Source organism: Pongo pygmaeus, chromosome 19, assembly GCF_028885625.2.
Source record: "Pongo pygmaeus isolate AG05252 chromosome 19, NHGRI_mPonPyg2-v2.0_pri, whole genome shotgun sequence".
Taxonomy (NCBI): Eukaryota; Metazoa; Chordata; class Mammalia; order Primates; family Hominidae; genus Pongo; species Pongo pygmaeus.
The window spans coordinates 48,900,834-48,963,754 of record NC_072392.2 but is presented as its reverse complement, the minus strand read 5'-3'; the positions used below and the strand labels follow the sequence as shown (position 1 = coordinate 48,963,754).

The following is a 62,921-nucleotide window of genomic DNA, read 5'->3' as shown; positions in this document are numbered from 1 at the left end:
CTGTAGGCAGGACACAGACAAACAAAAAGACAGCAGTAACCTCTGCAGACTTAAATGTCCCTGTCTGACAGCTGTGAGGAGAGCAGTGGTTCTCCCAGCACGCAGCTGGAGATCTGAGAACGGGCTGACTGCCTCCTCAAGTGGGTCCCTGACCCCTGACCCCCGAGCAGCCTAACTGGGAGGCACCCCCCAGCAGGGGCAGACTGACACCTCACACGGCCAGCCAGGTACTCCAACAGACCTGCAGCTGAGGGTTCTGTCTGTTAGAAGGAAAACTAACAGAAAGGACACCCACACCAAAAACCCATCTGTACATCACCATCATCAAAGACCAAAAGTAGATAAAACCACAAAGATGGGGAAAAAACAGAGCAGAAAAACTGGAAACTCTAAAAACCAGAGTACCTCTCCTCCTCCAAAGGAACGCAGTTCCTCACCGGCAACGGAACAAAGCTGGACAGAGAATGACTTTGACGAGCTGAGAGAAGAAGGCTTCAGACGATCAAATTACTCCGAGCTACGGGAGGATATTCAAACCAAAGGCAAAGAAGTTGAAAACTTTGAAAAAAATTTAGAAGAATGTATAACTAGAATAACCAATACAGAGAAGTGCTTAAAGGAGCTGATAGAGCTGAAAACCAAGGCTCGAGAACTACGTGAAGAATGCAGAAGCCTCAGGAGCCGATGCGATCAAATGGAAGAAAGGGTATCAGCCCTGGAAGATGAAATGAATGAAATGAAGCGAGAAGGGAAGTTTAGAGAAAAAAGAATAAAAAGAAACGAGCAAAGCCTCCAAGAAATGTGGGACTATGTGAAAAGACCAAATCTACGTCTGATTGGTGTACCTGAAAGTGACGGGGAGAATGGAAACAAGTTGGAAAACACTCTGCAGGATATTATCCAGGAGAACTTCCCCAATCTAGCAAGGCAGGCCAACATTCAGATTCAGGAAATACAGAGAACGCCACAAAGATACTCCTCGAGAAGAGCAACTCCAAGACACATAATTGTCAGATTCACCAAAGTTGAAATGAAGGAAAAAATGTTAAGGGCAGCCAGAGAGAAAGGTCGGGTTACCATCAAAGGGAAGCCCATCAGACTAACAGCGGATCTCTCAGCAGAAACCCTACAAGCCAGAAGAGAGTGGGGGCCAATATTCAACATTCTTGAAGAAAAGAATTTTCAACCCAGAATTTCATATCCTGCCAAACTAAGCTTCATAAGTGAAGGAGAAATAAAATACTTTACAGACAAGCAAATGCTGAGAGATTTTGTCACCACCAGGCCTGCCCTAAAAGAGCTCCTGAAGGAAGCGCTAAACATGGAAAGGCACAACCGGTACCAGCCACTGCAAAATCATACCGAAATGTAAAGAACATCGAGACTAGGAAGAGACTGCATCAACTAACGAGCAAAATATCCAGCTAACATCATAATGACAGGATCAAATTCACACATAACAATATTAACTTTAAATGTAAATGGACTAAATGCTCCAATTAAAAGACACAGACTGGCAAACTGGATAAAGACTCAAGACCCATCAGTGTGCTGTATTCAGGAAACCCATCTCACGTGCAGAGACACACAGAGGCTCAAAATAAAAGGATGGAGGAAGATCTACCAAGCAAATGGAAAACAAAAAAAGGCAGGGGTTGCAATCCTAGTCTCTGATAAAACAGACTTTAAACCAACAAAGATCAAAAGAGACAAAGAAGGCCATTACATAATGGTAAAGGGATTAATTCAACAAGAAGAGCTAACTATCCTAAATATATATGCACCCAATACAGGAGCACCCAGATTCATAAAGCAAGTCCTGAGTGACCTACAAAGAGACTTAGACTCCCACACATTAATAATGGGAGACTTTAACACCCCACTATCAACATTAGACAGATCAACGAGACAGAAAGTCAACAAGGATACCCAGGAATTGAACTCAGCTCTGCACCAAGCGGACCTAATAGACATCTACAGAACTCTCCACCCCAAATCAACAGACTATACATTTTTTTCAGCACCACACCACACCTATTCCAAAATGGACCATATACTTGGAAGTAAAGCTCTCCTCAATAAATGTAAAAGAACAGAAATTGTAACAAACTGTCTCTCAGATCACAGTGCAATCAAGCTAGAACTCAGGATTAAGAATCTCACTCAAAACCGCTCAACTACGTGGAAACTGAACAACCTGCTCCTGAATGACTACTGGGTACATAACGAAATGAAGGCAGAAATAAAGATGTTCTTTGAAACCAATGAGAACCAAGACACAACATACCAGAATCTCTGGGATGCATTCAAAGCAGTGTGTAGAGGGAAATTTATAGCACTAAATGCCCACAAGAGAAAGCAGGAAAGATCCAAAATTGACACCCTAACATCACAATTAAAAGAACTAGAAAAGCAAGAGCAAACACATTCAAAAGCTAGCAGAAGGCAAGAAATAACTAAAATCAGAGCAGAACTGAAGGAAATAGAGACACAAAAAACCCTTCAAAAAATAAATGAATCCAGGAGCTGGTTTTTTGAAAGGATCAACAAAATTGATAGACCGCTAGCAAGATTAATAAAGAAAAAAAGAGAGAAGAATCAAATAGATGCAATAAAAAATGATAAAGGGGATATCACCACCGATCCCACAGAAATACAAACTACCGTCAGAGAATATTACAAACACCTCTATGCAAATAAACTAGAAAATCTAGAAGAAATGGATAAATTCCTCGACACATACACCCTCCCAAGACTAAACCAGGAAGAAGTTGAATCTCTGAATAGACCAATAACAGGAGCTGAAATTGTGGCAATAATCAATAGCTTACCAACCAAAAAAAGTCCAGGTCCAGATGGATTCACAGCCGAATTCTACCAGAGGTACAAGGAGGAGCTGGTGCCATTCCTTCTGAAACTATTCCAATCAATAGAAAAAGAGGGAATCCTCCCTAACTCATTTTATGAGGCCAGCATCATCCTGATACCAAAGCCTGGCAGAGACACAACAAAAAAAGAGAATTTTAGACCAATATCCTTGATGAATATTGATGCAAAAATCCTCAATAAAATACTGGCAAACAGAATCCAGCAGCACATCAAAAAGCTTATCCACCATGATCAAGTGGGCTTCATCCCTGGGATGCAAGGCTGGTTCAATATACGCAAATCAATAAATGTAATCCAGCATATAAACAGAAAGAAAGACAAAAACCACATGATTATCTCAATAGATGCAGAAAAGGCCTTTGACAAAATTCAACAACCCTTCATGCTAAAAACTCTCAATAAATTAGGAATTGATGGGACGTATCTCAAAATAATAAGAGCTATTTATGACAAACCCACAGCCAATATCATACTGAATGGGCAAAAACTGGAAGCATTCCCTTTGAAAACTGGCACAAGACAGGGATGCCCTCTCTCACCACTTCTATTCAACATAGTGTTGGAAGTTCTGGCCAGGGCAATTAGGCAGGAGAAGGAAATCAAAGGTATTCAATTAGGAAAAGAGGAAATCAAATTGTCCCTGTTTGCAGATGACATGATAGTATATCTAGAAAACCCCATTGTCTCAGCCCAAAATCTCCTTAAGCTGATAAGCAACTTCAGCAAAGTCTCAGGATACAAAATCAACGTGCAAAAATCACAAGCATTCTTATACATCAATAACAGACAAACAGAGAGCCAAATCATGAGTGATCTCCCATTCACAATTGCTTCAAAGAGAATAAAATACCTAGGAATCCAACTTACAAGGGATGTGAAAGACCTCTTCAAGGAGAACTACAAACCACTGCTCAAGGAAATAAAAGAGGATACAAACAAATGGAAGAACATTCCATGCTCATGGGTAGGAAGAATCAATATCATGAAAATGGCCATCCTTCCCAAGGTAATTTACAGATTCAATGCCATCCCCATCAAGCTACCAATGACTTTCTTCTCAGAATTGGAAAAAACTACTTTAAAGTTCATATGGAACCAAAAAAGAGCCCGCATCGCCAAGTCAATCCTAAGCCAAAAGAACAAAGCTGGAGGCATCACACTACCTGACTTCAAACTATACTACAAGGCTACAGTAACCAAAACAGCATGGTACTGGTACCAAAACAGAGATATAGATCAATGGAACAGAACAGAGCCGTCAGAAATAATGCCACATATCTACAAGTATCTGATCTTTGACAAACCTGACAAAAACAAGAAATGGGGAAAGGATTCCCTATTTAATAAATGGTGCTGGGAAAACCGGCTAGCCATATGTAGAAAGCTGAAACTGGATCCCTTCCTTACACCTTATACAAAAATCAATTCAAGATGGATTAAAGACTTAAATGTTAGACCTAAAACCATAAAAACCCTAGAAGAAAACCTAGGCATTACCATTCAGGACATAGGCATGGGCAAGGACTTCATGTCTAAAACACCAAAAGCAATGGCAACAAAAGCCAAAATTGACAAATGGGATCTAATTAAACTCAAGAGCTTCTGCACAGCAAAAGAAACCACCATCAGAGTGAACAGGCAACCTACAAAATGGGAGAAAATTTTCGCAACCTACTCATCTGACAAAGGGCTAATATCCAGAATCTACAATGAACTCCAACAAATTTACAAGAAAAAAACAAACAACCCCATCAAAAAGTGGGCGAAGGACATGAACAGACACTTCTCAAAAGAAGACATTTATGCAGCCAAAAAACACATGAAAAAATGCTCACCATCACTGGCCATCAGAGAAATGCAAATCAAAACCACAATGAGATACCATCTCACACCAGTTAGAATGGCAATCATTAAAAAGTCAGGAAACAACAGGTGCTGGAGAGGATGTGGAGAAATAGGAACACTTTTACACTGTTGGTGGGACTGTAAACTAGTTCAACCCTTGTGGAAGTCAGTGTGGCGATTCCTCAGGGATCTAGAACTAGAAATTCCATTCGACCCAGCCATCCCATTACTGGGTATATACCCAAAGGACTATAAATCATGCTGCTATAAAGACACATGCACACGTATGTTTATTGCGGCATTATTCACAATAGCAAAGACTTGGAACCAACCCAAATGTCCAACAATGATAGACTGGATTAAGAAAATGTGGCACATCTACACCATGGAATACTATGCAGCCATAAAAAATGATGAGTTCACGTCCTTTGTAGGGACATGGATGAAATTGGAAATCATCATTCTCAGTAAACTATCGCAAGAACAAAAAACCAAACACCGCATATTCTCACTCATAGGTGGGAATTGAACAATGAGAACACATGGACACAGGAAGGGGAACATCACACTCTGGGGACTGTTGTGGGGTGGGGGGAGGGGGGAGGGATAGCATTGGGAGATATACCTAATGCTAGATGACGAGTTGGTGGGTGCAGCGCACCAGCATGGCACATGTATACATATGTAACTTACCTGCACATTGCGCACATGTACCATAAAACCTAAAGTATAATAATAATAATAATAATAATAAAAGAAAAAAAAAATAAAAAAATTAAAAAATAAAAAAAAATAAAAATTCCAAAAAAAAAAAAAAAAAAAAAAAAAAAAGAATGGGGACATCTTTGGGGGCCATTAACACAGGCCCACAGGCCTGCTGGATCAGGTAGCTTAATGTCCTCATTTTCCAATTGAGCAGACTCTCAAGGGGAGAGGAGGGCCTGGCCTAGGGTCACACAGTGAGTTAATGGCAGTGCCGAAGCTATACCCCTAAATTCCCAGGTTCACAATTCCATTTGTAGACCCACCAAGGTGACTAACTTTAAACAAGAAGGACTGACAGTGATCAATTTTCCAGGCTTGGCCAGAGTGTGAAAGTCCCTCCACTGAGACAAACTCACCCATGACTACATCAGTCTGGAAGATGCCCTGCTGGTATCTACACTGTCAGATACAGAAGAACAGGGATCCAGAGGTTGGCCTTGGACCGCTCCTACCCGGGACAGGAACCAAATGAAATGACTGTTCAATTAGTTGGGAGTCTCTCTGACGCTTCTGCCTCATTCCAGTTTAGCAGCTTCATAAATTTTTAAAAAATCTATAGCTTAAATTACAATTTGAACTGCTTCATTGGATTTCTGGCTTCCTTTTCAGAAAAAAAATATTAGATCCATTTGTGATAGAGCAAAGAATATTTAGATGCATTTGGATTGCTTCAGGGCTCACATATGTCTGCACCCATATGAATTTGAGGATTCTGGCTTTGTCCAGCTTAAACCAGGTCTACATTCTTTACCTGTTTAAAGAAAAAAAAAAAAAAAGAGGAAATTCAAGAGCAAATCAATAGGCAGCTACTGATTATTATTAATTGGCTGTTAACAAAAGACACAGTCTAAATTCCAGTGGGTGAGGGTGTGTTTTTATGATCCTCCCATCAGACAAGTAGCTATTTATGCAATCATTTCCTTAGTGTGGACCTGGGGAAGTCTGGTGGACAAGGGAGACTGAGGGAGTTGTCCCATTTTCAGGAGTGACCCAAAAGATGACACCAAGGCTAGGAGTTTGGAGCAATCACAAGTCCAAACCACAAGGTTGAATTCTCAGTGACTTCAGAGGATTGGATCAATCAATTAATCAATTAATTAATTAATTAATGTCACATGACCCCAGACACAGGATCTGGGGGATGTACAGCAGCTGAAGACAGTGAAATGATTGAGCCTCGCTGTGAGCATCCATTGCCAGAGGACTGGGCTAGTTGCTCGCACACTGTTTTTTTGTTGTTTTTGGCAGGGACAGGCCGGAGTTATTTTATTTTCCTCGTTCCAGCTTGAAGCTATTTTTGTGAGAGTTTTCACCATGAACGCTGCTAGTGAGAAGCTTGCGGAGCCACAAGCACTGATGAGGGGGAGACCAGAGTCCACACAGGGTCTCTGGAGAACGGCTCTTGGTGAGCTGGGAAGGAGGACGTCACAGGCAGGCCCTGCCCACAGGTGTGATCCTGGTGGGTAATGTGTTCCCTCAGGTAAAGCTCAGCACAGCCCACCTGAGCCCACAGGCCCAAAGGAAACCTCTTCCTCCACAAGCTCAGAGATTTTTATTCAATTTTGAGAACCAAACTCTGCACGGGGCTGAGGGCCTCCATGAGATCCCAATGAATCAGCTGCCATGTGACAAAGAAAAGAGGGCTCAGAGAGGGCAAGGAATTGCTAAAGCAGGGGGAGAGAATGCAGCCAGCCCTGACCCACACACAGCCAGGGCAGACCCTCCACTGCACAGAACAAGCTCTCTGGCATAATAGGGAAGGGAGCAGGGGAAGAAAGAAGGGGCAAATGCAGGAAGGGCCCAGGTGCACCCACCATGCCCTTGTGTGATTGACTGCTACCTTGCTGGGCACTTGCAGTGAGGCAAGGAATTTCTAATCTGAGCAAGGAATACTGACAAGTAAACAGAAGACTGCAAAAGATGAATCTGGGTTTTCCAGTTGAAGGGAAGTGAGACAGCAGCATATGCGAAGCCCAGGAGGCTGGAGGAGGCACAGCCCAGGGGATTGCACACAGGTCCAGGAGAACCCAAGCAAAGACACGAAGGGGCATGAGAGGTAGGCAGGTGCCGAAGGATGAAGGGCCTGGCCACCATGCTGAGAGGAGTGTCACAGCTAAAGTCCTTCAAGCTCTTTCCTTTGCTCCCCAAGAGGCTATGAAGACATTTCCCAAACCAAGGGTTGATTTCTTGAGCTAATGCCTTTCTCCCCACTCATTGGAGATTCTTAGCCTCTTAGCACATGGGATCTTTTTGTGCAGGCATTTATGTATTCCCAAGGCTAACAGGTTATTCTAGGGGGCATGAGGTTCGTGGGGACATGAAACAGGACTGTAGGACCCAACCCTGCTTGAGGACAGGTGGAAGGAGGAGAATCTCTTACTAATTCAATTTAACATTTGATGAAACCAGTACTCACTTGTTTTTCAAGAATAAAGCAGTGGGTTGGCAAAGGCTTTGGTCAAAGTCAGAAGACTGAGTTTTGTTTTTGTTTCTGTTTTTGTTTTTATTGAGATGGAGTCTGGCTCTGTCGCACCCAGGCTGGAGTGCAGTGGCGTGATCTCGGCTCACTGCAACCTCTGCCTCCTGGTTTCAAGCGATTCTCCTACCTCAGCCACCCAAGTAGCTGGGATTACAGGTGCCAGCCACCACACCTAGCTAATTTTTTGTATTTTTAGTAGAGACGGGTTTCACCATGTTGGTCAGGCTGGTCTCAAACTCCTGACCTCAGGTGATCCGCCTACCTCATCCTCCCAAAGTGCTGGGATTACAGGTGTGAGCCACCACACCCGGCCAGAAGACTGAGTTTCTAATCTGTTTCTGCTGCAAACTGACCACATGACTTTAGGCCCAGTTCACTTCACTTCTATGGGCCTCAGTTTCCTCCTCTATAAAAGGGAAGGAGATGAAAATGGACAGATAATCCCTTTGGTGCCTCCCGACTCTAACAGTCTATGAGTTGAAGTTGTAAGTGAATGTCAGGCATCTAAGCAAATATTTAATTGACTGCTCAGAGCCCCCATTTCTCCATCTATAAAACAGAAATGCTGATGCTTAGTTTTCAGGCTTATTATGAGGATTAAATAAGTTTAAGTGTATAAAACACTTTCTATCTTTTCTTCTTTTCTCTTTTCTTCCTGTAGAACATTGATGTTTAATCTTATTTGGATCACTGACTCTTAAAAATAAGATGAAGCTGTAAATTCTCTCCCCCAAAAAATGTACGTGATCACATAGATATACGTAAAATTTTGCCTACAAGCTGGGCGCAGTGGCTCACACCTATAATCCCAGCACTTTGGGAGGCCGAGGTGGGAGGATCACTTGACTTCAGGAGTTCGAGACCAGCCTGAGCAACATGGCAAAACCCCATCTCTATGAAAAATACAAAAAATTAGCCAGGCATGGCGGTGCATGCCTGTAGTCCCAGCTACCTGACAAAACAAAACAAAATTTTTGCATACAATTTCAGGAGGGTTATGGACCCCCAGAGCACAACTGTGATCCTCTAGGGATCCACCGATGCTAGGCAAAGTCACCCTGATTGAGAAAGTGCTAAACAATCCTCCAAAAGAACACCACAGTACCACAAAATGCAACCAACATTTCTTCTCCTAAAATCACATAATGACTGTCATTTTTCAATTTACAGAAAGAAGAAAAAATAAAAGGATAGATAGCATTTGATCAGTGTTAAGTGTTTTCTCCCATAATTTTTTTAAACCTTTGGCACCTGCTGCAGCTTGTGCGTTCTCACAGATGGCAAAATGAATGAACGAGCAGAAAATGAATATGAACAGAAAGACTTGGAAACGTGATTTCATAAAATTATTTTATGCATGTGGAGATTTCGAGGGCTGAAGGAAGAGACCTGTGTACATAAAAAGCAACCGTAGCGTCCACTTTGCAGACACCCCCATGGCCTGGTTCTTCAAGAACATGCCCCCTGCATGCCCTGCACCCGGGAATGCATATATAATGTTCGCTGGCTGCCACTGAGCCTCCAAACACGCCCCACTGCTGACATCTCATTTGTTTCTGAGTAAGGCCGCAATGGTGTTTTGCTTTTTGTTGAAAAGAAAATCCGCCTCCTGATAATGACTGTGAGTGATGCTTTGGGTTGGAGAATTTGGATTTTTTGCCTCCTTGAAGCTGTTCTCTCCCCCATGCCTCTGAAGGAAGTGGCAAACTTATCACCATTACAGGCCATTTGTCTTTAGTGTAATTCTGCCTTTTGTGGCTTCTTTACAAAAGCAGTTCTATCTGAGTTAAAATAGGCCCAATACAAAGTGATTAGTGGGCACCAAAGCACACCCAGCTCAACCAGCCTCCCGGAAGGAAACTTCCCAGCACAAAGCTGGAGTCTCTTCCCTGACCCCATCACTCCACGAGCATTTTCTGTGTGCTCACTATGTGCCTGGCACTGAGCTAGGTACTGGGAATTCACATACCAAAAAGACACAGTCTAGGTGGGCAGAGGTGGGCAACAGACATGTACAGAAACACCTGAACAGTACGGTGGCTCACGCCTGTAATCCCAGCACTTTGGGAGGCTGAGGTGGGCAGATCACGAGGTCAAGAGAGCAAGACCATCCTGGCCAATGTGGTGAAACCCCATCTCTACTAAAAATACAAAAATTAGCTGGGCGTGGTGGCACATGCCTGCAGTCCCAGGTACTCGGGAGGCTGAGGTAGGAGAATCGCTTGAACCTGGGAGGCAGAGGTTGCAGTGAGCCAAGATCGCACCACTACACTCCAGCCTGGAGCCAGAGAGAGACTCTGTCAAAAGATAAAGAAAGAAAGAGAGAGAGAGAGAGAGAGAGAAAGAAAGAGAGAGAGAGAGAGAGAGAAAGAAAGAGAGAGAGAGAGGAAGGAAGGAAGGAAGGAAGGAAGGAAGGAAGGAAAGGGAGGGAGGGAGGGAGGGAAAGAAAGAAGAAAGAAAGAAAAAGAGAGAGAGAGAGAAAGAAAGAAAGAAGGAAGGAAGAGAAAGAAGAAAGAAAGAAAGAAAAGAAAGAAAGAGAGAGAGGAAGGAAGGAAGGAAAGGGAGGGAGGGAAAGAAGAAAGAAAGAGAGAAAGAAAGAAAGAAGGAAGGAAGGAAGGAAGGAAGTAAGAGAAAGAAAGAAAAACACTTGAGCAGCAAGAGCTACAAAGGTACCCAGGGCACAGTGTGCTCATTGCAGCAGAAGCACCTGGGTCTGGCTGGCTGAGTCGGAGCAAGTTTTGACTGAAGCCTTGAGAGATGGGTAGAAGTTGCCAGGCAGGCAAGTTTGCAGAGCAGATACCTGGGCAGAGGCTTGGAGGCAGAAGAAAAGCTGGAGGGCTTGGAGAATGATGGATCCCCTGTGGATAGGTGGGCTATCTCTCCACTGCCCTCCCCCCCTCAACTGTGCCTTCCCACTCCAGGAGGCAGCTGGGACGGCTGAGGATGAAGCATGGCCTTGGCAATCTGGCAGCCCCATCCAAGTCCCAGCTCCGGCCAATTGTGCTTCCTTGGGCAAGCTCCAGAACTTCTCTGAGGCTCAGTTTCCTCCTAAAAATGGGGATGACCATCTCAATCTCCTCTGGATGCCATGCTGCTGTGATGGCCAACATAGGGTAGGTCAGAGATGATAAAGAGGTCCCATTCTACATGCCAACTCCATCGAGAGTGACTACCAGTGAACTGTCAAGAAAGATTCCTCGGCTGGGCGTGGTGGCTCACACCTGTAATTCCAGCACTTTGGGAGGCTAAGGTAGGCAGATCACTTGAGTTCAAGACCAGCCTGGCCAATATGATGAAACCCTGTGTCCACTAAAGATACAAAAATCAGCCAGGCGTGGTGGTGCTCACCTGTAGTCCCAGCTACTTGGGAGGTTCATGTGGGAGAATCACTTGAACCCAGGAGGCAGAAGTTGCAGTGAGCCAAGATCGCACCACTGCACTCCAGCCTGGTCGACAGAGTGAGACTCCGTCTCAAAAAAAAAAAAAAAAGAAAGAAAAAGAAAAGAAAAGAAAGATTCCTGGACACATGCCAGCTCAGTAAAGATAAAGGCTTGTACTCAGTTTGCAATGTCTGCCATAGGCACAGAGGTGATGGGGTCCAGGAAATTCTGGGTGCCCTCTGACTGGCCCACCTCCCACAGTTCCCCTACCCCAGAAGCTTCAGGCCAGTGCTCAGAGTGGAGAAAAACCACCATACCCAGCTGAGGGCATGGACCACACAGAAAAAGCACCCCGCAAAGCCTTCTTCAGCTGCCAGGGGCCTCTGCCACCCTCACCTGTACCTACAGGTAGAGAAGGGACAGCACCTTAGCAAGCCAATCATCCCCAGGAGCATTCAGTCCACCCTTAGCATAAAAGATATAGAAAAGCCCATTTTAAATCTGTCTCCTGGAGCCAAACTAATCCAAGAAGGGGGAGACTTACCAAAAGTAACAAAAATTCATTGAATTCTCCCCTACTTTCCATAGGACTCTCTACTACTTTTCCCCTTCTCCTCCTTCTCCTTCTCACACCTTCCCCTTTCTCTTTCTCTTCTTAGCAAACAGTGAGAAGGACACAGTACAGTTCTCCTAAGGAAGCCCTGGTCACTGGGGCAGGCATGTCCTGTTCCCACCCATCCCTCCCCATGTAGGTTGGAACTTGCTACCCCCAGAGCTCAGGAAAACCAGATAAGCCAGCATTTCTGAAGCCCCACTCTGTGCCAGGCACTATGCTGGGTGCATCACTGCTCTATATTATAGACTACAATGATAGATTATAGGTGCAATTGATACAATATTCCAAAGTGGCCTTCATTTGCTCCTCTTGCCCATGAGGAACACTGAGCTCTGAGAGGTGGAGTGACTTTTCCAAGGTCAGGTGGCTAGGAAAAAGGAGAAAACCCCATTGCTCCACCTCTGCCCAAACTGCCCAAACCATGCTGAGCTCCCTCTACACCACGTATGGACAAGGAGGAGGCAGGCAGGACTTTATGAAAAGCAGCCAAGGTGGTTACCTGGCTGAGGGATAGAGCGTCTTCCCAAGAGAGGGATCGCCGGGGGCACGGGGCAGGGGGTGGCAGTGGGTCCATCTGGAGGGATGCCTAGGGTCTGGCACATAGGTAGTGCTTAAGTAATATCATTGAATCAGTTGTTGCATATTAGATGGTATCAAGCCCCATTCACTCACTGATTCTGCAAACATTAGCTGAGTGCCTACCATTCATTCATTCATGCATCAATCATGCATTCAACATGTTCATTTTTTTTTATTGAGTATAATGTGCCAGGTACTATTCTAGGTGCTAGACATATAAGTAACAAACAAATTTTCTGCCCCCATGGTGCTTACAATCTAGCATAGGCAAGTGAAAAGGGGATATACATAAACTCAGAGGTGCATGGAATAATTTCAGATAATGGAGCATGTTGTAGTGCTAAGATAGTGACAAAGAAGGGAAAGACTCCTTCATCTACAGCAGTCAGATAAGTCACTTTGGGGAGGTGAAACTGAGACAAGACCTAACTGAAGAAAAAGGGAGCGTCACACAAAGGTCTGAGGAAATGCATTTCCACAAAAATATCAAAATATTAGTTGGGTGTGGTGGCGTCTACCTGTAGTCCCAGCTACTCAGGAGGCTACAGTGAGCTATGATCGCACCACTGTACTCCAGCCTGGGCAACAGAGCGAGACCTATCTCAAAAAACCAAAACACATGTATACATGTATACATATGTAACAAACCTGCACATTGTGCACATGTACCCTAGAACTTAAAGTATAATAAAAAAAAAAAAAGAATACTATGTGAGAGGCACAGTTCAAACTTGACTGGAAGCAACAAGATCTGAAAGGGCGGTGGAAGTTGAAGATATTACAGAGACCTTATAGGATGGCTGTGGCAAATGGAGAGGAAAAAGTCAAAGATGACGGCATTTTCAAATTTGAGTGACTGGAAGAAGAATACTAAAATTAACATAAGTAAGGTAAGGATATTGTTTCAGGAGGATGGAGTGCGGCTTTAGACATGTTTGGTTTTAACTATGTATCAAGCAATCAAACAGCTAGGATAGGAGTCTAGAGCCAAAAATTAAATCTATTTAAGAAACTGGAAATTTAAAGTGTGAACAAGTGAGCCCTGGGTTAACACTGGTTACCTTTAGTTATCTTTGTATTCTATTTACTCGATACCACAAGCACATGGCACCAAAATTTTTTCTGTAATAAAAAAACTTACAGTTTGAATTCAAAAAAAAAAATCAAAACAAAGATCTGAAGAAATAAAATTCCAGGAAGACAAAAGAGCAGGTACAGAGACCCTGTGGTGCAAACAGCTTGTTGCATTCAAGGGACAGAGTGTAATGAATGGGAGAAGAATGGTCCGTGATAATGAAAGGCGTGAAGCAGCATGCTAGCCTCGGGAAACTAACCGCCAAGGACACAAACCACTAACCGCCAAGGACACAAACCAGCTAGAGCAAAAGTTTCCGAACAGGTGAGAGTTGAATCTGTAGCGGTCAGCTGAGTCTTGGTCATGAAAGACCTTGTATACCAAGCCAAGGAACTTGAACTTTAACCCAAAGATAAGAAAAGCTACTGGGCCTAGGATGCAAGGCAGAAACAAGATAGAAAGCTCACTCTGAGGGAGGAGGTGGAGTGGCAAGGACCAAGGTTAGAGACACGAACACTCTTAGGAAGCCATTGCAATTGTCCTTGGGAAGAGGTGATGAGGACTTGATTTAAAGCAGCTGCATGTGGATAGAAAGGAGGGAGAGTTTCTAGAAATATAAAGAAAGTAAAAGAGATAAGACTTAATGGCCCATGGTAAGTGGGGTGAGTGACTTGGAAGGAGAGAGACACCAGGACATGGCCTGGTTACTCTTACCAGCCTGAGCATGTCCCTCAGGAGCTCTCTGGCCTCTACATTCAGATGGGCCTGCACACTCTGTAGCCCTCATCACAGGGGAGGCCTCCCTGGCTTTGATCAGGGCCCTCTTCCCTAAATACTCCTTCTCCATCTCCGTCTTCACCTGCTCCAGGTCAACCACCCAGCCCAGGCCTTCGGGGTCCCTTGTCCAGGCCTGACCCCAGTCCAGCCCCATCTTGAAGAGACTGTGGCCATAATCGCTGCTCACAGCCCCCAAATCCTTTAACAATGTTCTCTTTGGTTCCAAGAGCTTCACTATACCTACTCCTGGGCTCCTCTCCCAGACAAGCTGAATGGGACCAAGTGAAGCAACCGGGCCAGGCAGTCAACAGAAGTCTGAAGTTGAAGTAGAAGGCACAAATCTTTCAAAGATGGATGGCTGGACCATGGACTAGAAGAATTAATATCATTAAAATGACCATACTTCCCACAGCAATCTACAGATTCAATGCAATCTCTATCAAAATACCAACATCATTTTCCAGAGAATTAGAAAAAAAATTCTAAAATTTATATGAAACCAAAAAAGGGCCCAAATAGCCAAAGCAATCCTAAGCAAAAGAACAAAGCTGGAGGCATCACATCACCTGATTTCGAATTATATTACAAGGCTATAGTAGCCGAAACAGCATGGTACTGGTATAAAAAACAGACTCACAGATCAGTGGAACAGGGTGGAGAACTCAGAAATAAGGCCATATATTTACAGCAAACTGATTTTTGACAAAGCTGACAAGAACATACGTTGGGGAAAGGATGCTTTTTTCAACAAATGGTGCTGGGAAAACTTCTGCCATGTGCAGAAGAATGAAATGATCTCTGTCTCTCGTCATATACAAAAATCAATTAAAGATGGATTAAAGACTTAAATGTAAGAGCCAAAACTATAAAAATACTAGAAGGAAACTTAGAGAAAACTCTCCTGAACATTAGTCTAGGTAAATAATTTATGACTAAGACCTCAAAAACACAGGCAACAAAACGAAAAATAGATGAATGGGACTCAAACTAAAAAGCTTCTGCACGAGAAAAGGAATAATGAACAGAATAAACAACTTGTAGAATGGGAGAAAATATTTGCAAACTATTCATTCAACAGGGGACTAATATATAGCATATACAAAGAACTCAAACAACTCAAAAACAGAAACAATCCTATTAAAAAGTGGGCAAGCCAGGCATGGTGGCTCATGCCTAAAATCCCAGCACTTTGAGAGGTCAAGGCAGGAGGATTGCTTGAGTTCCAAGGTTCGAGACCAACCTGGGCAAAATAGTGAAACCTTGTCTCTGTAAAAAAACAAAAATTAGCCAGGTGTGGTGGCATATGCCTGTAGTCTCAGCTACTCAGGAGGCTGAGGTGGGAGGATTGCTTGAGCCCAGGAGGTCGAGGCTGCCATGAGCCATGATCAAACCACTGCACTCCAGCGTGGGCAACAAAGCAAGATCCTTTCTCAAAAAAAAAAAAAAGTGGGCAAAGGACATAAATAGTCATTTTTAAAGAAGACATATAAATGGTCAACAGTTATTTGAAAAAATGTTCAACATCACTGATTATAGAGAAATGCAAATTAAAACCACAATGAAATATCATCTCACCCCAATCAGAATATCTGTTATTTAAAAGGCAATAAACAACAAATGTTGGTGATGATGCAGAAAAAAAGAAAACTCTTATACACTGTTAGTGGGAGTGTAAATTAATACATCTGTGGAAAATAGTATGGCAATTTCTCAAAGAACTAAAAGTAGAACTACCATTCAGTTTAGCAATCCTTCTACTGGGTATCTACCCAGAGGAAAAGAAACTATTATGTCAAAAAGACACCTGCATTCATATGTTTACCAAAGCACTATTCACAATAGCAATGATATGGAACCAACCTAAGTGTAATGGATGAATGGAAAAAGAGAATTTGGTATATATACACAATGGAATACTATTCAGCCCTAAAAAAAGAATGAAATCATGTCTTTTGCAGCAGCATGGTCGGAATTGGAGGTCATTATCTTAAGTGAAAAATGCCAGAGACAGAAAGTCAAATGTCACATGTTCTCACTCCTAAGTGGGTGTGAAAAAATGTGTACACATGGAGATTGGAATAATAGGGGCCGGGCACAGTAGCTCATGCCTGTAATCTCAGCACTTTGGGAGGCCAAGGTGGGCAAATTACATGAGGTCAGGAGTTCAAGACCAGCCTGGTCAACATGGTGAAACCCCATCTCTACTAAAAATACAAAAATTAGCCAGGCGCAGTGGTGTGCACCTATACCCAGGAGGCTGAGGCACAAGAATATCTTGAGCCTCAGAGGCAGAGGTTGCAGTGAGCTGAGATCACACCACTACACTGCAGCTTGGGTGACAGAGTGAGACTCCATCTCAAAAAAAAAGGACTAGAATAATAGACAATGGAGATTCAGAACAATGCAGGGTATGGGGGGTGGACAATGAAAAATTACTTAATGGAGACAGTGTACATTACTCAGATGAGGGATAGTTTAAAAGCCCTGTCTTGACCACTATGCAATCTATATGTGTAACAGAATCGCACAGGTACCCCATAAGTTGTACAAATAAAAATAAATAAAATTTTTAATCTGTCTTACAAAAAATAAAAATAAATTTAAAAAAAAGAAAGATGGATGGGTCATGGGTCCCTGGCCAGATGACCATAACAACAACCCCTCAGCAAAGTACAGTGAGTAAGCGTACATGTGGAGTCACATTGAGCTGGGTGCAAATTTATCTCGTCTGAGCCTCTGTTTCCCCTTGTCTATGGAATGGTGGTCATAATGGTACCTGCATCATAGCTATTGTTCTAGGGTCTAGATTAGATAATGCATGGCACCTGGTAGGCACACCGTGTTTGCCTTAATGTTAAAAAGACAGCAGCTTCTCCCTACTTATGATTTAATAGCTCCATTAGTCATTGACGCCCCTACTCCCAGCAGGGTTCTTCACCACTCTGTCCCCTTGCATGAGTCGCTCTCAAGTTTCATCATCATCTTGACCAGACCAGCAGGGTAAGGAAACTGGCCTGCCTCGCTAATTGTGGACATTCCACACCCCTCTGGTGTTTGCTGACCCGGAGGCATTCAGGGTGGCTGAATTAGTTAGGTGGAGGAGGATGGTGGGGGGCGACAGTGTCGTCCCCTCCTCTCCCTAAGAATCACCAGCCATGCCTCAACCAACAGTTCAGTACTTGCAGGTTTCTTTGGAGCCTTTTCAGAAGAATCTACAATCTGAACTCAGGTCTCAGGCTTCTCACACATCATCCTGTCCCTGCAACTGCTGCTGTTGCCACCACATCCACTGTGATCCTGAGACCCACCCACCTTCCTCCTTTAGAGGCAGTCGTCCCACATTAGCAGGGGACCGCACTATCTTTTTCTGGGCTTCTCGTGTGCTGACTAAGGCAGAAGGCTGCACTGGCTGTGCTGATTGAAAGCCACGGTCACTCCCGTCCCATCCTCCAACTTCCTAGCAGTAGTGGGCAAAGAGAGCGCACCGTTTCTATCAGCGGCACTTGAATCTTCCGTCACGAGAGGGCACCAGAGAGCAAGGTGAGAGCAGAAGCTCCGGGTGGTCATCCTCCTGCGACCAAGCAGCACCCCCGGCGTGGCAGGGGTGTGTGTTAGTAGTCACAGCTGGAGGGCCAAAGCACAGTGACCACCATCTGCAACAAAAGCTGCAGAAAATAAGTGTCCCAAGGACCTTCCCAATCAAACCAGAGGTGCACAGCCCTAGATCCAGCTAGGGTTGCCAGGTAAAACATAGGACACCCAGTTAAGTTTAAATTTTAGATAAACGTCAAATAGTTTTAATATAAATATGTTCCTACGCAATATTTTGGACATGCTTAAAATTATTTATTGTATATCCAAAGTTCAAATTAAACTGGGGCATCCTGTTTTTGTTGTTTGTTATGTATTCATTTTGTTAAATCTGGCCACCCTAGACCCAAACTTTGCCAGGTGTGGTAGACAAAAAATGCACTGGTGCCCCCCCCACAAACACCTGCCCTCAGGCCACCAGAAATGGAGGTAAGCCTCTGGTGCTGGGCTTTCTGGAGTCCACTGGAAGCCTAGCCCAAGTGGACAGGTGAGGTGAGGGAAAACGGAGGTGCTCTGGCTCTGACACGGCACCTGCAGACACACTGAGAGCTGAGAGTCACATTCATGTTCAACCATCCTTTATTCGCTGGCTTGTCTTCCCAAGCCTAGGTCAGGAACCAAACCACATTTCCCAGCCTGCTGTGCATGGTTCCGTCTATCCTAGAAGTCACAGCCATCCACCCATTCAGTGAGGTCTTTTCCCTGGCAGTGATGCCTCCAGGCCTCCCTGAGGATGGAGAACAGGGAAGAGGAGAGATCATATCAGCTGCAGTTGCCAGTCACTGCCCAGAGAAGAACAGGAAGGAGAGTGTGGGCTCTAAACCAGAAGTGAGGAAGGAAAGGGGTTTGTTCCCTGCTGCTGCCCACCAGTCCTAACCATACCACCGCGGCAGGGCTCCAGCCCAAGTTACTTACCAGTAACCCAGACCCTGAGGCTCTTGGGTGATCTTCATGGCACAGATAACGGTATCCTTGAGATTAGGATTCAACAAATCTGGGGTGATAAGCAGAGAAACACAATGAGACAGCAGGAGACATCCGTGTGTGTGTGTGTGTGTGTGTGTATGTCTGTCTCTCTCTCTCTCTACACACACACACACACACACACACACACTCCCCTCCCCTAAATCCAATCCTGTCTCAGCCACTCCGGAAGCACAGGTACAACCCTATCCCTCTCCCCCTCCATCAGAAACAATCCTCCCTCCATTCCTATAGCCCTAAGGCAGTCTCCTATCTGGGACCCCAATTCAGACTGATGGAAGACCTACCCTCATCCTTTGTCCCATCTCCCTCTCCTCCGTAGGCCCAGCCTGATGTGGGGGAACCCTCACTCAGAGATGGGGGTAGCAAACTAAACTGGGAATGGAACAAAAGCTAATGCAGGGCCTGACTCCTGCCAGCCCTGGGCCCAGGCCCAGCTACCTGAGCAGTACATCTGGCACACGTTGGGGACGTTCGGGGTGAGGTTTCTGCACCACCTCCGGCTGTTGATCTGGAAGATCCCATTGTTGGTGCTCCCATCAGCCTCGTGGTCCACAGCAGCTGTGTTGAAACCGCTTGTGAAATAAGCAAGGCAGACCCCTGCATAGGGCAGAGCACAGGCCTGGGAGTCAGACGGTTACAGCCACCCCAGACCAGGGTCCTCACTGCACAGGTCCCACGCTGGCTCCACCAAGCCTCGCCTGCCTGATCAAGGTGATTGGGGAAGGTGCCCTCCTACCTGCTTTGCAAACCAATCAATCAATCGAGGCTTAGAGGTACACAGCGACTCACCCAGGGTCCCATCCAGCTACCAAATAGCATGGGTCGGGGCTGGCCTCAGGCCGCTTGACTTTTAGTCCAGCAATCTTCCCATTATCTCATTGTTCAGCACGTAGTAGGGCCCAATAAATTTGTTGAATGAATCTACAAGTGCTAAATCTTCTTTTTTTTTGAGACAGAGTCTCACTCTGTTGCCCAGGCTGCAGTGTATGGCGTGATCTCAGCTCACTGCAACCTCTGCCTTCCGGGTTCAAGTGATTCTCCTGTCTCAGCCTCCCAAGCAGCTGGGATTATAGGTACCTGCCGCCATGCCCAGCTAATTTTTGTATTTTTAGTAGAGACGGGGTTTCGCCATGTTGGCCTGGCTGGTCTCAAACTCCTGACCTCAGGTGATCCACCTGCCTTGGCCTCCCAAAGTGCTGAGATTACAGGCCTGAGCCACCGCGCCCAGCCTACAAGTGCTAAATCTTCAGTAACAAGATTAGGAAGACCCAGGTGGAATCTATAGAGGGTGCTGGACCTGTTGGAAAGATGAGCCCCGGTGTGACTGCCCTTCCCACATGGCCATCTAAAACTGCCACCAGCTTGAAAAGTTTGGCATGACTGCTCTGTTCAGTTTGTCTTTTCTAATTTCAGAAGGACTGTCTGATCCTTGTGGCCATAGTTAAGTTTAGGGGACTGAGCTGCTTGTTTCCTTTGACCCCGACTGTAACAGCAGGGGAAAATGAAGGGGTGACTCCAATTTGGTTGCCTGCTGCCTGCCTACTGCGTATTTAACTCAGTGCCGGCTGTTCTCTACCTGCCATCTCAAATCATCTTTGGTTTACAGAAGGGCTCTAAAAGCTCCCGAAGCTACAGCCCTTGAATAAGAAGGAGAGAGGGAGGGAAAGAGGCAGGGAGGTGTGGGGAAACCAGGGCCAGCCAGGAAGAGGGGTTCTCACAGTCAGCCAGGCTGTATCCCCGGTATCCGTCCAGCCCGAAGTCATGTAGCACTCTGGCCAGTTCACAGCGACCGTAGACCTTGGCCTCACTGGAGGGTAGCAGGCAGCTGAGCAGAGAGATCAGGGCCAACAATATGATCCCAGCTGGGCACCACTGCCTTCTGAGAGCCCTGCTCCTGGCTTCTATGCCGGCGGCAGAGGTGGAGCCACCACCACTCTGGCTCAGAGCTGAGCTTTGGGATGACAGGCAGCTCACCGGCCTCCGCGATCCACTCACAGAAGGAGAAGAAACAGGGCTTGAGTGCACCCCTGGGAAAGGGGAGAGGAGAGAAGGGGTGGGCAGAAGGCCAGGCTCCAGCAAAACGTATCAGCACCCTTGCATTCCTGATCAGCATCACCCTGCCCCCGAGACCAGCCCCTCTCCTTCCCCATCCTGCTTCACACCACCCAGGCCAGAAACAAGAAGAAAACTAACCTATTGTAAGCTCCATATTATACATTACGGATTATTTAGTCCTGAGGCCCAAGATTTTACAACTAGGAAAGGGCAAAGTTTGGATGGAGACAAAGTTCTATAAATCCAAAGCCCCACTGAGCAGATGCTCCCAGAGGGGATGGCCAGGCGGTGTGTTCATGGGTCTCTCAGCCCAATTGTCAAGGGACAGCCCTTCTGGCATTGACCCTGCATCTCCAGATCGTAACTGAAACAAGGTCTCCCCCAGAACATTGCTCCCCTATAGCCCGCTCAAGGGGAAGCTGCTCTTTCTCCACACACAAGACCCCGAGATGTCCCGAGAGTCTCCTCCACCCCCACCACCCCTTCTAAACCATAACCTGCAAAAAAGCCCTTCTCCCTGGAAGCCCAGCCTGCCTGTCTGGTTTGACCTCCCTGCCCTGTCATCATTGGCTGTGTGCGGCCAGTCCCACAAATCACGGAGGACATTAGCACCTGAGTGTCACAGCCTCAGGGCTCCTTCATCTCCCCAGACCTAGTCCCCTCCAGCTCCACTGTGTCTCAGCCAGTCCCTCCCCTGCCCTGGTCATCCCTGCTTCTTGTCCTCACCCGCATTTCCCCACCTCTGTGAGCTCCTATCCCACTGCCCACCACCTCTGACAAGGCTTCCCATGCCTCTCTTGATATCTGCACCTCCACACCTGCTCTCCGCCTTCACAGAGTCAAAAAGTGAAAGAGTTGTACAAACTCTTGTTTGTGCCAATGGGTGTCCCTGGTCTCCAACCTCCATGGGACCTTGAATGCCTCTGAGGATGACAAAGTGATTGAGAGCATGGCTTTGCAGCAAGGTTCGGGTTGGAAGCCCCCCTCTGCTCCTTGCTCCATCTCTGACTTTGGGCCCTCGCTGAGCCTTGTTTCTTCCTCTATAAAATGAGGACGTGAGTAACACCTGCCTCATATGATTGTTGGAAGAATAAATGAGAAAAGGCGTGGGCACAGCTTAGCTCTTGGCACTAAAAATACATGAGTTGTTGTTTCTGTTATGAACTACAACTAGCACTGGTACTCGCGCTTGTCTCTGCTCAGATTTCTCTCTCCCATTTCCCTCACAGGAAATGAAAACCCTCGGTATTGTCCTTGAGCACGCCATGCTGTCCCACCCCTTGGCTCTCAGAACATGATCTCGTCTCCTGCTGTACTAAGAAAAGCAAGATGCTCACTTGTGGAATTTCTTCCTCTTTCTGCCTTAGCCCTGCTCACTTGCAAACTCATCAGTAGCCTCCTTGCCCTCATCTCCACCCCATCATTGTTTGAGTGCGGGGCCTCCACTCCCGTGCAGGCCCATCTTCCCTCCAAGCTCTAGATTTGTCCTTCCCATCTCCAAGCCTTGCTCCATCCGTTGTCCCTCCTCTCCCGGCGCGCTAGCACCATTCCCCTCCTGCTCCTCCTTCCCCTGCTCGTAGAGACTTTCTCAGTCTCCAGCTTCTAAATGCCTTCCCTCAAGTCTCATGCTGACTGGTACTCCCTTGTCTCTTTCCCCCTCTTCTCGCCCAAACTCCTGGGGAAAATTACCACTTCCTCCCCTCCCATTTGTTTTCCAACCTGGTGAATTGGCCTCCCTGCCACCATCACACACTGAAACTGCTCTGCGGGTCCAAGGGGGCCTCCTTCAGCTCTGTCTTACGGGAGCTCTCAGCTGCACTCATGCTGTCCACCAACCCCTGTTGAAAGACTTGCCTCTCCTGGTTTCCACGATGCTCCCCTCCCCCAGGTTTCCTCCTCCCTCTCTGGCTGACTCCTCCTTATCCTCCATGGAATCCACTTCTGCCCAGGCCATAAACACTGATATGCTTTCCAAGGCCTTCCTTCCTTTAGCCCTCTTCTCTTCCACTTTGAGGAAACCCTCTGGGCAGCCCTGCTGTAGCCACCACCTGCAGGCTGGCAACTCCTGTGGCATCTTCCCCAAGACCTCAGAGTCAGCTACTGGCTGGACACTTCCATTTGAATGCCCTGCAGGCACCTCAAACTCAGCACATCTAAACAGAACCACTGTTCCTATCAGTGCCTGCTTCTGCCTTGTGACTTTCCTTACGTGCTTTAAAACATGATGGGCCACCCATTTACCCAAACTGGAAATATGGATGTCATTCTTCACTCCTTCCCCATGACATCTTTCACCCAGTTCCAACCAATCAGTCCCAATGTCCTGTGGATTCCACCTTCCCTCCAAGAGCACCGTCCTTTCCTAGGTTCACACCTCCATCCTGGCTTCCTTCATGGTCTTCTTGTATCATGTCTCGACCACTCTTCCAAGCTATTCTATACACATCCATCAGAACAAATTGTTAAATGAAAAGCCCAGCCCTGTGACACCTTGGATGGCTCCCACCATCACTGCCCCTTCAAGGTCCACACGGCCCTTCACGACCCTTCACAGCCCCGCCCTGCGGCCCAATCCCTCACTCACACATTATGTTCCAGCACTGCCACCTCATTCTCTCACAATGACCTTGCGGTCTAGAACATTCACCCTCTCCTTTCCTCTACACGGTTAACTCTGACTCATACTTGAAGGGTCTCATCAGAGGTGTGTTCCCCAGTGAGAGTCTCCTGACAGGCCACCACCCCCCACACTCTCACAGGCCCGATCTTCCACCTCCTCTGTCACACCAGGCTGGAACAGATGTCAGTCTTTCCCACCACAAAGTTAACTTCTGAAGAACAGCTGCCGGTCTTATTTATCTGCAGGTCTTATTTATCTGCAGAGTTGCTGGCATAGAGTAGCGCTCTGTGGCTGCTTCTGAAACTCAAGTCCACAAAAGGCGTGGCCACAAGGACATGAGCCCTTCTCCTCACCACGAGGGGAGTGAGAAGGAGGAGGCGACCAACCTGGTGGAGTTTGTCAAGTCTTTGAACACTGTGCCAGGCCTTTCCCGGAGCTTTTCTAACTTAATCTCACCCAATCCTTTCAGCAATTGAAAGGAGTGGGATTAATATCCCTAAGTTGTAGAGGAGGAAACCAAATTGACTGCTACACACGGACTGTTTTTGATTTTTTTTTTTTTTTTTTTTTTTTTTTTTTGTAGAAAAGTGACTTAAAAGCAATTCCATCTGGAGCATTTCACAGCAGCTCCAGAGTTTCTCTCTCTCTCTCTCTCTCTCTCTCTCTCCCTCTCTCTCTCTCTCTCTCTCTTTCTCTCTCTCTCTCTCAGCTGGTCACTCTTCCAGGCCAGGACACCCCCACCCTAACCACCACCTTGTTTATCTCCACCCCTCTCTGGCCAGACCAACCCAGGGCCCCTGTTAACAGCCCCAGGAAAAAGGGAAACGGGGCTCACTGATCAGGGGTGCTTCCCGCAGAGCTGAGACCATGGTGACAATGGCAGCAGCAGCAGTGGCCCAAAACCCTGCTTCAGCTCAGGATGCCCCCCACAACCTTGCCAGAGCCCCAGGCACCCAGTGTTAAGAGAACAATGGGGAAGGCAGGCTCCAGGCCAACCAAGGGCCTTCTAGAACTCCAGCTCTGTGAGCTCATCTTCCACAGAGAGCTCCACCATGGAGCTTTGACTAGCCCACCTGAGCCCTTCCACTCAGGGTCCAGAGGCAGAGCACGATATCTAATCCCAGCCCCCTTGCACACCTCTGCCCCCCCCACACACACACGTACACACATGCACACACACACACACACACACTACACTGAGGGATGACACTTCCTCTCCCAACAGATCTTTCAGATGATTATCCAGGGATAGTGGTGGACACCCAGGGATGGTGATGGATGTACAGAGATGGTGATGGGTGCCCAGGGATGGTAGCAGGTGTGCAAGGACAGTGGTGCGTGTGCAAGGATGGTAGTGGGTGCCCAGAGATGGTGGTGTGTGTGCAAGGATGGTGGTGGGTGTTCAGAGACAGTGGTGGATGTGCAGGGATGGTGGTGGATGTTCAGGAATGGCGGTGGGTGCCCAGAGGCAGAGGTGAGTGTGTAAGGATGGTGGTCAGTGTGTAGGAATGGTGGTAAGTGCCCAAGGATAGTGGTAGATTCCCAGAGATGGTGATGTGTGCCCAAGGATTGTGGTGGATGTGCAGGTATGGTGGTGGGTGCCCAGGGATGGTGGTGGATGTGCAGGGATGGGGGTGGGTGTTCAGAGACAGTGGTGGATGTGCAGGGATGGTGGTGGTGGGTGCTCAGGGATGGTGGTAGATGTTCAGGAATGGCGGTGGGTGCCCAGAGGCAGAGGTGAGTGTGTAGGGATGGTTGTCAGTGTGCAGGTACAGTAGTAAGTGCGCAAGGATAGTAGTAGATTCCCAGAGATGGTGATGTGTGCCCAAGGATTGTGGTGGATGTTCAGGGATCGAGGTGGGTGCCCAGGGATGGTGGTGGGTTTCTAGGGATGGTGGTGGTTGCCCACTGCTTTTCCAGGATGCCCATCTCACCATGGAGCTCCTCTGAGTGCTAGAAACTTCTTCCTTAATGCTGAGCCACAAGCCACCCCCTTCTCCACCTGGATGATGGCCATTCAGTGTGGACAGGTGCAGGGTGAAGGTTACACTATTGACCCTAAAACTTAAAGGACAGAGAAGTGGAAGGAAAGGGCATGTGGTGCCCACATCTCTGTCCCACAGGAGCCTGAGTCCCACAGCACGAGTCCCACAGCACAGCAGCTAGATCATAGGCTTTGGGGTCAGGCTGACCAGGGCTGAACACAGGTGCTAGTGACTTCCAGCAGGATGACCTAAAGAAAGCGGCCTCACTTTCTGTTTCCTTGATTCTCAAGCGGGGATGACAACACCAACCTCACAGGGTACTAGGAAGGCTCAATGAAACGCAACAAAGTGCTTAGTACCCCAGGTGCTCAATAAATAATAGTAATTACTACTAAGTGCAGAGCACAGCCATAAAAGTGTCTGGTTGCACCACGTCCACCCTATCTGTCTGGGCCCCACCCCAGGACAACCAAGTTAAAATTGAGGGATGGTCCAGCATCAGTACCAGTATTTCTTTTTCCTTTCTTTCATTTTTTTTATTGAGATAAGAACACTTAGTAGGAGATCTGCCCTCTTAACATATATTTAATGTGCAATCCATTATTGTTGACTGCAATCCGTTATTGTTGACTGTACAGGACACTGCTGTACAGCAGCTCTCTTGAGCTCATTCATCTTGCCTGACTGGATTTTCTTTTTTTTTTTCTTTTCTTTTCTTTTTTTTTTTTTTTTTGAGATGGAGTTTCACTCTTTTGCCAGGGCTAGAGTGAAGTGGCATGATCTCGGCTCACTGCAACCTCTGCCCCTTGGGTTCAAGCGATTCTTCTGCCTCAGCCTCCCAAGTAGCTGGGATTACAGGCATGCACCACCACGCCTGGCTAATTTTTGTATTTTTAGTAGAGATGGGGTTTCACCATGTTGGCCAGGCTGGTCTCGAACTCCTGACCTCAAGTGATCCACCCGCCTCGGCCTCCCAAAGTGCTGGGGTTACAGGCGTGAGCCACCACACCCAGCCACCTGACTGGATCTTTATGCTCATTGATTAGTAACTCCCTGTTTTCTCCTCCTACCAGCCCCTGGTGACCACCATTCCTCTCTTCAATTCCATGAATTTGACTATTCTAGGTACCTGATAAAAGTAGAAGTATTTCCTTTTCTGTAACTTATATTTCACTTTGCATATTGTCCTTAAAGCTCATCCATATTGTTGCATATGTCAGAAATTTCCTGTTTTTTAAGCCTGAATAGTATTCCACTTTGTGTGTATACCACATTTTCTTTATCCATTAATCTGTGTGTATTAGTTCATTTTGCATTGCTATAAAGGAACATCTGAGGCTCGGGTACTAATACTTTTTTCTTAATAAAGAAAAGAAGTTTATTTGGCTCACAGTTCTGCAGGCTGTACAGGAAATATGGTGCCAGCATCTGCTGGGCTTCTGGGAGGCCTCAAGAAGCTTTTACTTATGGTGGAAGGTGAAGGGGGAGCAAGCATGTCACATGGCAGGAGAGGGAACAAGAGAGATGGAAGGAGATGCCAGGTTCTTTTAAACAACCAGCTCTTGCATGAACTAATAGAACGAGAGCTCACTCATTACCACGAGGCCAGCACCAAGCCATTTATGAGGGATCCAACACCATGACCCAAACACCTCCCAATAGGATCCACCTCCAACACTGGAGATCACATTTCAACATGAGATTTGGAGGAGACACATGTCCAAACCATATCACTGTGGATGGACACATGTTTCCATCTCTTGGCTTTTGTGAACAATGCTGCAATGAACATGTGATATGGTTTGGCTCTGTGTCCCCACCCAAATCTCAACTTGAATTGCAATCCCCATGTGTCAAGGGAGGAAGCTGTAATTCCCACATGTCAAGGGAAGGAGGGGACTGGATCATGGGAGGGCTTCCCCCACGCTGGTCTCATGATAGTGAGTGAGTTCTCATGAGATCTAATGGTTTTCTAAGCATCTGACATTTCCACTGCTTGCACTTCTCTCACCTGCCACCATGTAAAATGTGCCTGCTTCCCCTTCTGCCATGATTGTAAGTTTCCTGAGCCACCTCCACCAGCCATGTGGAACTGTGAGTTAATTAAATCTCTTTCCTTTATAAATTACCCAGTTTGGGGTATTTCTTTATAGCAGTGTGAAAATAGACTAACACAGTAAATTGCTACCAATGTAGTGGGGCACTGCTATAAAGATAACTTGAAAATGTGAAAGCAATTTTGGAACTGAGTAACAGGTAGAGGCTGGAACAGGTTGGAGGGCTCAGAAGAAGATAGGAAGATGTGGGAAAGTTTGGAACTTCCTAAAGATTTGTTGAATGGTTTTGGCCAAAATGCTGATAGTGATATGGACAATGAAGCCAAGGCTCAGGCGGTCACAGATAGAGATGAGGAACTTATTGAGAACTGGAGCAAAGGTCACTCTTGCTATGCTTTAGCAAAGAGACTGGTGGCATTTTGACCCTGCCCTGGAGATCTGTGGAACTTTGAACTTGAGAGAGATGATTTAGGGTATCTGGCAGAAGAAATTTCTAAGCAGCAAAGAATTCAAGATGTGACCTGGGTGCTCTTAAAAGCATTTAGTTATATGCATTCACAAAGAGCTGGTTTGGAATTGGAACTTATGTTTAAAAGTGAAGCAGAGCATAAAGGTTTGGAAAATTTGCAGCCTGACCATGTGGTAGAAAAGAAAAACCCACTTTCTGGGGAAGAATTCAAATGAGCTGCAGAAACTTGCATAAGTAACCAGGAACCAAATGTTAGTAGCCAAGACAATGGGAAAAATGTCTCCAAGGCATGTTAGAGATCTTCAAACCAGCTCCTCCCATCATAGGCCTGGAGTCCTAGGAGGAAATAATAATTTTATGGGCCAGGCCCAGCGCCCTGCTGCTTTGTGCAGCCTTGGCACTTGCTGCCCTGCATCCCAGCCACTCCAACTCCAGCCAGAGCTAAAAGGGACCATGGCTTCAGAGGGTACAAACTCCAAGTCTTGGTGGCTTCCACGTGGTGTTGTGCCTGCAGGCGCACAGAAGTCAAAAATTGAGGTTTGGGAACCTCCACTACATTTCAGAGGATGTATGAGAACACCTGGATGTGCAGGCAGAAGTCTGCTGCAGGGGCAGAGCCCTCATGGAGAACCTCTGCTAGGGCAGTGCAGAAGGGAAATGTGGGGTTAGAGCCCCCACACAGAGTCCCCACTGGGGCACTGCCTAGTGGAGCTGTGAGAAAAAGATCACTGTTCTCCAGACCCCAGAATGGCAGATCCACTGACAGCTTGCACCGTGCAACTAGAAAAGCCACAGGCACTCAATGCCAGCTGGTGAAAGCAGCCAGGAGGGAGGCTGTACTCTGCAGAACCACAGGGGCAGAGCTGCCCAAGACCGTGGGAACCCACCTCTTGCATCAGCATGACCTTGATGTGACACATAAAGCCAAAGCAGATTTTGGAGCTTTGAGATTTAATGACTGCCCAGCTGGGTTTTGGACTTGCATAGGGCCTGTAGCCCATTTGTTTTGGCCAATTTCTCCCATTTGGAAGGAAACATTTACCCAATGCCTGTACCCCCATTGTATTTACTGTTTTAGCCCATTTTCACACTGCTATAAAGAAATACCTGAGACTGGGTAATTTATAAAGGAACAAGGTTTAATTGACTCACAGTTCCGCATGGCTGGGGAGGCCTCAGGAAACTTACCACCATGGTGAAATGGGAAGTAGGCAAATCTTATATGGTGGCAGGCAAGAGAAGTGCAAGCAGGGGAAATGCCAGATGCTTAGAAAACCTTTAGATCTCATGAGAACTCTGGCTGGGCACGGTGGCTCATGCTTGTAATCCCAGCACTTTGGGAGGCCAAGGCAGGTGGATCGCTTGAGACTAGGAGTTTGAGCAGCCTGGCCAACATGGCAAAACCCCATCTCTACAAATACAAAAAAAATTAGGTGTGGTGGCGTGCACTTCTAATCCCAGCTACTCAGTAGGCTGAGGCAGGAGAATCACTTGAACTGGGGAGGCAGAGGTTACAGAGAGCTGAGATCGTGCCTCTGCACTCCAGTCTGACTCAGTCTCAAAAAAAAAAAAAAAAACTCATGAGAACTCACTCACTATCAAGAGAACAGCCTGGGGGAAACTGCCCCCACCCCATTATACAATCACCTCCCTCCCTGCCTCAACACATGGGGATCACAGGTCCCTCCTTCAACACATGGGGATTAAAATTCTAGATGAGATTTGAGTGGGGACACAGAGCCAAACCATATCAACATGGGAGTGCCAATATCTCTTGGAGATGATGATTTCAATTATTTTGGATAAATACCAAAAAACAGGATTGCCAGATCATATGGTATTTTTAATTTTTTGAGGAATCTCCATACTATTTTTTTTTTTGAGATGGAGTCTTACTCTTTTGCCCAGCCTGGAGTGCAGTGGTGCGATCTTGGCTCACTGCAACCTCCACCTCCTGGGTTCAAGCAATTCTCTGCCTTAGCCTCCTGAGTAGCTGGGATTACAGACACCTACCACCAAGCCCAGATAATTTCTGTGTTTTTAGCAGAGACTGGGTTTCACCATCTTGGCCAAGCTGGTCTTGAACTCCTGACCTTGTGATCCACCCGCCTCAGCCTCCCAAAGTGCTAGGGTTACAGGTGTGAGCCACCAAGCCCAGCCTCCATACTGTTTTTCATAACAGCAGCACCATTTTGTGTTCACACCCATAGTGCACAAGGGTTACAATTATTTCACACCCTCACCACCAGCACTTGTCTTAGTTTTTTTTTTTTATAATAGCCATCCTGACAGGTATGAGGTGATATTTCATTGTGGTTTAGTTTTGCATTTCCCTGGTGATTAGCTATGCTGAGCATTTTTTCAAACACCAGTTGGCGATTTGTATGTCTTCTTTGAAGAAATGTCTATTGGCATCAATATGTCTTTAAAGCTTCCCAGATGACTCCCATATGCAGCCAGGCTTCAGGCTTTATTGGAGGTTGGGGAGGGGAGAGCTTTGTACTTGAGTTAGAAACCCCAGTTCAATTTCTTGCTCTGCCCCAACTGGCTACCTAGTCTTGGCAAGTTAGCCTCCACTTCTCATCATTGAAATGGAGTCATTACCCTGCCCTGCCCACTGTAAATTTGACCACTGTACTTCATCTCTCCAAACCACGTTTTCCTCCCCTGTAAAATGGAAATAATAACCATCCCTCCCTCTTAGGGTGGTGGTGAATCTCGAGTGTCTCAATGCATGAAGATGCTTATCACTTGGAGCAGTACATTTTAGCTATTGTTTTTATTGCCTGGCCCTTGGTGGTGATTCTGTCTGGTTGAGTTTTGGGGGTTTTACTGCATCCGCCTGCTTTTACTATTTTATTGCTTCTTTTTATTGAGTAATCCTTCAGCTTATTTTATTTTATTGTATGTTTTGTTATTTCCCAGTTGACTTTCACTTTTAAATGGGGAATAAGAAACAGAAGCTCAAAAGGAACAGTTATGAGGGCAGACGAGGCCCCAGTTGGAGATCAGCAGGTCTTTATTTCTCTGCTGAGCTCTGCACAGTGTTTCCTACCCCCAAAGTGGGCTCAGATTCTTGACCACATCCCAGAAGAGATACTCCTCTGCTCTCTCCAAGTTTAAGTTCTCCAGCAACCTCTCTTACATGCCTTGTCCTCAGGCCTGCCAACACTTTAGAAAAACTACTGACTCCTGGCTCCCATCCCAGGCCATTTACACCAAAATCTCTGGGGGTAGAACCCAGGCATCAGTATGTTTGTAATGTTCCCAAGTGATTCCAAAGAGCCACTTCCAACCAAACTCATAGTTCCCCTAAATGTGTGATGACATTTTGCATCCATGTCTTGTATGGGATCATATATTCACATTTGTCAAAATTGCTCTTTCTGACCCAACTCCCTGGCTAGAATCTAGTCCTTCTTAAAGCACTGCTGAAGCTTGACATCTCTCTCTGGACTCCTTGGGCTGACTTAGACAGTATCCAGTGGTACATTCTTGTACAGTATCCAGTGCTAACTTATAATCTCAGCACATCCCACATGCTCTCAGTTCTTCTTTCTCTATCATTCCCACTAGACTAGCAAATGCCTGATTTGTGTCTCTCATGTCTGTTTTCCCAGCATCAAGAACAAAGATTTTTAGATGCTGGGTGAGTAAAGAAATGAAGAAATGAATGAAAATCACCTAGTTAGTTGATTCAGAAGAAACTTAGCCCAGAAGACTTGGTCAGAAGAGTCCTCAGGCTGGCCACAAGGAATGTGCCAGGGTCACTGTGGGCAAAGAGAGAATGCGTCCTCCTCTGGCTAAGCAAAGAGAGCCTAAAGTCCATAGAACAAGACTCTCACCTGATGCACCTCAAATTTAGTGCACTGATAACAGAATTCACCTCTTCCCCATGAGCTGTTCCCTGCTGTTTTCATCAGTGGGCACAGTACATGGGAGTAGTCACATGGCATTGTTGGCAGGAGGACTGCGGTGTGTAAAGCCACTTATTCCTACACTAGTGTCACACCGCTGTATTCCTTTTGTGTTGTGTCTCCTTTATTATTCTATCTTGTCCTGTGTGATGGTTAATTTTATGTGTCCACTTGATGGGGTCACAGGATATTTGGTCAAACATTTTACTAGGTGTTTCTATTCTGCATGCTTTGGATGAGATTAACATTTTAATTGGTAGATTGAGAAAGCGGATTGTCCTCCCTAATGTGGGTGGGCCACATCCAATCTGTTTGAAGTCCTGAATAGAAGAAAAGGCTCACTTTCCCAAGTTAAGACAGAATTCCTCCTGCCGGCCTGCCTGCCTTCCAACTAAGACATCACCTTTTGTTTCCTGCCTTCAGTCTCAAACTGGAACATTTGGCTCTTCCTGGGTTTTGAGTCTGTCAGCCTTCAGACTGGAACTACAACATCAGCTCTTCTGGGTCTCCAGTTTGCCCTCTCACTCTACAGATCTTGGGATTTGCCTCCGTAATTGCATAAGCCAATTCCGTATAATAAATTTCCCTTGGCCAGGTGCTGTGGCTCCCACTTGTAATCCCAGCACCTTGAGAGGCCAAGGCAGGAGAATTGCTTGAGGCTAAGAGTTTGAGACCAGCCTGGGCAACAAAGCAAGATCCCTATCTCTACAAAAATGAAAAATAAAAAATTAGCTGGGCACAGTGGCATGTGCTGTAGTCCCAGCTACTCAGGAGGCTGAAGCAGGAGGATCCTTGAGCCTAGGAGTTCAAGGCTGCAGTGAGCTATGATGGTGCCACTGCACTCCAACCTGGGTGACAAAGCAAGATCCTGTCTCAAAAACAAAAATTAAAAATTAAAAAATATATAAAAACTCTCTCTATATATAGAGATTGATAAGTAGGTACATAGATAATAGATAGATAGATAGATAGATAGATAGATAGATAGATAGATACATAGATACATAGATACATAGATACATAGATACATAGATACATAGAATGATATGGTTTGGCTATGTCCCCACCCAAATCTCATCTTGAATTGTAGCTCCCATAATCCCCACTTGTCGTGGGAGGGACCTGGTGGGAGGTAATTGAATCATGGGGGTGGGCTTTTCCCATGCTGTTTTCATGATAGTGAATAAGTCTCATGAGATCTAATGGTTTTATAAAGGGCAGTTCCCCTGCACATGCTGTCTTGACTGCTGCCATGTAAGATGTGACTTTGCTCCTCCTTCACCTTTTGCCATGATTGTGAGGCCTCCCCAGCCATGTGGAACTGTGAGTCCATTAAACCTCTTTTTCTTTATAAATTACTCAGTCTCAGGTATTTCTTCCTAGCAATATGAAAATGGCTGGGCATGGTGGCTCACGCCTGTAATCTCAGCACTTTGGGAGGTTGAGGTGGGCGGATCACCTGAGGTCAGGAGTTCAAGACCATCCTGACCAACATGGAGAAACCCCATCTCTACTAAAAAATGCAAAACTTAGCCAGGTGTGGTGGCACATGCCTATAATCCCAGCTACTCTGGAGGCTGAGGCAGAAGAATAACTTGAACCTGGGAGGTGGAGGTTGTGGTGAGCCAAGATTGTGCCACTGCACCCCAGCCTGGGCAACAAGAGTGAAACTTTGTCTCAAAAAGAAAGAATAAAGGAAGAAAGGAAGGAAGGAAGGGAAAGGAAGGGAAGGGAAAGGAAGGGAAGGGAGAAAAGAAAGAAAGAGAAAAAGAAAAAAAGAAAAAGAAAAGAAAAGGGACTAAGTAAATTGGTACTGCTAGAGTGGGGTACTACTATAAAGATACCCAAAAATGTAGAAGCAACTTTGGAACTGGTTAACAGGCAGAGGTTGAAACAGTTTGGAGGGCTCAGAAGAAGACAGAAAGATGTGGGAAAGTTTGGAGCTTCCTAGAGACTTGGAGGGCTCAGAAGACAGGAAGATGTGGGAAAGTTTGGAGCTTCCTAGAGACTTGTTGAATGGTTTTGACCAAAATGCTGATAGTGATATGAACAATAAATGAAGTCTACGCTGAGGTGGTGTCAGATAGAGATGAAGAACTTGTTGGGAACTGGAATAAAGGTGACTTTATTTTAGCAAAGAGACTGGCAGCATTTTGCCCTCGCCCTAGAGATCTGTGGAATTTTGAACTTGAGAGAGATGATTTAGGGTATCTGGCAGAAAAAAATTCTAGGCAGCAAAGCATTCAAAAGGAAGCAGAGCATAAAAGTTTGGAAAATTTGCAGCCTTATGATGCAATAGAAAAGAAAACCCCATTTTCTGGGGAGAAATTCAAGCCAGCTGCAGAAATTTGCGTAAGTAATGAGGAGCCAAATATTAATCACCAAGACAATGGGGAAAATGTCTCCAGGGCATGTCAGAGACCTACACAGCAGCCCCTCCCATCACAGGCCAGGAGGCCTAAGAGGAAAAAATGGTTTTCTGGGCCAGGGCCAGGGCCTCCCTGCTGTGTGCAGCCTCGGGACCTGGTGCCCTCCATCACAACAACTCCTGCTGTGGCTAAAAGGGGCTAAAGTACAGCTCAGGCCATGGTTTCAGTGGGTACAAGCCCCAAACCTTGGCAGCTTCCACATGGTGTTGGTCCTGTGGTTGCACAGAAGGCAAGAATTGAGGTTTGGGAACCTCTACCTAGATTTCAGAGGATGTATGGAAATGCCTGGATGTCCACGCAGATGTTTGCTTCAGGGGCTGTGTCCTCATGGAGAACCTCTGCTAGGGCAGTGCAGAAGGGAAATGTGGGGTTAGAGCCCCCACACAGAGTCCCCACTGGGGCTCTATCTGGTGGAACTGTGAGAAGAGGGTCACTGTCCTCCAGACCCCAGAATGGTAAATCCACCAACAGCTTGCAACATGCACCTGGAAAAGCCACAGACACTCAACGCCAGCCTGTGAAAGCAGCCAGGAGTGTGGGGCTGCCCTCCAAAGCCACTGAGGCAGAGCTGCCCAAGACCATGGGAACCCACGTCTTGCATCAGCCTGTTCTGGATATGAGACATGGAGTCAAAGGAAACCATTTTGGAGCTTTAAGGTTTGACTTCCCAACTGGATTTTGGACTTGCATGGGGCCTGTAGCCCCTATATTTTGGCCAATTTCTCCCATTTGGAATGGGTGTCTTTACCCAGCCTGTACCTCCGTTGTATCTAGGAAGTAACTAGCTTGTTTTTTATTTTACAGGCTCATAGGCAAAAGGGATTTGCCTTGTCTCAGATTAGACTTTGGACTGTGAACTTCTGAGTTAATGCTGAATGAGTTAAGACTTTGGGGGACTGTTGGGAAGGCATGATTGGCTTTGAAATGTGAGGACATGAGATTTGGGTGGGGCCAGGGGCTGAATGATATGGTTTGGCTGTGTCCCCACCCAAATCTCATCTCAAACTCTATCTCCCATAATCCCCACGTGTCATGGGAAAGACCAAGTGGGAGGTAATTGAATCATGGGGGCAGGTTTTTCCTGTGCTGTTTTCATGATGGTGAATAAGTCTCATGAGATCTGATGGTTTTATAAAGGGCAGTTCCCCTGCACATGCTCTCTTGCCTGCTGCCATGTAAGACAATAGTTTGCTCCTCCTTCACCTTCCACTATGATTGTGGGGCTTCCCCAGCCATGTGGAACTGTGAGTCCATTAAACGTCTTTTTCTTCATAGCAGCATGAAAATGGATAGATAGATAGATAGACGCATAGATACATAGATAGATAGATATCCTATTGGTTCTATTTCTCTGGAGAACTCTGACTTATATACCACTCACCTGAAGTTGGTAGAAAATTATTTGTTAGAAGATGATAGATAGATAGATAGATAGATAGATAGATAGATAGATAGATAGATGATAGATAGGTAGATAGACAGATAGACAGACATCCTATTCTGTTTCTCTGGAGAAGCCTAACTTATATACCACTCATGTGAAGCTGATAGAAATTACTTAACAGTTGCCAAGATCCTCAATTCATGTGAATTTCCTTCCTGGACCTGGTGCCTTTCCCTCTTGTGATCTGTGGCTTCTACAGTCTGGGTCAGTGGGCTGAGAGCAGCAGACCTCGGGGGAGGCCTGATTTTACAGAACCTACCAGCTCTGTGAGCTTGGTGCATTAATTAACTTTGCTGACCCTCGGTATCCTCCCTGTAAAATGAAGAGAACTGCCACCCCAGGAAGGTGTGGAGGGGATTCATGAGATAACATGCAAAACATTTCACACAGTACCTGGCACCAAGCAGACACTCAATACAAGATTGCTTATATTATTATTTTAGGGGTGAGGAAACAAAGAAACTATGCTTTTGAGAACTACACTTGAATTGTCAAAAAAGCCTCTGAGTAAGGACCTAAAGGATATTGCGAAGTTAAAACAGCATGAGCTTGTTTCAACTGATCAGAGGCGTTTTCCTCATACAAGTTTATGCTATCTTGGCTTTCATTGTAGTGGCAAGATCTCTGGATAAGCAGGGAATTAGTCTTCTTGCATTCATCTTCTTGGACTTATATCCTAAGGATTTTCTCTCAAGGAAACTGATATCACCTTTAAAAAAATCAATCTTGGAAAAAGTGCTTGTTCATCCTTCTGATACTCCTCATTCCCACCCCGATCTCATTCTGAGTTCAGAGCTGGTTCTTCCATATCTGTTCCCACTACTCTGGTTGATGCCTTCTTCGTATCTTACCTGGGACTGCAGTCATTTCTTAACTGGCCTCTCTAAAGCACAGGGCTCTTTCTAAATGACAGGGCTGAATGCACCATTCCCCATTTCTAAACCTTTCAGTGGGGCTCTGTCACTTGCAGAATTGGGCCAGCCCCCTCAGTCAGAAGCCCAGATGGACCTCCATGGTCTGCCCTCTTCACCCTGCAGCCTCACCTCCCAACCCCTGGGCCCTGGAAGTTCCAAACAACCAACTCTTCCCCAGACATATCTGTCTAAAAGTTCTTCCTCAATTGGCAACAGATAACTTTGTCTCCTCCTTCAAAATCAACCCAGTGTCACAACTTTTGCAGAAGGAGCTAATCCAACACTCTCTGCCTCCTGAACACCCCGCCCCCTCACCTATTTGCTTGCCGCTGCACCTTGAGCTTATTCCTATCACAGAATTACCACATTACACTATAGTTTGTGATGTATGTGACTATGGCCCTGTCCGTGAGCTCTTCCAGAGCTAGGAGTACGTTATATTTATCTCCATATTTCTTTGACCTATTAATGGGTGAGGCACACAGAAGGCACTGAAGAGGTGTTAAGCAAATACATTTAAAAATGCACAGGTTGGGGATGGAAGAAGATGAATGTAACTGTAAAGGGGTAGTACAAGGGGGAGCTTCGTGGTGACGGCATAGTTTTGTATCTGTATTGGAGTGGTGGGTACACAAATCTACACATGAGGCCAGGCAGAGTGGCTCACGCCTATTAATCCCAGCACTTTGGGAGGCTGAGACGGGCAGATCACTTGAGGTCAGGAGTTCGAGACCAGCCTGGCCAACATGGTGAAACCCCATCTCTACTAAAAATATAAAAATTAGTCATGCTAATGGGAGGCTGAGGTGGGAGTAATCACTTGAACCTGGGAGGCAAAGGTTGCAGTGAGCAGAGATCCCACCACTGCACTCCAGCATGGGCGATGGAGCAAGACTGTGTCTCAAACACATACACACACACACACACACACACACACACATCTACACATGTTATAAAATGGCATAGAACTATATACACATTGTAGCAATGTCAATGTCCTGACAGTGGTATTACACTATAGCTGTGAAAGACGTAACCATTAAAGGAAATTGGATGAAGCATATGCAGGATCTCCCAGTGCTATTTTCACAACTTCTTGTGAATCTATATTTACTCTGAAAAAAAAAAGTTGGCCAGGCACTGTGGCTCACACCTGTAATCCCAGCACTTTGGGAGGCCAAAGCAGGCGGATCACTTGAGGTCAGGAGTTCAAGGCCAGCCTGGCCAACATAGCAATACCCCATCTCCACTAAAAATACAAAAATTAGCCAAGCACGATGGCGCATGCCTGTAATCCCAGCTACTCGGGAGGCTGAGACAGGAGAATCGCTTGAACTAGGAGGCAGAGGTTGCAGTGAGCCAAGATGGCGCCATTGCACTCTAACCTGGGTGACAGACAGAGCAAGACTCTGTCTAAAAAAAAAAAAAAAAAAAGGAAAAGAAAAACTTTCTTAGAAAGGAAAAACACACACAAAGTCTAGTTTTACTGTTCCAACTAATCTAATAAAATAATTGGAAGTAAGGGGCTGTCAAAGTCTAATTTAATATTATTTAAAATTGGTTAGAAGGTGAATAATTACAACAGAAACATAACTCAAGTGTGCTTCAACATGCGGCTGTTTTAATCTGGTTTGAGTTGATGTTTAAAAAGAAAAAAAAAAGAAAAAGAAAAAAATCATGGTTGTTTTAGAATTATAACAAGTTTCTGCTCTGAAGACCTTTCCACCAGTGCCTAAGTGCTTAGGGCCTTGAGTAGAGTGAATTAGGTCAGTGCTGCTGTGGGTGCTGAACAAGGTCAGCAATGATGAAACACCTGAGAGAAACATACAGCTGCACTTATGGTATCTGACCACATAGAGGCTGAATGGGTGGAAGAAAACTGCTGGGCTGACCCACAACTCTGGGAAAACCTAAAACTCTGAGACTGTGACCATAGCAACTTGGAACCCGTGAAAAGCTACAGGTGCTAAAAAGTGAGGCTTTGAGTGGATTGACATCTTCAAAAGCTAAAGGCCTCTGGAAACCCAGAGCCTCTAAAACCTGAAAGTCCTAGCAACCAGGTTGGGCTAACAACCTAACAACTTCAAGAGCCTAGATCCATAAGAGCCTAGGGCCCCTAGAAACTGATGTCTCTAATAACTTGGGGCCTTTGAGAAACATGAAGCTTTTAATAAATTGAAAATCTGAATAACCTGGGGCTTTTAACAACCCAATACCTATAATAAACTGAAACTCCTAGCAACTTGGGTTGCCTAGCAATCTGGGGGCTCTAATTATCAGAGACTCCTAGCAACCAGAGAGATTGTACAACCTGAGGGCCCTGTACACATCCAACCCTGGACCCAGACTGCCTCTCACTCTTGCAGTAGCTGCCGCTGCATCTCGAGAAGCAGTGTGATCTAAGAGACAGAGCTGGAATTGAAAAACAAAGACGCATGTTTAGTGTTCTGACTTTGCCACTTACTAACCATATATCCTGTGGCCTAAGCTCCCTGACCATCAGTTTCCTTATATATGAGAAAAGGCCGAGCACAGTAGCTCATGCCTGTAATCCCAGCACTTTAAGAGGCCAAGGTGGAAGGATTGCTTGAGGCCAGGAGTTCAACACCAACCTGGACAATATAAAGAGACACTCTCTACCAAAAAAAAAAAAAAAAATTTAATTAACCAGGTGCAATGGCACATACCTGGAGTTCCAGATATGCAGGAAGCTAAGGCGGGAGGATTTCTCAAGCCCAGGAGTCTGAGGCTGCAGTGAGCTATGATCATGCCAGTATACTCTAGCCTGGGCAACAGAGCGAGACCCTGTCTCAAAAACAAAACAAATGATCCAGTTATTAACAGTTTAGTGGCTAAACAGTCATTTGCACTAACATACTTCCTGTGAATAAAACAGGTTAATCTGGATTCTAAAAATACACATTGTCCTTCGTTGGACTCAATAAAACTTTCATTTTTCATTAAAATAAATACAACCTGTAAACACCTTTATTTGCCCCATTTGATTCTCAAGGTTGCGGGTGTGGGAAGGTGGAGTGAACACCAGGAAGATGCTCATCCCTGGTGCAGTCCAATGTGAGGACCAAGACCCCCAAGGGGAAGGTGAAGACCTCCCGGGCTCACAGGAAGGGCCAGAGCAGGGACCAGATCGACCTTTCCAGAACATAACTGTGTACTCACACTGCTCTTGCCATTGACAGAGAGGGCACAAGAGAAAGCCTCTGACATTATTGCTCATGGGCCTGGAGTTGAGAGACAGTGAGCCTGGGTATTCTATGGGGCTTCTTATGGTGTGTGGAAGGGAAATCATATGCGGCTCTATGGGTGTGTTCAACCCTCTGAACTTTTATGCCTTTCTCTGCAAAATGGGGAAAATGATATGCATCTTTCAAAAGATCTGGTGTTCATGCTGTCTTCCCTCTGACACATTCCCTACTACTCTCTGGGAGCTCCTCTTTCCTAGCTGAAATCCCAGGCCCCAGCAGAGCTCTCCCACGGTGCTCGAGGGTTGAGTGGGGAGGAAAGACATTCTCCACTTAGCACCCAAAAGCAATTTATCTCCCAAACTACAAGGAAAGAGCTGAGCTCCAGTTTTATGCTGTTTGATGGGCTCAAAGGAGTATCTTTTTTTCTTTCTTTCTTTCTTTTTAGATAGAGTCTCATTCCATTGCCTGGGCTGGAGCGATCTCAGCTCACTGCAACCTCTGCCTCCTGCATTCCAGGGATCCTCCCATCTTAGCCTCCCAAGTAGCTGGGATCACACCTGGCTAATTTTTTTTTTTTTTTTTTTTGGTGTTTTAGTAGAGATGGAGTTTCACCACGTTGCCCAGGTTGGTCTCAAACTCCTGGGCTCAGGCAATCTGCCCGCCTTCGCCTCCCAAAGTGCTAGGATTACAGGCATGAGCCACCGCGCCCCGCCTCAAAGGAATATCTTATATAGAAATGGTTTTCCACTGGAGATGGTTTTGCCTTCCAGAGTATGCATGGCAATGCCTGAAGACATTTTTGGTTATCACAACTAAGGGAGGGGGTTTGCTACTGGCATTTGGTGAGGAAAAGTCAAGGATGCAGCATCCAACAAAGCACAGGACTGCTGCCCACAACAAATCATTATTCAGCCCAAATGTCAGTCGTGGCAAGGTCAAAACATCCTGATACACAGCATAGAGCATTCTAGGTCTGGATCCTTCTCTGTTCCTAGCTTCCATGCGATCTTAGACAGGCTCTCTCATTTCTCTAGGCCATAGGCAGTTCCCTGACCTGTAAAATAAGACAAATTTGATTTGATTGTGAGAAACACACATTCACCCGTCCAAACCCAAAGAATGGACTTGGAGACATGAAGAACAGTGGAAGCGAGACTTTTAACGGCGGTCTTACAAGATCAGATGTCTGGTAGGCAGACACGCCCAGGACAGTTACAACAGGTAATTTATCTCCTAGCATGCAAGTCCCTCCCCCAGTTCCTCATTGATCGAGTACTATGGGGTTACAATCTTCCTGGATATCGCCTAAGTTTCATTATCCCTCTTATATACCCTGGGTCCCCTTCCCCACTTAAGTTTCAATCTCCCAAAAACGAAACTTTCTTCCCTTTTATAGGGTGACCCCTTCTTCTACATTCTCTTCACTTATTGTGACCTTCTAGGTGAATGAGCCATGCGGTTTGCTACGTTTGCAGGCTGGCTGCCAGTACTTAGATTTATCATGCCTTGAAAACGACCATTTAAAATGTTTTCTCACAAACTCCCTCCTCTTTTCTATTTACTTCCTTTAGTCTCATTTTCATATGAAGCCTTTTAGTCCTCGAATTTCTCGTTTACTTTCTTCCTCACGGGAGAATGAGTTTAATTTGGTTTCTAATAGTAGCAGGTTATTTTCTGCTAAGTCATGGGCATTTGTTTACTAATAGCTGCTTCAGTTAATCTCTGTGCTAGTCCACTCACACAAGGGATAATACAACATCTCACTGAGGTTAAGACTCCTGCCACAATTGTGAGAGATGTAAGGATTGAAGCTACCATGCCTTTCCAAACCAACTTCTAGCCAACCCTCAAGTGGGTCATCAATTCCAGCATTTTCTGCCAGTTCGTTGGCTAGAGTTTCCAGTCCTTGTAAAGCTTCTGTGATGGTTCCATCTGGGGCAGTCTTGTTGGGAATGAAAGTACAACATTTCACACCTAGCATAACATATATGCCCCCTTTTTCCGCTAGTATCATGTCTAACGCAAGCCTGTTTTCCCAGGCCATTTGGCTGGTGGCATCTAACTGGCTAGCCACCCTTTTGAGGGTGTCTCAAGTATAATTGATAAATCTCTGTTGATTATAATAGATGTAGTTAATCCAATCCACATTCTTATTGATAGTTGGGCCAGGTGTGGTGGCTCACGCCTGTAATCCCAGCACTTTTGAAGGCCGAGGCAGGCAGATCACTTGAGGTCGGGAGTTTTAGACCAGCCTGGCCAACATAGGGAAACTCCATCTCTACTAAAAATACAAAAATTGGCTGGGCATGGTGGCATGCACCTGTAATCCCAGCTACTTGGGAGGCTGAGGCAGGAGAATGGCTTGAACCTGGGAGGTGGAGGAGGTTGTGGTGAGCCGAGAACGTGCCACTGCACTCCAGCCTGGGTGACAGAGCAAGACACTATCTCAAAAAAATAAAAAGATAGTTGACCACCAGAAGAATGCTGACTTTGGGCCTTAAATTCATTAGGTACCCCCCTAGGGACTCCTATTGAGTCAACATATATACTGGGGTCAAAAGAATTTGCCACATCTCTCCAGTTTTGGTGGCCTTGTGTATTTTCAGGTATCCTGTGGAATGCCAGGGTGGAGGGAATGGCCAATTGGACTAAAGCAAAGTCCTGGTCCAATTGGACAGTAACAAGTTATGAAGATTCCTTTCCCACAATACCACCAGACATCAGCCTGGGGTATATGGAGAGCTGAGTAATTGCCTTTGCCTCACCAGTGATGTTTAGGAATTGGGTACAAGTCGAGAGTTCTCCCATGGGCTTATTGAACCCTGCCCCCTGCCTAGAGAGGCAAGAGGAGTGGTTCATATTCCCTATAGAGAATGAGGGGATTGCTGTGGGATCTGACTTCTGCAGTGCAGGAAAGAGTAATGACAGACTCCTACAAGTCTCATTTCCCATGCATCCTTGTCCTCGTATAGAGCCAACATACAACACATTCCTTCAGGATTGGTATCCCATCCTAGGGGAAATGGAGTCACTTGTGCCTGAGATTATCCCATAGCACACACATAGCAGTTACTCTTCTTGAGGGCTTGTACCGAAAATTTGACCCATTCGACTCAGGCATTCACATCCCCGTAAACTGTCTCAATTTCTATGATTTGCCTTAAATACTTTACCTCAATTATTTTTACCCTTTTAGGGTCATTATTTGGTGGACTAAAGTGTTTGTTAGGGTCTGGGGTTGCAGTAGTCCCAGGCAAATGGGAGGTTGAGTTATTGATTAGTTTGAGAACAAACCACCCTAGGGGGTCTTTCCCTGTGATGTCTGCCCCTAACTTATATTCACAGGATGCTACTTTTGGTTCTTGGTCTAGAACAGCTGGATTGTCAATGGTGATGAGTATAGGATTACATTCTAAATTCTGGCAGTTATTTGGTGGGGAGCTCTTGGACAGAGGTAGTTTGCTCCTCAAGGGTCTCCAGCTCAGAGTTTCCCACCCCATGTTTACTGCCCAACCCTCAAATTGGGTAGTCCACCATACATCATCCCAGCTGGGGTAGGGTGATGCCCTACTGTAACCTGCATTTGGCTCAGGGCAAAGATATTTATTCACCTGCGAGAGCTGTCTCTAATTTTCCAAATTCCCACAAGGTAAGATCTGGCAGGTATTAAATCTTATAGTTTGGGGTGCTACCATCTGGGTTATATTAATTACCAACCTGATTGGATAAGGAGGAGTCCCCTGCCAGTTTCCATTTTGACCTTCTGCTCCTTGTATAGTAGCCCATTCCAGCCATATTAACTTCCAGAAATGGGACCAGCTCATGTTTTCTTTTTAGATTTTTCTCAGAGTTAACTTTAAGGATTCCTCAGGTGACCCATGCACTTTTCACTGGGTTTTTTTCCCTCCGTTCTGTGGTCTCTTTTACCAGTTCCTTGACTCAAGTATACTGAGTTCACCCCCATTCAGCTGTTTGCACAGCTGTCTCAGTGCTCAGGAGCACTTGATAGGGACCTTCCCAGCTTGGGTTCAGCATGTCTTCTTTCCAAGTCTTAATCAGCACCAAGTCACCAGGCTGGAAGTGGTAAACCACGAACTCAAGAGGCAGAGTTTGAGTCAGAAGTCCTTTTAACCTAAGGGATAACAGGGTAGAGGATATGGCCAGTATATAATATCTTAAGAATTGATCAAAAAAAAAAAAAAAAAAGAATTGATCCTTTGTTTCCATAGTAGGGAGATCTGTAGCTCTGCCCAAATATGGAAGCCCATATAATAACTTATAGGGAGACAATCCCAAGTCTTTTCTTGGGTCTGTCCTAATCCTAAGGAGTGTTATTGGAAGACATTTGGTCCAAGGCATTTTAGTTTCTAAGATTAGTTTGGTTATACACTTTTTGGGTGTTTGAGTCATTCTTTCTACCTTTCCAGAGGAAGGGGGATGCCAAAGGGTATGATAATCCCATCTAATTTGTGAACCTTCCATAATTCCCCTTAACACCCTTGAGGTAAAGTGGCTCCCATTGTCTGAATCAGTATTTTCCACCAGGCCAAATCTAGGGTACAATTGTTCTAATATTATTTTGACCACATTCCTGGTGGTGGCTGTTGAAAGGGGAAAGATTTCTACCCAGCCAGGAAGGTGATCTATGATCACCAGTAAATACTTCAGTCTTCCTACTTAGGGCATTTCTGTGGTATCTACTTGAATGCTTTGAAATTGTCTTAGTCTGGGAGGTCTTCCTCCCATGGCCTGTTTTCTCATTACCTTTTTGTTTATCCTTTGACAAGTTACACAACTTCCACATACTTGTTTAGTGAGGGTATAAATCCCTATACACCCATAATTCCTAAGTATTGCATTACACAGAGCCTGGGATCCCCAATGACTCCTTTTGCATAATACAGACATTAGCTTCTTATTAGGGGTTTACTCACACTGGTTCTTTCACACTGTCCACCTTTTTCTCAGCTGTCTGCTCTGGCTCTGCAGCTCCTGCCACCCCCACGCCTGCAGCTGCACTCCCTGGCCTGCTAGGCCAGCTTTTAGTTACAAAGTTAACCTTTAAAAGGCCTTGCCCACTGGTTCTTCCAGATTTAATCCAAAATATTTTCTCATCTGATCTCTGAGCCTCTGCAGGAATGCAGAGGGAGTTTCCTCTTTTTCTTGTTGAATCTCAGATGCCTTTGAGACATTTTATGTCCTAGGAGTGGACTCTTTGATCTTTTATAATTATTCGTTCCTCCATTTGGGCCCAGTCCCTGGGATCATTATTATTCCATTTGGGATTGACATTTGGGAATTTTTGTTTGGCTGGCAAGACCCCTTGCCCAGGAGAGTGTTGCCTCTCCCAGATGGTCATGACTGCTCTCCTAATCATTCCCCTTTCTTCTCCTGTGAACAGTGTATTTGTAATAGAATAATTTTAGCCCAGGTGTAAAAGCTGGGTCCTAGGATTTGGTACAGCTGGTCTGCTAAACTGAGGGGATCTTCTAGGAGTGGTTTCATTTCCTTCTTGAATTTCCTAACTTCAGTACTTGTAACAAGAGCATTTACAAAGCCAATCTCTCCCTGTCCCATGGGAACTTCCCTAAGAGGGTACATGCTAGATGCCTGCTGTGTGGAAGGGATAGGGGAGTTTTCAATGTCCTCTTACACTTCTTTTTTTTACATATATACTTTAAGTTGCAGGGTACATGTGCACAACATGCAGGTTTGTTACATATGTATACATGTGCCATGTGGGTGTGCTGCACCCATTAACTCATCATTTACATTAGGTATATCTCCTAATGCTATCCCTCCGACCCCTCCCCACCCCACAACAGGCCCTGGTGTGTGATGTTCCCCACCCTGTGTCCAAGTGTTCTCATTGTTCAGTTCCCACCTATGAGTGAGAACCTGCGGTGTTTGGTTTTCTGTCCTTGCGATAGTTTGCTGAGAATGATGGTTTCCAACTTCATCCATGCCCCTAGAAAGGACATGAACTCATCCTTTTTTATGGCTGCATAGTATTCCATGGTGTATATGTGCCACATTTTCTTAATCCAGTCTATCATTGATGGACATTTGGATTGGTTCCAAGTCTTTGCTATTGTGAATAGTGCTGCAATAAACATACGTATGCATGTGTCTTTATAGCAGCATGATTTATAATCCTTTGGGTATATGCCCAGTAATGGGATGGCAGGGTCAAATGGTATTTCTAGTTCTAGATCCTTGAGGAATTGCCACACTGTCTTCCACAATGGTTGAACTAGTTTACAGTCCCACCAACAGTGTAAAAGTGTTCCTATCTTCTCCACATCTTCTCCAGCACCTGTTGTTTCCTGACTTTTTAATGATTGCCATTCTAACTGGTGTGAGATGGTATCTCATTGTGGTTTTGATTTGCTTTTCTCTGATGGCCAGTGATGATGAGCATTTTTTCATGTGTCTGTTGGCTGCATCGATGTCTTATTTTGAGAAGTGTCTGTTCATGTCCTTCACCCACTTTTTGATGGGGTTGTTTGATTTTTTCTTGTAAATTTGTTTAAGTTCTTTGTAGATTCTGGATATTAGCCCTTTGTCAGATGGGTAGACTGTAAAAATTTTTTCCCATTCTGTAGGTTGCCTGTTCGCTCTGATGCTAGTTTCTTTTGTTGTGCAGAAGCTCTTTAGTTTAATTAGATCCCATTTGTCAATTTTGGCTTTTGTTGCCATTGCTTTTGGTGTTTTAGTTATGAAGTCCTTGCCCATGCCTATGTCCTGAATGGTATTGCCTAAGTTTTCTTCTAGGGTTTTTATAGTTTCAGGTCTAACATTTAAGTCTTTAACCCATCTTGAATTAATTTTTGTATAAGGTGTAAGGAAGGGATCCAGTTTCAGCTTTCTACGTATGGCTAGCCAGTTTTCCCAGCACCATTTATTAAATAGGGAATCCTTTCCCCATTTCTTGTTTTTGTCAGGTTTGTCAAAGATCAGATGGTTGTAGATGTGTGGTATTATTTCTGAGGGCTCTGTTCTGTTCCATTGGTCTATATCTCTGTTTTGGTACCAGTACCATGCTGTGTTGGTTACTGTAGCTTTGTAGTATAGTTTGAAGTCAGGTAGCGTGATGCCTCCAGCTTTGTTCTTTTGGCTTAGGATTGTCTTGGCAATGCGGGCTCTTTTTTGGTTCCATATGAACTTTAAAGTAGTTTTTTCCAATTCTGTGAAGAAAGTCATTGGTAGCTTGATGGGGATGGCATTGAATCAATAAATCACCTTGGGCAGTATGGCCATTTTCACAATATTGATTCTTTCTATCCATGAGCATGGAATGTTCTTCCATTTGTGTGTGTCCTCTTTTATTTCGCTGAGCAGTGGTTTGTAGCTCTCCTTGAAGAGGTCCTTCTCATCCCTTGTAAGTTGGATTCCTAGGTATTTTATTCTCTTTGAAGCAATTGTGAATGGGAATTCACTCATGATTTGGCTCTCTGTTTGTCTGTTATTGGTGTATAGGAATGCTTGTGATTTTTGCACATTGATTTTGTATCCTGAGACTGCTGAAATTGCTAATCAGCTTGAGGAGATTTTGGGCTGAGACGATGGGGTTTTCTAAATATACAATCATGTCATCTGCAAACAGGGACAATTTGACTTCCTCTTTTCCTAATTGAATACCCTTTATTTCTTTCTCCTGCCTGATTGCCCTGGCCAGAACTTCCAACACTATGTTGAATAGGAGTGGTGAGAGAGGGCATCCCTGTCTTGTGCCAGTTTTCAAAGGGAATGCTTCCAGTTTTTGCCCATTCAGTATGCTATTACCTGTGGGTTTGTCATAAATAGCTCTTATTATTTTTAGATACGTCCCATCAATACCTAGTTTATTGAGAGTTTTTAGTATGAAGGGCTGTTGAATTTTGTCAAAGGCCTTTTCTGCATTTATTGAGATAATCATGTGGTTTTTGTCTTTGGTTCGGTTTATATGATGGATTATGTTTATTGATTTGCATATGTTGAACCAGCCTTGCATCCCAGGGATGAAGCCAACTTGATCATGGTGGATAAGCTTTTTGATGTGCTGCTAGATTCGGTTTGCCAGTATTTTACTGAGGATTTTTGCATCGATGTTCATCAGGGATATTGGTCTAAAATTCTCTTTTTTTGTTGTGTCTCTGCCAGGCTTTGGTATCAGGATGATGCTGGCCTCATAAAATGAGTTAGGGAGGATTCCCTCTTTTTCTATTGATTGGAATAGTTTCAGAAGGAATGGTACCAGCTCCTCTTTGTACCTCTGGTAGAATTCGGCTGTGAATCCATCTGGTCTTGGACTTTTTTCGTTGGTAGGCTATTAATTATTGCCTCAATTTCAGAGCCTGTTATTGGTCTATTCAGGGATTCAACTTCTTCCTGGTTTAGTCTTGGGAGGGTGTATGTGTCAAGGAATTTATCCATTTCTTCTAGATTTTCAAGGTTATTTGCATAGAGGTGTTTATAGTATTCTCTGATGGTATTTTGTATTTCTGTGGGATCAGTGGTGATATCCCCTTTATCTTTTTTTATTGTGTCTATTTGATTCTTCTCTCTTTTCTTCTTTATCAGTCTTGCTAGCAGTCTATCAATTTTGTTGATATTTTCAAAAAACCAGCTCCTGGATTCATTGATTTTTTGAAGGGTTTTTTGTGTCTCTATCTCCTTCAGTTCTGCTCTGGTCTTAGTTGTTTCTTGCCTTCTGCTAGCTTTTGAATGTGTTTGCTCTTGCTTCTCTAGTTCTTTTAATTGTGATGTTAGGGTGTCAATTTTAGATCTTTCCTGCTTTCTCTTGTGGGCATTTAGTGCTATAAATTTCCCTCTACACACTGCTTTAAATGTGTCCCAGAGATTCTGGTGTGTTGTGTCTTTGTTCTCATTGGTTTCAAAGAACATCTTTATTTCTGCCTTCATTTCGTTACGTACCCAGTAGTCATTCAGGAGCAGGTTGTTCAGTTTCCATGTAGTTGAGTGGTTTTTAGTAAGTTTCTTAATCCTGAGTCCTAGTTTGATTGCATTGTGGTCTTAGATACAGTTTGTTATAATTTCTGTTCTTTTACATTTGCTGAGGAGTGCTTTACTTCCAACTATGTGGTCAATTTTGGAATAGGTGTGCTGTGGTGCTGAGAAGAATGTACATTCTGTTGATTTGGGGTGGAGAGTTCTGTAGATGTCTATGAAGTCCGCTTGGTGCAGAGCTGAGTTCAATTCCTGGATATCCTTGTTAACTTTCTGTCTCATTGATCTGTCTAATGTTGACAGTGGGGTATTAAAGTCTCCCATTATTATTGTGTGGGAGTCTAAGTCTCTTTTTAGGTCCCTAAGGACTTGCTTTATGAATCTGGGTGCTCCTGTATTGGGTGCATATATATTTAGGATAGTTAGCTCTTCTTGTTGAACTGATCCCTTTACTATTATGTAATGGCCTTCTTTGTCTCTTTTGATCTTTGTTGGTTTAAAGTCTCTTTTATCAGAGGCTAGGATTGCAATGCCTGCTTTTTTCATTTTGTTTTCCATGTGCTTGGTAGATCTTCCTCCATCCCTTTATTTTGAGCCTATGAGAGATTTTGTCACCACCAGGCCTGCCTTACAAGAGCTCCTGAAGGAAGGACTAAACATGGAAAGGAATAACCAGTACCAGCCACTGCAAAAACATGCCAAATTGTAAAGACCATCGATGCTAGGAAGAAACTGCATCAACTAAAGAGCAAAATAACCAGCTAACATCATAATGACAGGATCAAATTCACACATAACAATATTAACCTTAAATGTAATTGGGCTAAATGCTCCAATTAAGAGACACAGACTGGCAAATTGGATAAAGAGTCAAGACCCATCAGTGTGTTGTATTCAGGAGACCCATCTCATGTGCAGAGACACACACAGCCTCTTAGACTGTTCTCATTCTTTTCTTAAATTTGGTTAAAGATTTAAAGGAGAGGTTGGTTCAGCTCCCCCATGGTCTCCAGGTCTTTCTTCCTTTAACCTTCTTCCTGCCCCCTTGATCTTCCTGTCCCCTATTTTTTGAGACATATGGAAGGGGCAAGCATGGTAGGGGGTCCTGGGGCTTTTCCCTTTTTACTAGGCTCTTTTTCTTCTTTGAGGGGGAAGATGGGGGCTAATTCCATGATCCATCAGAGAGTGTAACCTATCTCTTCTCATCAGTATGGGGTTTTATCATTCACATAGAGAATTAAAACTTGGCACACCCAATCCTCATCTGATCCAAAGTTAGGCCAAAAGACTGAAGGCTTACAAATGGGGTCCTTGGGACAGATAAAACAGCAATACTTTATCATCTTTTGCTTTTCCTTGTCCCTGGTTTGAGAGTTGTCCCTCCAAACCTGCAGCACTCTCCCCAAAAGACTATCCAGGGAATGTCAGAGAGTCTCTTTGATTCCCTCTTTCCTTTGTCCCCTTGGCCTAGAATTTCTGTTTCCCATTTTTGGTCAGTCTCTGTGTCTGAGTTTCCCTGTGTACTCAACCCCCCTCTATTGAAGGTTTCTTGCACACCCCAAAAATCGCTTCATCCATCTCCGGCCATTTCCCTTGCAGGAGAATGGAACTGTGGATTGGGACTCTGCACTCGCTTCGTATCTAAGATACCTCTCAGTCACACACACTTGACTTCTGAAAATGCCCAACCACCAAGGCAGTACTTATAGTCCAATTTTCTACCTTGGCTCATGCACAAGTTTGCCTGGTTGCCACGGTGCCTGCTTTTCTCCCTCTGTCACCTCCGCTGCCTCCTGAATAACAGTCTCGAGTTTGTCTATGGCTTCTGCAGGGAGCCGGGATGCTGGGACAGAGCAGGCCACCTAAATCGGGTGGGACACATCTCCCCTCTCACCCAGAGTCTTACTCCACGCAGGCACAGAGATCCCAGATGGGCCTCCAGGTTTGTGAGAAACATACATTCACCTGTCCAAACCCAAAGAATGGCCTCAGAGATACGAAGAACAGCGGAAGCAAGACTTTTAATGGTGGACTTGCAAGATTGGGTGTCTGGTAGGCAGGCACACCCAGGGCAGTTACAACAGGTAATTTATCTCCTAGCACACAAATCCTTCCCCCAGTTCCTCATTGGTCGAGTACTATGGGGTTACAATCTTCCTAGACATCACCTAAGTTTCATTATCTCCCTCCTAAGGTTATACCCTGGTCCCCTCCCCTGCTTAAGTTTCAATTTCCCAATAACAAAATGTTCTTCCCTTTTATGGGCTGACCCCTCTTCTACATTCTGTTCACTTATGGTGACCTAGGTGCATGAGACATGTGGTTTGTTACGTTTGCAGGCTGGCTGCCAGTACTTAGGTTTACCATGCCTTGAAAATGGATCATTTAAAATGTTTTCTCACATTGATGATCCATGTGGCCCCTCCTAATGCCATCATCCTCTAGCTGTGCCCCCTACTCACACACCTGTTGATTTTGTATATGGTATTTTGAGTCTCCATAGCTAAAGTGGGTGTATTGTCACCTCCATTTCTTCAACTGTAAAATGGAAATAATTATTCCTACTTCACCATTCCTATATTGGCATGTGGAGAAAAAGGGAATAATGTGTGTGAAATTGCCTTACACATAGTACCTGCTTAATCAACATTTGTCTTCCTTAAAAAATCATCATAATGGGTTAGCATGGAAAAAACGTTTAAGAAAATTGCAATTCACTGACAAGTATCCTCATTCAACAGCCAGCATCCCGCTGGCCTTCAAGCCAAGAGAATTACATAATGTCACAACTTTCCAAGAGGCAGTGATGGATCTCAGGCTTCACAGGCAGCCTAGTGAAGTGGAAAGAACTTGAGCAGGGAGATAGATAGACCTGCTTTTAGGCCTCTGACCCATCCTTAATAGAAATATTTCTGTCCAAAAAAAAAAAGATTACACTGGAATAATCATTTCAACAGCTCCAGTCACTACAAAGTGGAAGGTTACAGAGCCTTGATGCCAAGTCTGAGCTGAGCTCAAACCATTCCTTTGCCATTTGTTATTGAGTGACCTAATTGTCAATAGGGATGATAATAATTCAAATTATTATTAGGAGGCAGTGAATTTCAAGTCAGATAAAGCATTTAGTAAGTGCTTAATAATATTAGCTATCGTTGTGTTCTAAGAGCTACAGATGGGTCCCAGTCAGTGTATTAGTGTATTGCCTGCCTAGGCACAACTGTATTCTTGTTTAAGATTTCCATGAAAAATCACACAACATTGTCAAACCCTATTATGGTTCCATGGGAAAGATGTTTAGTAGTCTCTGCCACCCTCCCTCCATACACACACACACATATACACACACGCATCCCATTTTACATATAAAAAAGCTGACACTGGACGTTTGATCAAGATAAAGATCTGTTATACTCTGAAGGATGGGGATATAAAGTTGTGTTTTTCCAGCATCTCCTTCCTTCATCCCAAGAACATACTGCACTCCCAAGAACATACCCATCAAAAGAGGTTAAAATGACTGTTTAAAGTGGGAAAGGCATCATCCTACCCCCGAGCCTCTATAAAGAAAGAAATCTTGTAAAACAGAATCTGTCCCATGGTTAAGCCAGACCATCTCTTATTGATTAAAGGTCAACAAGAATGTAGATTAGTTAAGCTATGCAGAGACCTAACATTCTGAAATGCCAAGTCCTGAGGCTAAAAGTCTAAAACCAATCATTCAAAATTCAAGGAGATGCAACCCTGGAGGAATGATCTGAAGTAAGCTACTTCACAGAATCTGAAATCCGGATTGCCAGTATCTCGCTAAGGCACTCCCACGCAGAGGGCTGAAACTGAGCTCCAAACTCTGATAGTGCTTAAAATAGAGTCCTGCAAACATACACAGAGCTCATGAGGCTGTAAGGCAGACCCCTGAATTCCAAAGTTGCTGGGAGTATTGGGAAAATCAGGCTTGACAAGAGACAGAGACAGACAAGAAGACAGAAGGAGACAGAGGCACCCACATGATAAAGAGAGTCAAGCAGCTGCTACCCACTTCTGGTTCCTTAAACATTCTAAATAAACAGTGGAAGCTTGCTCTTCTCTTTGTTAATTCTTCATCTCTCCAGAGAATGTGGCTTTAGTTACTACCCAGTTTTCTTATCAGAGGAAACCAATGTATACAAAGGCAATGGAGTTAGTCCAGAAGCCTTTATCTAATTATATTATCAGAAGTCAATGGTTGGCCTTAAACAGTGCCCACTTTTCTAGAGTCTAAGACAGGGAGGTGAGAACAAGCCAGGCCACAGCTCAGGATAGAGTTGAGTAGGGGGCAAAATTTCAGCTCCAGTCTGGACGCGGTGGCTCACGCCTGTAATCCCAGCAATTTGGGAGGCCGAGGTGGGTGGATCACTTGAGGTCAGAAGTTTGAGACCAGCCTGGCCAACACGGTGAAACCCCATCTCTGCTGAAAATACAAAAATTAGCCGGGCGTGGTGGCGAGTGCCTGTAATCCCAGCTACTCGGGAGGCTGAGGCATGAGAATCACTTGAACCCGGAAGGTGGAAGTTGCAGTGAGCCGAGATAGCGCCACTACATTCCAGCCTGGGTGACAGAGCAAGATAACATCTCAAAAAAACAAAAAAAAAATTCAGTTCCAGGGCTGGGCCCCTGGAGAAGGCAGCCCTGAAGATTCAAGGTGCTTAGTTCAAAAAGTGAAGCAAACTCAAGGGTAAAAGCAGTAAATGTCTGTAAAGCTGCTCTGGCTGGGATGAGTGCACAGCAGCAGAATGTCTAAGCAGCCAGCCAGAGCTCAGCAGCCAAATAAATGGAAGTCAGTTACGGAAAACATGTCCAGATGCGGCAAGACCTCACCAGCAAGTGGGGAGGGGGAGAAACAGATATCTGGCTTAATTTTCTTGTTTGTCACTATCTTCTCATTGCCTAGCCTGGATGCTGGCATATAATAGATGCTTAACAAACATTTGTAGAATTAATAAATGCAAGACAAAGCCTCTGTAGACACTAAGTGTCTGCTTACCTTCCCATCTCCACCATCCTGCCCATCACTGCCTTTCTTGCAGCTTCCCAGGGTAGTCTCGTTAAATCACTAATTTTAATTAGATCACAGGAACAAAAGTACAGATACTGTCAGGTTGTAAAGGACAAGAAAATTAGGAGAAATCTAATGGGAAACATAAAGCTTGGAGATGGAGTTGCTGATTGAGCTCCAGGAGCAGCGCCTGGGAGGGGAAGACTGGCTGTTGCCGGAGGGTTGGAGCGTGCAGGGGAGCCTACTGGGTCATGGAGAGGAGAAGAGGGAGCTGGACCTTGCTTCCTGGTCCAGCCAGACACAGGGAACTAACACCTAGTGAAAGCAGCCTTGCAAGCTCACAATAGGACGTGGTCTGACTCATCACCTCCACACTGTAACTCTGGTGGATGGGCTTCTCACACTGCCTATGGAGGAGGAAAGCATTACAGAGGCCACATGGGATGGGGCTGGCCTGTGGCTCCGTTCTGGAAATAGCAACCAGACTGCCTGCCCAAAAGGTGCTGCTAAGACCATGGTGAAAGTCAATAATGATAAGAAGCCACCATCCCTCTGACAGAAAACTCATGACATGAGAGCCAGATGTTCCACAGGACAAGGATCTCCCTCCCTGAGTCGGAGGCAGGTAAGGAGCTGAAGTTGTGTCAATCCAGCCAGCTTGGGCTGAGCCACGGAGCAAACCAGGTCTGTTTCTAATCTTGTCATCTACTTTGGCCACATTCAGGTGTGGCCTCAGGCATCCTCTTTACTCCTGGCTTCTAGGAGGCGCCCCTTTGGGCCACATGTTGAGACTCAACCCTCAGAGAGGATCTGCTCCTGGTTGTGTTGCTGCAGATCCCTGGATCTTGCAGCGGGGAGAGTGTTGACATCGCCTGGAAGAGGAAACAATGTAGGAGACTGGCTATCAAACTACATTCTGTGAAGCTGGGGGACTCCGCAGAGGTGTTCCGGGAAGAGAGGGGAGTTGAGCAGGCAGGGGTTCTGCACACCCCCACTCCCACTTCAAATCAGAGCAGCTTCACTTTTCTCCATATTACATTACAATTCCACATAAGGTTTTGTTTCAAGAAAATATTTTGAACTAGCCTGGGCAAAAATAGTGAGACCCCCTGTCTCTATAATTTTTTTTTTTTAATTAGCCAAGCATGGTTGTGCATACCTATACTCTCAGCTATCAGGATGCTGAGGCAGAAGGATCACTTGAGCCCAGGAGTTCAAGGGTGCAGTGAGCTATGATCACACCACTGCACTTCATCCTGGCCAACAGAGAGAGACGCTGTCTCCAAGAAAGAAAGAGAAAGACAGAGAGAGAGAAAAAGAGAGAGAGAGAGAGAGAGCTGGGCACAGTGGCTCATGCCTGTAATCCCAGCTCTTTGGGAGGCCGAGGTGGACAGATCCCTTGAGCCCAGGAGTTTGAGACCAGCCTGGGCAATATAGTGAGACCCTGTCTCTACTTAAAAAAAAAATAGCTGGGTATGGTGGCATGTACCTGTGATCCCAGCTGCTTGAGAGGCTGAGGTGAGAGGACCAATTGAGCTTGGAAGGCTGAGACGGCAGTGAGCCATGATCAGCCACTGCCCTCCAGCCTGGGTGACAGAGCAAGACCCTATCTCAAAAAAAAAAAAATATATATATATATATATTAGAAAAACAGGGAGAAGAAAGAGAAAGAGAGAGAGAGAGAGAGAAGGAAGGAAGGAAGGAAGGAAGGTTCTGAAACTAAAAAACGTTGATATCTGTGGCAGATTCAGTTATTGACCCTAGATCTTCCTTCCCCTGTAGTGGAATTATACATCCACGTTCATACTATGGCTTCACGATGGACAGAGTGTATTTCCTGAGCTCTTGACTTTGGGCCTACTTATTCTTTGACCAACAGGATGGCTGCACAACACTAGCAAAGACTTGAAAAGTGTTCGTGTGGGCCTACACTTGAGTTCTTGCCTTTTTCCATGAGAAAAATTTGCCTCAGCTACAAGTCCAAGGAGGATGAGAGGCATGTGGAGCAAGCCTGAGCCCAACCCACTGCTTGGAGTCAGGCTGAGTTGAGCCCGTTACGCATCAGCCAAACCCTACCAATGTACAGGTCCATGAGCCCAAAATAAACGCTTGTAAAACATTCAAATTTCTTTTTTTCTTTCTTCTTCTTTTTTGTTCCATCTTGCCCTGTTGCCCAGACTGTGCAGTGCAGTGGTGCAATCACGGCTCACTGCAACCTCCACCTCCTGGCTCAAGTGATGCTCCCACCTCAGCCTCCCAAGTAGCTAGAATTCTAGGTGCATGCCACCACACCCAGCTAATTTTTGCATTTTTTTGTAGAGATCACATCTTGCCATGTTGCCCAGGCTGGTCTCGAACTCCTGAGCTCAAGCAATCCTTCCATCTCGCCTCCCAAAGTGCTGGGATTACAGGTGTGAGCCACCACACTCTGCCACCATTCAAATTTCAAAGTTGTCTGTATGCAGCAAAATTAACTGACTACACAATGCCTTTTAAGGGCCCTTCCAGCGCCTTTATTTAAACAAAGAATCTGTCCAAAAAGGAAAGAAAGAAGTTTACAAAAAACTCAAGCACTACAGTACTTAGTTCTATTGCTTTGGAGAGCAATTTTACAACATCTAGTAAAGCTGAAGATGCCCATACCTTACCATTCATTATTCCACCTCTAGGTAATTACATAACAGCAGGAGTTGGCAAACTTATTCTGTGAAGGGCCAGATAGTAAATACTTTAGGCTTTGCCAGCCATATGGTCTTAATTAACTGCTGTTTTAGCATGACAGCAGCCTTAGACAACACTTAAATGAATGCCTGTGGCTGTGCTCCAATCAAACTTTTTAATGGACACAGAAATCTGGATTTTATGTACTTTTCACATGCCACAAAATGGTCTTCTTATTATTTTTAACCATTAAAAATGTAGTGGATAAACAAAATGTGATACGCACATGCAATGGAAAATTATTCAGCCTTAAAAAGTAAGGAAATTCTGACACATGCCTCAACATGCATGAACCTTGGAGACATGATGCTAAGTGAAATAAGCCAGTCACAAAAGGACGAATATGGCATGATTCCACCGACATAAAGGACCTAGAGTAGTCAAGTACACAGAGACGGAAAGTAGAATGGTGTTTGTCAGGGCTAGGGGAAGCGGGAAAGGGGAGTTATTAATGACCACGGAGTTTCAGTTTGGGATGATGAAAACATTCTGGAGATGGATGGTGGTGATGGTCACCCAATGACATGAATGTACTTAATGCTACTGAACTATCTATACACTGAAAAATGGTGAAAATGGTAAATTTTCTGTTATGCATATTTTACCATAATTTTTTATTTATTTTTATTTATTTATTTGTGTGTGTGTGTGTGTGTGTGAGACCTCTGTCGCCCAGGCTGGAGTGCAGTGGTACGATCTTGGCTCACTGCAACCTCTGCCTCCTGGGTTCAAGTGATTTTCCTGCCTCAGCCTCTCAAGTAGCTGGGATAACAGGCATGTGCCACCACACCCAGCTAATTTTTATATTTTTAGTAGAGACGGGGTTTCGCCATGTTGGCCAAGCTGATCTTGAACTCTTGACCTCAGGTGATCTGCCCACCTTGGTCTCCCAAAGTGCTGGGATTGTAGGCATGAGCCACCATGCCAGGCCCCATTTTACCAAAATTTTTAAAGTTAAAATTCAAATTCAGAAAAAGAAAAAATGTAAAAACCATTCTTAATTCATAGCTGCATACAAAAAACAAGTGGTAGCCAGGTATGACCTATAAGCTATAGTTTGCTGACACTCGCCTTAAACAAACCCTCTCACTGTTCCCCAGGAGAAGGTAAGTAGAGGAATTCATCACAGCATTGTGTGGGTTATAAAAAAGAAAAAAAAAAGGAAACAGCATAAATATTCATCAACAGGAAAATGGAGAAATACATTGTGGTATATTTATACAATGGAATACTCAATGATAAGTGGAATCTGCTACAATTTATATATAAAATTTAAAACCCTACTGAGTAATGCTATATTGTATTAATGAATACATAAATATGTAATAAAAGTGTAAAAACATACATAGGAATGATAAACACTGGATTCATGGTAATAGTTACCTCTGAGGAGGGAGAGGAACAGGGGTAGGAGTGGAATACGCAGAGAGCTTCAATTATATCAGTAATATTTTATTTCTTTAAATGAGATCTGATGCAAATATGACATAATGTTAAGATTTGATAAAGCTTAATCGTGGGTAAACAGGTATCCATTATGCTCTTTTCTATTCTTGTCTATCTTTGAAATATTTCATGATGGAAAAATTAATTTTAAAAAAAGCAAAGGGAGGAACAAGTTTTTTGAGGAAAGAAAAGAAACCATCAATTTCAAAACATGCCAGTAACAACGTGAATAACAGGCGAGGTAATTGGGCCATCTCACAGATCCTGGCTTCCTCAGGCTTCTTCAGCCCACCAGCTGAGAGCTTAGGGGACGGACCACGTGCAGAGACCCATATTTGGAGCCAAGGGATAGCTCTGTCCACAGGTTTGTCCCTCTGTGGCTGAGAAAGAAGACTGACAGTGCCAGACCACCCATACCTGGGCACCTTCCTCCAGCCACAGCCCTGGTTTCCAGAGATAAGCCCACCCCCACCCGCAAGGCATGACAAGTCATTTTAGGGCTTCAAGATGTTTTGTTGTGAAAACCCCAGCTTCTCTCCCAAATATCTGCAGAGATGGAAAAAGACAGGCCAGTCTTCTCTGGGGGACCCCTCCTCAACTCAATAAACATTTATTGACCTTGTTTCTAGTCCATATCTAATGCTGTCTGTTAGGATTAGGTTAGACTGCAAGTAACACGAAACCCAACCAACAGCGGCTTAAACAAGACAGAATTTTACTTCTGTCTCATATGAAATAAATCTAGAGGTACATAACTCATGGTAGTGTGAAGGCACTGTCATCCCTAGGCTGTGACATACTCCTGTTCAAGATGACTAGAGCTCCAGTTACCAGATCTGCCTTCCAAGCAAAAAGATGGAAGAAAGGGAGAAGAACCAGCATTCTCCCTTTTGAAGGAGACTTCCAGAAAGTATCCTGTGACTTTTTCACTGACATCTCATTGGCCAGACGTAGTCAAATGGCCACATTTAGCTCCAAGGAAAGCCAGGAAATGCAGTCTTTTTCCAAGACACCATGAACCCAGCTAAAAACCAGGGATGCTATTGCTAAGGAAGAAGGGAGACAAGATATTAGAAAAGGCAACTCACAATCTTTGCCACAGTTACTGAGTTACTATGTGACTGACCTTGAGCAAGTGTCAATAATTCCTCATGCTTCAGACAACGCATTGGATTAGGTCATTGCTAAGATCCTTTCCGGATCTGACATCTCACTCTATGCTATACTATTCTATGCTAAAACTTTATGCTTAATATAATTGATTGATTCAAAGTTGGAAGAGAACCAATATGTATTACTTATTTTCAAATGATCAATACTGTCATTATTTATCTTTTTTAAACCTCACAAACAATTATATGATGTTTGATGTATTATTCCCTTTTTTTTTTTTTAGAGACAGGGTCTCACTCTGTCACCCAGGTTGGAGTGCATTGGCACAATCAGAGCTCACTGAAGCCTAGAACTTCTAGGCTGAAGCCATCCTCCCTGCCTCAGCTCCCTGAGTATCTAGGACTACAGGCACACACCACCATGCCCAACTAATTTATTTATTTATTAGAGATGGGTTCTTGCTATGTTGCCCAGGCTAGTCTCTAACTCCTGGCCTCAAGTTCCTCCTGCCTCAGCCTCCCAAAGCGCTGGGATTACAGGCATGAGCCACCACACCCGACCATATTATTCCCTTTCAGATATGAGAAAATTGAGGTTCAAGATGGCTAAGCCACCTCCCAAGTTCATGCAGCTTTAAGTGGTGCAACCAAGATTTGAACCCAATCCAGGCTCCTTCACCACACAATGCTGCCAACTTCAATATCTTGAAATAGACTGGGATACAATCCCAGGTCTGCCATTTACTAACGGTGTCACCTTGGATAAATTACTTAACCTTTTTGTGCCTCGTTTTTCTCATCTGCAAAATGGAAATAATAGTACCTATGCTGTAGGGCTGTTGAGAGGATTAAATAAATGAATAAATATATCTGCCACATAAGTATTAGTGTATAAGCATATTAGCTATTCTTATAACAGGGAACATTTGAGATGTACCTGGAGGAAGAACTGAGGAACAGGGAGGGTGTTGCAAGCAGAGGGAGGGATAAGCAGGAGGTAGTCAGTCTCCTCCAACTCCAGTACTTAAGCAGGACAGGTCCTCATTTGGCACGTATTTGACTCAAATAAGTCTCAAGAAAACCCCGAAGAATAAAGGACTATGAGACATGAATCTTAACCTCTACCTGGAAGGGAAGGGAGAGTAGCCCCTCTTAACTCCCAACTGCAAGCTCTCCATGGCGCTGGGAGCATGTAAAAGGAGGGAGATGAGGGTCATGCATGAACTTGGGTCCTTGCCCTGTCTTGGCCCATATCATGCCATATTCCAGGTGTTCTAGTTAGTTATTCACAGCAGGCAGCCAGCCAGCTGGGCAGCACTCAGCCCCACCTTCTTGGTGAGGCTGTTCCTTGAACTTTATCCCCACGATGGAAAAAAATTTTTTTTCTCTGTGTACTTAAGAGAAAGACAGCTACACAGAGTCACACCCACAGGTACAGCTAGCCAGGGCGCTGCAGCCAGTAGGAGGGCTGACGGGCAGGGCTTTCCTCCCCAGTGCCAACCTCTCCCAAAGAGAGATGTATCTCTCCTGCAGGGGCCATGTGCAGGTCTGTCCGTCAGAAAACTGGGCAAATCGTGACATGGAGGCAAGCACATGAAAATGGAATTTGAGAGACCTGGTCTCTCATCCCAAATCAGCTCCTAAGCCACTCTGTGACTGTGAGCAAGTGCTTTGACCTCTCTGAGCCTTGAGTTGGTGGATGTAATAACACTAGCCTCATAAGGTCATTCGTCTCTTGTGAAGATTAAATAAAATAATGCACATACAGTGTTTCCAACAGCTCCCAACATGCAGTAGGGACTCAGTCACCCGAGGCCCCTGTCTCTGCAGGCTCCTCTCAGCTATTTTAGCATTCTACCACACTGGGCTAGTGCGTCCCATAAGTCATTAGATGACTTTTTTTTTTTTTGGCCCTAGGCATACCCCTTATATTTCTGAACTTAATGAGTTTACCTTTGAACTTTTTCACACTGTTTATGCATTTATGACTTTTTATTATAACTTTTACAGGATGACAGATGTTAGGGGCTCCAAGTAGCACACTCACCTCCTCTCCTCCAAGCAATGAACTGGGAATTCCTTGGTGTGCATTCTTTCCCAGTTCTTCCCTTACTGTCTGCATGAGCTTGGAGAGTGAGTTTCCCTTCCTAGGCCTGTTTCCTCCTTGCTAAGTCTCATTTTCGTAACTAAAAAACAGGAATAATAGTTGCTACCCCTCCAGATCTCCCAGACTGTTTTAAGGAATCCACAGACTCCAGCAAGATGAGTGTGGGATGTGTTCTTCTGAGGAGAGGAGATGGGGAATGAGCAAAGTCCTACCAGGTCTGGACAGAGTGATCAGTCCAACAACACCACCAACTAAGAGAAAGGATGTCCCAGAGGCCCGGAAGGGTACAGGGAGAGGGGCATGAAGAGAAGTTGATTGATGGGTACAAATATAGACTTAGATGGAAAAAATAAGATATAGTATTCAATAGATCAGCAGGGTGACTACAGTTAACATTAATCAATTGTATATTTCCAAATAGCTAGAAGAGAATAATTTGAATGTTCCTTGCTTAAAGGAAGATAAATATTTAAGGTGTTAAAGGAAATTAAATATGGCCTGAGAAGGACTCCATACTTCTATATTTGAGTGATTGTGGACAAAATGTAACCTAGCTTAATAGGCAGACAAGATTGAAAACCTAACTTAGGAGTATGCACCTGTAACAACAGCTGAGTCTTGGCCAATCCCAGTGGCCACACTTCAACTACTCATGGACTAAGTGTTCAAACTGTTCAAATAAGTTACACATCAACTGTAAGCAATCCAGCTGTTTCTATACCTAACTTCTGATTTCCGTACCTCACTTCCCTTTTTATAAATTTGTTCTGACCACAAAGCACCCCTGGAGTCTCTCTGAATCTGCTGTGATTCTGGGGGTTGCCCGATTCATGAATCATTCATTGTTTGATTAAACTCCTTTAATTTATTTCCACTGAAGTTTTTATTTTAACAAAGGTATTGGATGTCCCAATTACCATGATTTGACTACATGAATGTACCAAATTATCACCTGTACCCCAAAAGTATGTATATCTAATATACATATCAATAAAAATAAATTTTTTAAAAGAAGAGAAAAGGAGTCTTATTCACCCTTCATAAGACAAATGGGGCTGGGTCATCTGGAAAGACAATAAGAGAAAAGCCTCTCTCAGGGGATGTATTAGTCTGTTCTCATGCTGCTAATAAAGATATACCCAAGACTGTGTAATTTATTAAAAAAAAAAAAAGAGGTTTAATGGACTCACAGCTCCACATGGCTGGGGAGGCCTCACAATCTTGGTGGAAGAGCAAAGGCCATCTTTTATGGCAGCAGACAAGAGAGAATGAGAGAGCCAAGTGAAAAGGGAAACCCCTTATAAAATCATCAGATCTCGTGAGACTTACTCACCATCATGAGAACAGTATGGGGGAAACTGCCCCCATGATTCAATTATCTTTCACTGGGTCCTTCCCACAACACATGGGAATTATGGGAGCTACAATTCAAGACGACATTTGGGTGGGGACACAGCCAAGCCATATCAGGGGAG

At 44.9% G+C, this 62,921-nt stretch overlaps 1 protein-coding gene across 8 annotated transcripts; it reads right to left on the bottom strand.

The window, feature by feature from the left end:
* Positions 1-18,557: 18,557 nt before the first annotated feature.
* SPACA3 (sperm acrosome associated 3) lies at positions 18,558-62,689 on the bottom strand. 8 transcript variants are annotated; one of them, XM_054458601.1, is made up of 6 exons: positions 24,494-24,607; positions 23,413-23,474; positions 20,702-21,010; positions 19,422-19,580; positions 18,912-18,990; positions 18,558-18,723 (listed from the first exon to the last, which is right to left on the bottom strand). In XM_054458601.1, the coding sequence occupies exons 2-6, from the start codon at positions 23,447-23,449 to the stop codon at positions 18,657-18,659; spliced, it is 651 nt and encodes a 216-aa protein (XP_054314576.1). In that variant the 5' UTR covers positions 23,450-23,474; positions 24,494-24,607; the 3' UTR covers positions 18,558-18,656. The 8 variants fall into 8 exon arrangements, with proteins under 8 accessions (XP_054314576.1, XP_054314582.1, XP_054314584.1 ...); XM_054458607.1 differs by having other exon boundaries at positions 19,422-19,541; XM_054458609.1 differs by lacking the exon at positions 23,413-23,474 and adding an exon at positions 21,177-21,238 and having other exon boundaries at positions 19,422-19,541; positions 24,494-24,562.
* Positions 62,690-62,921: the final 232 nt, after the last annotated feature.

Excerpts from the sequence above, each read along its gene's own strand:
- SPACA3 (XM_054458601.1), bottom strand. The coding sequence starts at position 23,449 with ATGATACAAGAAGACCATGAAGGAAGCCAGGATGGAG. Across the intron at positions 19,581-20,701 it reads GGGATACAGCCTGGCTGACT|GGGTCTGCCTTGCTTATTTC; the intron begins GTGAGAACCCCT and ends TGCCCTATGCAG. Across the intron at positions 18,724-18,911 it reads CCTCAGGGTCTGGGTTACTG|GGAGGCCTGGAGGCATCACT; the intron begins GTAAGTAACTTG and ends CTCCATCCTCAG.